The following is a 61,750-nucleotide window of genomic DNA, read 5'->3' on the forward strand; positions in this document are numbered from 1 at the left end:
GGGATGATGGGGGTCATTAAAAGAAGAGGATGACATAAAGTCTAAATGCTATTGCTATCTCCTGTGCCTGTATCAGAGGTTGTATTCAGCTTGTTCTGACTGGTTCTGGAAAACTGGTAGCAGAAATTTTGAGTAGTTTGTAGAACCGGCAAATGCCACCTATGGCTGGCTCTATTCACTGCCTCCCGGGTCCCAGCTGATCGGCTCAGTCTTCTCCTGTTGCCCTACACAGGGAATGGGGATTTTGCAGTATCCTTCCCCCAGAATGGGGAGGGAATGGAGATTTTGCAATATCCTTCCCCTGGAGTGGGGAGGGAATGGGGATTTTGCAGTATCCTTTCCCTGGAGTGGGGAGGGAATGGAGATTTCGCAGTATCCTTCCCCTGGAGTGGGGAGGGAATGGGGATTTTGCAGCATCCTTCCCCTGGAGTGGGGAGAGAATGGGGATTTTGCAGTATCGTTTCCCTGGAGTGGGGAGGGAATGGGGATTTCGCAGTATCCTTTCCTTGGAGTGTGGAGGAAATGGGGATTTCGCAGTATCCTTTCCCTGGAGTGGGGAGGGAATGGGGATTTTACAGTATCCTTCCCCTGGAGTAGGGAGGGAATGGGTATTTCGCAGTATCCTTACCCTGGAGTGGGGAGGGAATGGGGATTTCGCAGTATCCTTCCCCTGTCATGCCCACCAAGCCACGCCATGCCCACAGAACCAGTAGTAAAAAGTTTGAATCACACCGCTGGGCTATATTCCCCATAACCTTGACAAAGCTGGGTCTTTGGATGTTTCCCCAATGCCTCATCTTGGCAGCTCTGAATAACAGCAAGCCCGAACTTCCCTCCCCTGCGTCTCCTTGGCATTTCGCTCCCAAGAGAAACGTCCTTGGGGGAGGGAGGCCAAATCCCTCCCAAGAAAACTCCTTTCAGGCAAGAGGCCTTTTGTACCACTGGCAGGGTCGGCGTGTTTATTGTGAACACACAGTCTAGGCTCCGGGGCCAAAAATGGACTCGGCGCTGGGTGCCAGGCCCGAGGGAGGAGGAGAATGCCCCCCACGGGCCCCCCTCCCTGGGCACCCCAGCATTCCCACAATGTGTGATCTGCAGGCTTCTTCCGGGCAGTGGAACGGCTCAGCATTTTCAAAGGCCAGCTGAGCAGCCAACTTCGTGCCCCGCCGGCCCCCTCCCCCTCCATTTGTCCAGTACTCGCTGCACTCCGAGGCGCCTGCATTTTTCTTAAGAGTGAAATTGAAAATTTTCTCTTGTGGAGCAGCCTCTCCTGCCTTCCTTAAGAGCCATTCTTGATTTTGGCCAGGAATTGTTGAGCCCACCAATCTTCCAGGTCAATGGGAACAAAATCTAAAAAAAAAAAAGGGTGGGGGAGGGAAAGTTAGACATTTGCAAATTTCCCCACAAAGAAAAGCTGTTTAAGTGTGTCATTTCTTTCCACCCAACCATCAGAGCAGAGGTGGTATTCAGGCAGTTCTCTCCGGTTCGGGAGAATCAGTAGCGGCGGCTGCGGGAGGCTCCACCCACCCGCCCCGACGTAAATGTGCGAGCACTGCACATGCGCAGATGATGGTGCACATGCACAGATGTGACGGGCACACACGGGCAGACGTGGCGCATGCGAGCGCACTCACATTTGCAAACCGTTAGGGAGGATAAGTGAATCGCACCTCTGCTTCAGAGCCATGTTTCTTGACCTGAGCGATTTTAAAACAGGTGGACTTCAACTCCCAGAATAGAGTTTTTATTGCTGGCTGGGGAATTTTTACAGGGGTGAGAAACTCAGTGGCACGACAAAACCGCGCTCGACTAAAGCGCGCCCGATTAAACCGCGTCGCTGATGTCATCAACAGGGCGACAACAGTGAGCGCGGAGAAAGAAGGGCGCTTTAAATAGCGCTTTAAAAGCAAGCTGATTCAACTTAAGGTAAGGGTTAGGTTTAGGGTTAGGTTTAGGGTTAGGTTTAGGGTTAGGTTAAGGGTTAGGATTAGGGTTAGGGTTAGGTTTAGGGTTAGGTTTAGGGTTAGGTTTAGGGTTAGGTTTAGGGTTAGGTTTAGGGTTAGGTTTAGGGTTAGGTTTAGGGGGGTTAGGTTTAGGTGTTAATTTTAGGTTTAGCGTTGACAGCGTGCTTCTGTCTCCGCGCTGTTGTCGCCCTGTGATGACGTCAGCTACGCGGTTTCGTCGAGCGCCCTTTAGTCGAACGCGGTTTTGTGGTGGAACCGAGAAACTCTGCTTATGAAATGGCTGTGGAGATTCTCAGGCATCCAGGTCAGGGTTGTCCCAAAGGTGCTTTTTCAAGAGGCAGCTGGATTTTCTGCGGGTTTTTTTTTAAGACTTTTCGATTCTCTGGGTTCAAAAGTTTTATTTCTTTTAAAACAAACATTTCATCATTCCTCAATCAGTAAGACATCGAAGTACAATTCTTTGTGTGTCAAAATAATTCTAGTTTACCATCAAATTCTTGTCTAGCCTAATGCATACCCCTCCCTCCCTCCACCCTCCCCCCAACCCCCCTCCTCCTTCCCCCCCCCCCCCCCGACTTCCCAGAACGGAATGGAAGGATTTGCAGACAGCTGGTCGTTTGCATCCTTTGGGAGAGTCCTTGAGGCCACATGGAGGTTTGTCTGTTTCCTTAGGGTCACCCGAGTAGTGCAAATGAGTGTGAAGCCTTCTTGTGTTCAACAAGAAGGGACTCTGGGCAGAAAACATCCTGCAGAAAGCAGAGCTCCACAGCACACTCCTTTTCAGCAGCTCCAGGCAGTCTCTGCAAAGTTTGCACAACTCCCTGAGGATGCAGACAAACCTCCAAGTGGCTTCAAGGACTCTCTAAAAGGATTCAAATGACCAGCTCTGTCTGCAAGGAGTATAAATCCTTCCATTCCCCACCATCCAGTTAGAGCTGAAGAAGCTTCCTGGATGAAAAGCAAAACCTCTCCAACGAAAAACCAAAAAGTCCAGTTGCCTCTATTTCTGCTGACTGCCGGCTGCCTGCAATTTGGCAGCCCAAATCTCACCAGGCTCCAGATTGAACTCAGCCTTCCATCCTTCTGAGGTGGGTAAAACGAGGACACAGATGGTTGGGGGCAAGGGGCTGATTCTGTAAACTGCTTAGAGAGGGCTGGAAAGCACTGTAAAGTGGTGTATAAGTCTAAGTGCTATTGCTCTTCCTTCCTTATTTCCTTCCTTCCATGCATCCATCCATCCATCCATCCAGTGGTTAGAATGCAGTATTGCAGGCTAATTCTGCCAGCTGCCAGCAGTTCGAGTCCCACCGGCTCAAGGTTGACCCATCAACCTTCCATCCTTTCAAGGTCGTTAAGCTGAGGACCCAGATGGTTGGGGGCAAGGGGCTGATTCTGTAAACTGCTTAGAGAGGGCTGGAAAGCACTGTAAAGTGGTGTATAAGTCTAAGTGCCATTGCTATTGCCCTCCCTTCCTTCCTTCCTTCCTTCCTTCCTTCCTTCCTTCCTTCCTTCCTTCCTTCCTTCCACGCATCCATCCATCCATCCAGTGGTTAGAATGCAGTATTGCAGGCTAATTCTGCCAGCTGCCAGCAGTTCGAGTCCCACTGGCTCAAGGTTGATCCATCAACCTTCCATCCTTTCAAGGTCATTAAGCTGAGGACCCAGATGGTTGGGGGCAAGGGGCTGATTCTGTAAACTGCTTAGAGGGGGCTGGAAAGCACTGTAAAGTGGCGTATAAGTCTAAGTGCCATTGCTATTGCCCTTCCTTCCTTCCTTCCTTCCTTCCATGCATCCATCCATCCATCCAGTGGTTAGAATGCAGTATTGCAGGCTAATTCTGCCAGCTGCCAGCAGTTCGAGTCCCACCGGCTCAAGGTTGATCCATCAACCTTCCATCCTTTCAAGGTCGTTAAGCTGAGGACCCAGATTGTTGGGGGTAAATACTCTTGACTCTTCTAGCTGTAAAGCACTGCGAAGCGGTATATAAGTCTAAGGGCTCTTGCTATTTCTCCTATGTTGTAGAGCACTTTTGCTCAACCTTAGCAACTTTAATGCGGGTGGACTTCAACTCCCAGAATTCCCCAGCCAGATTGCTTCTTCTTGGATTTAGGGAGAAGTAAAGGCTTGGGAATGGATCGTTTCCCTACTCACCTTTCAATTCAGGAGTGGGTGTTTTCTCTGTGTATTGTACTGGGCCAGATCGACCGTCTCCCTGCTCTCGACTGTCCAGCTGTTGTTCCACTTGTTGCCAAGCTAGAAAAGAACGTACAGGATGTCCTCAACTTAGAACCGTCCATTTAGTGACCATTCAAAGTCACGTCGACACTGAAAAAAGCGTCACGCTTACGAATGTTGCAGCATCCCTCATGGTCCCCTGATCAAAATTCAAGCATTGGGCAACTGACTCGTAGTTACGACGGGTTGCAGTGTCCCGGGGTGGTGGTGGTTTGTCATGTGATTCCTCTTTAGTAACCTTCCAACAAAGGTTCACTTAACCCAGTGTTTCTCAACCTTGGCAACTTGAAGATGTCCGGACTTCAACTCCCAGAATTCCCCCAGACAGCATTCGCTGTCTGGGGAATTCTGGGAGTTGAAGTCCGGACATCTTCAAGTTGCCAAGGTTGAGAAACACTGATTAACCCCCCCCAAGTAACTAACATATCGACTGCAGGGATTCCCTTGGCGAGAAAGCGCGCCAAATGGGGCCAACTCAACTGTCTTGCTTAGCAACGGGAATTTTGGACTCCGTTGTGGTTGTAAGTCAAGGACCACCTGTTGAAAGGGTCCCCACGCTGATGGAGGGTCCCCCTTCCATAAAAAACGTTAAGTCAAAAAAGTTTGATTTTGTCGCGCTGTGGTTGTCTTGGTTTCATTTGTGTCTTTTGGCAAGAAAAAAATCAGGGGGAACAACGGCTGATGACCTCTTCTTTTTTTTTTGCAAATAGTTTTTTTTTAAATCTTTTCCCTTTCAAATTCATTCATAGGTATACATTCTTATAATTGCTATTTAACATTTGTCTATTCATCATTAATCTCTATACTCATTTTTACACACATATATAGAATACAGTTTGGATCACTTTCTTGCCACCCTATGCAGCAACAACCTTCTATCTTCTCAACCTCCCTTCTCTGCCTTCTTCTTTCCTCCTCTCCTTCCTTCATTCTTCTTCCCCTCTCTTTCCCCCCTCTTCCTCTCTTCTCCTTCTTACCCTCTCTCCTACTCTTCGTTCCCCCTTCTTATTTCGTCTGCTTTACCCTTTCTTCCTTTCCCTCCTCATCCTTCCTCCTTTCTTCTTCCCCTCTCTTTCCCCCTCTCCTCCTCCCTTCTCCTCCTTCTTACCCTCTCTCCTACACTTAATTCCCCTCCCTTATGTCATCTGCTTTATTCTTTCTTCGTTTCCCTCCTCATCCTTCCTTTCTTCTTCTCTTTCCCCTCTTCCCCCCACTCTTCCTTCCTTCTCTTCCTCTGTGTTACCCTTTCTTCCTTTCCCTCCTCATCCTTCCTTCATTCTTCTTCCCCTCTCTTTCCCCCACTCCTCCTCCCTTCTCCTCCTTCTTACCCTCTCTCCTACTCTTAATTCCCCTCCCTTATGTCATCTGCTTTATTCTTTCTTCGTTTCCCTCCTCACTTTCTTCTTCTCTTTCCCCTCTTCCCCACACTCTTCCTTCCTTCTCTTCCTCTGCGTTACCCTTTCTTCCTTTCCCTCCTCATCCTTCCTCCTTTCTTCTTCCCCTCTCCTCCTCCCTTCTCCTCCTTCTTACCCTCTCTCCTACTCTTAATTCCCCTCCCTTATGTCCTCTGCTTTATCCTTTTTTCGTTTCCCTCCTCATCCTTCCTTTCTTCTTCTCTTTCCCCTCTTCCCCCCACTCTTCCTTCCTTCTCTTCCTCTGCGTTACCCTTTCTTCCTTTCCCTCCTCATCCTTCCTTCATTCTTCTTCCCCTCTCTTTCCCCCACTCCTCCTCCCTTCTCCTCCTTCTTACCCTCTCTCCTACTCTTAATTCCCCACCCTTACTTCGTCTGTGTTATCCTTTCTTCCTTTCCCTCCTCATCCTTCCTCCTTTCTTCTTCCCCTCTCTTTCCCTCCGCCTCCTCTCTTCTCCTCCTCCTTACCCTAAATAAGTGGCCGGGTGCCCTTCCTGTCGCCAGTGCGGAGTTTTTGTTCAGCAGATACATTCTCATTGTGCCCAGAGAGAGAGAAATATCTGTCTCTACCTAAAGCGAACTCACAGCCTCCTGATATATACAACCAGTAGTGGAATTCAAACATTTTTACTACAGGTTCTGTGGGAATGGCTTTGTGGGCGTGGCAGGAGAAGGATACTGCAAAATCCCCAATCCCTCCTCACTCTCAAAATTCCCACTCATGGTTCTCCAGAACCTGGCTGAATGCAACCTCTGCATACAACTCAACAGCAAACAAGGCATCGGGGATCCATCAGTGTTTTTGCTTCCTCCTAGAACAGCATTTTTCAAACTTCAACTTCCAGAATCCTTCAGCCCACGTGCTGGGAGTTGGGGAATTCTGGGAGTTGAAGTCCACACTTCTTTCATTGGCCACCCTTGAAGACTCCTGTCCGAGTCCACTTACCTTCGTACACAAACCGGACATTTTCTTCGTGAGCTACGGTGTAGTTTTCCTCTATGGTTGTGGGGGGTGAGATCATCAACGGGGTTCTCTTTCCATTGACCCTGTTGAACACAAGCTTGGGAAGGGGGCTGCGAAGACAAAAGAGAGGAGAAGAGGATTTTATTTAATTCTGTTAGGAGTGCGGGTGCTCCTGGACTGACGAACCTGTTGTTTAAGGGCTGTTCAGAGAAGGGAAGGGAAGGGAAGGGAAGGGAAGGGAAGAGAAGAGAAGAGAAGAGAAGAATGGAAATGGAATCGAATGGAATAGAAGGATAGGATAGGATGGGATGGGATGGGATGGGATGGGATGGGATAGGATAGGGTAGGATGGAATAGAATAGAATAGAATAGAATAGAATAGAATAATGGAAATGGAAAGCAATGGAATGGAATATAGGATAGGATAGGATAAGAATAGAATAGAATAGAATAATGGAAATGGAAAGGAAAGGAATGGAATATAGGATAAGATAGGATAGGATAATGGAAATGGAATGGGATAGGATAGAATAAGAATGAGAATAGAATAGAATAGAATAATGGAAAGGAATGGAATGGAATAGAATAGGGTAGGGTTCCGGGTTCCGTCTACCAGCCAATGCCATCTGGCTACCACCCGGGGGAGGGCCTTCTCTGTGGCAGCTCCGGCCCTTTGGAATGAACTCCCTGCGGAGATCCGGACCCTCACCTCTCTCCAGGCCTTCCGGAAAGCCGTCAAAACCTGGCTGTGCCGGCAGGCCTGGGGTTGATGAGTTCCCCTCCCCTCTCGACTTGTATGGCTGTATGACTCTTGTGTATTTTAATTACGTGTATTGTGTTTGTATCCCTTTTTTCCCTTTTGAGTTGTTCGCTGCCCTGAGTCCCTCCCGGAGAAGGGCGGCATACAAATAAACTAAATCTTAATCTTAATCTTAAATCTTAATAAGAATAGAATAGAATAGAATAATGGAAAAGAAATGGAATGGAATATAGGATAGGATAGGAATAGAATAGAATAATTGAAATGGAATGGGATAGGATAGAATAGAATAGAATAGAATTCTTTATTAGCCAAGTGTGATTGGACACACAAGGAATTTGTCTTTGGTGCAGATGCTCTCAATGTACACAAGGAGAATAAAAATGCATTCATCAAGAATAAAAAGATACAACCCTTAGTGATATCAAATTAGTTCCAAATATTTTCCCTGTGCCCCTAGAAGCATTCTAGAATAGAATAGAATAATGGAATAAAGAATCAGGAATAGAACATAACAGAAAAGAACAGAATAGAATAAAGTAATGGAAATGGAATGGAATGGAATGGAACAGAATAGAACAGAGCAGGACAGGACAGAATAAAGAATCAGGAATAGAATAGAATAGAATATATATATATATATATATATATATATGTGTGTGTGTGTGTGTGTGTGTGTGTGTGTTTTTATTTGTGCTGATAAATAAACAAATAAAAAAAAACACAAATATAACAAAGGCAACAGTAAAAATATTGGGTTTCTGTCGTGATGGACTCTTGTGACGAGCCGAAGGACAGATGATGGAAGCAGTTAGCTTCCTCCCATAATTGGGGCTTATCAGGGGTTGTAAAAATATATATATGAGGAAAGGTTGACCATTCATCATCCAAGCTAATTCTTGCACTGGCTGGTCCCAAGGATTTAACAGTTCGTTTGTAATCTTTCCTAATCCTGAGTCAGATTAGTGAAAGAGCCACAATCTTTGGCACAGGATGGGTGGAACGTTGCATCAGCCTTCAAAGGAGACGGAGTGGAGCCGTAATCAAAGGAGAATCCCTGGGTTTAAAAATCAAAACAATCACACATCACATCGGAGGCTCCTTGCCTCCCACTCACTCCTCTTCTACCAGAACCATTTTTGAAGGGGCACGGAATTTGCAGAAAATCACTTTGGAATTGCACTTCCAGACCCAATCTGAATTGGAATTCCCAATGAAGCTCTGGATGTGAATCTGGACTGGAAGCGTTCGTGAGAAAAAAATGCAGAGAAGAGCAACCAGGATGATGAGGGGACTGGAGGCTAGAACATACGATGAACGGTTGCAGGAACTGGGCCTGGCTAGTCTAGTGGAGAGAAGCACCAGGGGTGACAGGATAGAGGTCTTCCAATATTTGAGAGGCTGCCACAGAGAGGAAGCGGTCAAGCTATTTTTCAAAACACCTGAAGGCCAGACAAGGAATAATGGATGGAAACTAGTCAAGGAGAGATTCAACCTGGAAATAAGGAAGAACTTTCCTGACAGTGAGTAGCAATCAACCAATGGAACAGAAGTTGCCTTCAGAAGTTGTGGGAGCTTAATCACTGGAAGCTTTCAAGAAGAGACTGCACTGCCATCTGTCAGAAATGGTGTAGGGTCTCCTGCCTAGGAGGGGGGGTTGGACTAGATGACCTATAAGGTCCCTTCCAACTCTGTTAATCTAATCTAATTCTCGCTTCCTTTTGAGAATCTGCAAACTCCAACCTCTCAGGTTTGCAGTTCAGGTCAATACAATAGGTATTTTCTACTCTACGTACAGGTCCTCGAACACAATCGAGCCCAAAATTTCTGTCGCTAAGCGAGACATTTGTTAAACAAGTTTGCCCCATTTTTCGACCTTTCTTGCCGCAGTCGTTAAGTGAATCACTACAGCTCTTAGGTTAGTCGCTTCGTTGGGAATCCGGCTTCCCCATCGACTTTGCTTGTCAGAAGGTCGCAAAAGGGGAACATGCCACCCCGGGATGCTGCGACCGTCATAAATACAAGTCAGTTGCCAAAAATCCTGTGGACTGTGGGGATGCTGCAATGACCATTAAGTGTGAATATCACAGGAACAAGTCACTTGTTCCTGTGATGTCATAACTTCTAAGTGTCTCTGAACAAAGTCAACAAAAAAGCCAACACAGTTCTAAGCTACATCAACAGAGGGATAGAATCAAGATCACGTGAAGTGTTAATACCACTTTATAAGGCCTTGGTAAGGCCACACTTGGAATCCTACATCCAGTTTTGGTCGCCACGATGTAGAAAAGATGTGGAGATTCTAGAAAGAGTGCAGAGAAGAGCAACAAAGAGGATTAGGGGACTGGAGGCTAAAACATATGAAGAACGGTTGCAGGAACTGGGTATGTCTAGTTGAATGAAAAGAAGGACCAGGGGAGACATGATAGCAGAGTTCCAATATCTCAGGGATTGCTACAAAGAAGAGGGAGCAAAGCTGTTCTCCAAAACACCTGAGGGCAGGACAAGAAGCAATGGATGGAAATTAATCAAGGAGAGAATCAACTTAGAACTAAGGAGAAATTTCCTGACAGTGAGAACAATTAACCAGTGGGACAACTTGCCTCCAGGAGTTGTGAATGCTCCAACACTGGAAGTTTTTAGGAAGATGTTGGATAACCATGTGTCTAAAATGGTGTAGGGTTTCCTGTCTAGGCAGGGGGTTGGACTAGAAGACCTCCAAGGTCCCTTCGAACTCTGTTATTCTATTCTATTCTAAAGTGTTGTACGTTGAGGGCTTACAACTTGCATTGGTGCAAACGAGAATTTTCACAAGCATAAGAATTCAACCTACATTGGCATTCCTCAAACGTGAGCTCTTTCAGTTTGAGCCCATCCTTAAGCGAAACAGCCTTAAGTCGAGGACTATCCGCATTCCTTGAATTCAGAGGCAAGACTAATTCTACTCCTCTTCCTACTAATAATGTTTGTCCTTTTGCATATGTAAGTCACCATCTAGAATGAGATCCTGGACTTTGTCCCAGTTTCTAAGTTCTCTGGGGCAGGAGTCCAATGCCATATGAGCCACATTCTTCCACCTGATCACACTTCCACAACATCAAGCAAGTCACATGTTGTTTACTCTGCCTTCCCAACCCCCCTCCTCCTCCTCCTTCTGTGAACCCATCCAGGCCCTCTCCCAAATTCTCCTTGCAACTGGACACGCATTTTTCCCAAGGTCAGTAGAACAAACGGTCATTGTAAAAAAAAACAGCCAGCACCAAAGCTGAAAGAGACACAACAAGTTGGGAAATGCAGGAAATGAATTGAAGGGGATCGATAACGCACCTATGTTGATGTGCGTCTCTGACCTCACTCTGATGCCTTCCCGGCCCAAATTATATATTTTACCAACTGATAACCCGGCGTTGCCCTGATATTTATTTATCCTAATCCTTTATTTATCCAAAGCCTTGATTTCGACAGCAATTAAATTAGAGTAGAGTACGGTAGAAGAGAACGGAATATGGAATAGAATAGAGTAGAATAGAATAGAATAGAATAGAGAATCAGGAATAGAGTAGAGTAGAGTAGGAACAGGAATGGAATGGAATGGAATAGAGAATAAGGAATAGAGTAGAGTAGGAATAGGAAATAGGAAATGGAATAAAAGAGAAGAGAAGAGAGAATGTAGAGTAGAGTAGAGTAGGAATAGGAATGGAATGGAATGGAATAGAATAAGAATAGAGAATCAGGAATAGAGTAGAGTAGGAATAGGAAATAGGAAATGGAATAGAATAGAATAGAATAGAGAATAAGGAGTAGAGTAGAGTAGGAATAGGAATGGAATGGAATAGAATAAGAATAGAGAATCAGGAATAGAGTAGAGTAGGAATAGGAAATAGGAAATAGGAAATAGGAATAGAATAGAATAGAATAGAATAGAATAGAATCCTTTATTGGCCAAATATGATTGAACACAAGGAATTTGTCTTTGGTGCATATGCTCTCAGTGTACATAAGGCGAATAAACAAATACATTCATCAAGAATAAAAAAGATGCAACACTTAGTGATAGTCAAATTAGTTCCAAATCTTTTCCCTGTGACCCCAGAAGTGTCAAGAAAGGTGATACCACCCTAATTTCTAATGATGGATTTCCCCCCTTACCAGAGGGAGCCCCCTTGTGGAGTACTGTGAAACCGTTACCATGGTGACTCTACTGTGCTGCACTGTAGAAGCCATTTTACGGCAGTACGGTAGAAGCCATTGTAAGGCACAACAGGTTGTATCTTAGCACAACACCCTCCCCCAAGGGGTATTAGGGATATCTTACCCCCACAGTATTTGTTTCCAGAGGGCAAGTAATCTGTGTACAAAGTCTGAAATTGCTCGAGGCATTCCAGAGTTATGCTGGAACACACAAACATGCATACACACAGATAGATAGATAGATAGATAGATAGATAGATAGATAGATAGATAGATAGATAGATAGATGATAGAGATAGAGATAGATAGATAGATAGATAGATAGATAAGATAGATAGATAGATAGATAGATAGATAGATAGATAGATAGATAGATAGATAGATAGATAGATAGATAGATAGATAGATAGATAGATTAAATAAACTTTGAGATAAAAGTTTTTCTTTGGGGGGAGGGGGAATGAATTGCACTGTTTTCTGTTCCCTTTCCATGCCTAAACATTGCAATGGCCAGATATCTTTTTTTTCACCCGTCCACGAGGTCTAGAATCTTGTGCATAAATAGAAAGAGTAAACTTTGCAAACTGCCACTTGAACGATGTCTATCATACAATGGTACCATAGTCTTAACTTAGCATTAAACGTGATTACTTAAACATGCCACACTTGCAGATTGTACACAAAAGCACTAAGACACATCATGGATTAGTGGCTCACAGTTGGCTAGGCTTATACAACATAAATTAGCCAATCATATCTTAGGTTTTTTTATACCAATTCAGCCCACAGGATTTCTATATACTCCAGCATATCCTCACCAATGTAGACCCCTAAAGAAAACTATAATTCCCTTAACCATGTTCAAGCCAATCCTTCAAATGCAGCTAAGTGAATTTATATATAATCAACCACCTTAAAGTTGCTGTTTATGGCAAAAGCTAATTTCTATCTAGTTTTAGCATCTAATTCAGACTTTCCAACTATTTTCTGGCTTAGGATCTTGGTTTTAGAGGGGGGGGGCGTGCTTTGGTGTCCCCTGGGTTAGTTCATGCTCCCTCAAGCTCTTCCTAGCCAGAAAATGGGTTAATTTTGTTACATCATTTAACATGTGTTGTGCAAACGCTGCTATTAAGCAAAGAAAGATTTACGAAGCACTTTTTGGACTCTTGCTACATAAGTAAATACACAGGGCCATAAATTATATAGACCAAAAGGAAGATAACTTTGTCAATGGGAGGTTGAGTATCTTCCAAGTAGGTGGATTACCTTCGCGGTCTTGCGTAAAAGTCTTTTATTTTAGCAAAGATGGTCACAGCGCTTCAACAACACATTGAATTTTCAAAGCAGTTCAGCTATGGTAACGATAGATACAAACCGGGAGGGTGAAATTCAAAATTTTTGCCTACCGGTTCTGTGGGCATGGCTTGGTGGGCATGGCAGGGGAAGGATACTGCAAAATCCCCATTCCCTCCCCACACTGGGGCCAACCAGAGGTGATATTTGCCGGTCCTCTGAACTACTCAAAATTTACGCTACTGGTTCTCCAGAACCTGCTGAATTTCACCCCGATACAAGCTCAAGGTAAAGCACTCCAATTACACAAAATGGGACTTTAGCAACAGATTGGTCAATGCCTGGAATGCTCTACCTGACTCCGTTTTTGCATCCCCAAACCTCCATAATTTTAACCTGTCTACTGTGGACCTCACCCCATTCCTAAGAGGTCTGTAAGGGGCGTGCATAAGCACACCAGCGTGCCCACCATCCCTGTCCTACTGCCTCCATTTATTCGTACCCATTTACTGTGTTTATCTTTATCTTTATGCTTATACCGGTTATCTTTTACATGTTTGACAAACTAAATAAAATAAAAATATGGTGAGTTCTAGTCCGGTCTTTGGCATGAAACCAGCTAGGTGACTTTGTGCCAGCCACTTTCTCTCGGCCTCAGGAAGCAAATGGCTTCTGAAAAATGTGGCCCAAAAAATTGCAGGGACTTTGCCAGAGAATCGAACACAATGGAATGGAAGGGTGAGGGGGAAGAGTTAACAATGGCTGGGCTTGCAAGTATCCAAACCAGCCAGAAACTAAACCAACACTGCCTGGACTTCAAGCCATGTATAACACAAAGTGATAATTTGCTTTGCAACACAAAATGGTTTTTCTAAACCCAGGGAAATAGTATTGTCTACTTTTTCAGGGCCCTTTGAGGCGTGGAGAAAGGATTTTGAACCCAAACTCAACTTACGACCACAATCGAGCCCAAAATTTAGCTAGCAAATGAGGCATTTGATCGGTGAGTTTTGCCCCGTTTTACGATTTCCCTTGCCACGTGAATCGCTGCCGTTGTTAAGTCAGTCCCACGGTTGTGAGGAGGATCTGTTTTCCCTGTTGACCTGGCGGGTCAGAAGGTCACAAAAGGAGATCCCCCCCACCTCCGGGACACTGGGATCGTCACAAATATAAGTCAGATGTTGAACAGCCTAATATAAATCACGTGACCATGGGGATGTTGCAACAGTCATAAGTGTGGAAAAAATGGTCAGGAAGTCTCTACTGTCAGTGCTGTTGTAACTCTGAACGGTCACTAAATGAATTGTGGCAAGTCAAAGACTATCTGTGCAGTATTGTAGTTGCGTAATCAAAATTAATGCGGTTGTGTAATGCAAACGGCAGTATCAGGTAAACTCAAGGGTGGATCCATTTCTCACCACAAACAAATTCTATACCTGTGGGATTTTTTTTCAACCACAAAATAGTTTAACACACGCTATAATTTACCCCCAATTACCCAAAGCACAACTGTTGTGTTCATTGAACCAACAATCTATACATATATAAATGGCTCTGTGTGTGTGTGTCTGTGTGTGTGTGTGTGTGTCTGTGTGTGTCTGTGTGTTCCAGCATAACTCTGGAACGCCTCAAGCAATTTCAACCAAACTTGGTACACAGATGACTTACTCTCTGGAAACAAATACTGTGGGGGTAAGTCACCCCTAATACCCCTCAATGTGTGTGTTCTGTAAAGATACAGCCTGTTGTGCCTTCAAACAACTTCTACTGTACTGCTTCCGTAAGATGGCTTCTACTGAACAGCGGTGGAGCTGCCATGGTAATGGCTTCACAGTACTCCACATGGGGGCTCCCTTTGATAAGGGGGAAAATCCAACATTAGAAATTACGTTTGGACCGGACATTGTCCCCCTCTGAATAAATACCTGGGCAACACCAGAGTTATTAATTTGTGCCCAAATAAATGAACAATTCATATTACGGCATGGTGGTGACCAACTTTAGGGGTTTTCAAACATTTTTCAGGCTGCAGCACATGTTCAAAATGGAAATAAACAAGTGGGAGTTTCCTAGATTAAGAGGTGAAGCTCAAAGCTTGCACAGATAATCCTCAATTCACAATCCTTCGTTTAGCGACGGTTCAAAGTTACAACAGTACAGGGGGGGAAGGGACTTGCAACCAGTCTTTGCACCCTATGACTGTTGTAGCATCCTCACAGTTACGTGATTCAAAATTCGGGGGTATGGCATTTGGCATATTATTCACAAATGGTTGCAGGATCCCGGGGTCATGCGTGGCCTTCTCAGCTGGCTTCCCACAAGCAAATGTGTGTGAGTGTGTGGAGTTGTCACTGGTTTTGCTTTGCAACTGCATGATTCACTTAGCAACTGGAGAGGTTTTGCTTAACAACAGTGGCAAAAAAGAGTTGCAAAATCCGGCATTACTCACTAAACAACTTGCCTTGCTTGGAAATGAAAATTCTGTTCCCAAATTGTCATAATTCGAGAAATATTTGTACAAAATGGGCTACGTTGGAGTGAATTTTTTTTCCATCCTCAATCCTTCCAAACTCACCACTTCCAACACTATTTCCAAAACTCTGTCCTGCTTAGCCCAACAGGCTGAATGGTTGCATTTCCACTTCAGGCTGGATTATATACCACAGGCAGTCTGCGACTCACTAAATGATTCTTTTAGTGACCGCACAAAGTTATGATGGCATTGAAAAAAAGTGACTTATGGCCATATTTCACAGTTACGACCTTTGCAGCATCCACATAATCAAAATTCAGAGGCTGGGCAACTGGTTCATTTTTAAGGCGGTTGCTGTGTCCCAAGGTCACTTGATACCCTTTTGTGATTGTCTGACCAGCAAAGTCAAAAGGGAAGCTCGATTCACTTAACAACCTGGTTACTAACTTAACCCCTGCCATGATTCACTTAACAACTGGGTTACTAACTTGTCAACTTCAGGGGCTCAGTTAACAAGTGTGGCAAGAAAGGTCATAAAACGGGGCAGAACTCACTTAACAAATGTCTCACTTAACCACAGAAATTTGGGGCTCCATTGTGGTCATAAATCAAGGACTACCTGTGAATCCAAGCAGACAGCATATAAACCCAAAATTGGATATGTTTGAACAAAAGATCTCTGCAATTAGCCATCCAATTACTACTGTCTAGTTTAAAAAATAAACATAAAGGTTCCCCTTGCATGTATGTGCTAGTCGTTCCCGACTCTAGGGGGCAGTGCTCATCTCTGTTTCAAAGCCGAAGAGCCAGCACTATCAGAAGACATCTCTGTGGTCATGTGGCCGGCATGACTCAATGCCGAAGGTGCACGAAACGCTGTTCCCTTCCCACCAAAGGTGATCCCTGTTTTTCTACTTGCATTTTTTACGTGCTTTCGGACTGCTAGGTTGGCAGAAGCTGGGACAAGTAACGGGAGCTCACTCTGTTATGTGGGGCTTGGGATTCGAACCACCGACCTTTCTGATCGACAAGCTCAGTGTCTTAGCCACTGAGCCACCACATCCCTCACTGTCTAGTCTAGTGGACTTCAACTCCCAGAATTCCCCAGCCAGTGCCTACAGATCTTAAAAGCTGTTATGGTTGAAAAACGGGAGTCTAGACGCTGGCTGAGGAATTCTGGGAGTTGAAGTCCACCTCTCTTAACCTTAACTTTGAGAACATCCCTTTTCTTCCATCTGGGGGGGTGGGCGGAGTTATCCAAGCCAAGTCCCCAGAAGAGCAAAGACAGCCTTGCTGGGTGGCTCAGTGGCTCAGACACTGAGCTTGTTGATCAGAAAGGTCAGCGGTTTGAATCCCTAGTATGGGTCTCCTGCACGAGCAGGGGGTTGGACTAGATGACCTCCAAGGTCCCTTCCAACTCTGTTACTGTTAAGAGTGTGCCGGGGCACCCAAAGGAATGCAAAAGAGCCCCAGTGCTCAGCATCTCCTCCCCGCCCAATTGCAGAAAATATGACGTCAGCAACAGAGGGGTCAATGCCTGGAATGCTCTACCTGACTCTGTGGTTTCTTCCCCAAACCCCAAAAACTTTAACCTTAGACTGTCTACTGTGGACCTCACCCCATTCCTAAGAGGTCTGTAAGGGGGCGTGCATAAGCGCACCAGCGTGCCTACCCTCCCTGTCCTTTTCATTTGTATCCTTTCATGTATTCAAAATCATGTTTATGCTTTTATCTGTTATTGTGTTTTTTATTTAATTTTCCAGTAACAAACGCACATAATTTGTGGATATTCCATTGACTTGGTCAAATCTTTTTGGAACCCCATTAACAATAATAATACAAACAGTATGTGAAATTCTTATCTTCCAACTTCAACTATATTGATCTCCTTTCATATTTCTTTTACATTCCTCGCTCCCCTTAATTCATTTAAACATAAACAACATTTCTTTGCCCCCCTATATTTGTTATCCCTTCCTAGGAATTTGGCCTTCCACGTTATGAAAATCACTCATTATGCCATCATAGCTTCAATGTTCCAAAAGCGTGGGATCTTTGATCTGTTATCTCATATATGCATGACAAATCCATTGCAACTCCCTAAAATTGTAGCCTAAGGAAGGCGGGCATTGAACAGGTTTAGCCCGCCTCCTTCATGCTCCTGCACCCCCCTCCCCTACACACACACCTCTTCTCCTCTGCCTTGCCCTTCTCTAGTCTAGGGCAAAGGCTGCCTGCTGGGCACCTGCCCCCACCTCTCTTCTCATGACATCATTTGACGTCACCTGCCTACTCCCCCTTCCCTCCCCCAAAGGAGATTCCCCTCCCTCCAGGCGGCACGTGGGAGCGGGTTGTCCTTGCCAGCCACGTGGCTCGGAGGGGGTGATAGCCGCCGGGTGGAGGGGGGGGCGGGCAACCCCCCCTCTCCTTCCACCACACCCCCTACCCCCCTCCTCCCTCTCCCCCCCCCGCCCCTTGGGAGCCATGTGGCCACAAGGACAGCAGGCAGCCTCCCCACAAGGTCACCTCCACTTCCCTTCCGGGGAGGCTGCCAGCCGCTCTGCCCGAGACCCCAACCCGGACCAGCCTGGCCGTCCTGGGGCGACCCTCTGGCTTCCACCCATCGCCCCCCGCCCCGGGCAAAGGGGACCGCGGGCGGCGGAGCCAGCCTGCTGGCAAGCAGCGCGCAAGGTCACCGGGCAGAGGGGCGACGTCCTCTCGCCGCCGCGGGGTTGCCTTGCCGGCTTGGACGACCCCTACCATCACGGGACCCCCTCCTCACCTTGCAAGGGGCCACGAGCCCAGCTCCGGCTGCTGTTGCTGCTGCTGTTGCTGCTGCGGCCGCCGGCATTTCAGATCGACCAATTTGCTCTCCACCTGCTGCGTGGGACCTGCGGGGGCGAGAGAGAGAGAGAGAGGCGCGATCCGGACACCTGGCTGGGCCTGCGGAACGGCCCGACACTTGACAGCCCGTCCGGGATGGGAGGGGGGATGCAATTAAAGGAGGGGTGGGCGCCCTTTGCAGAACGAGCAAGGGCTGAGCTCGCAGATTTTCCTAGATGGGGGGGATCGCGGCTCCCGATCTTCCCCCTGGTGGCTGGGGATGATGGGCATTGTGGTCCGGGGTACTGCCTTACCTGTCCTCCTCTGCGTGGCTAGCTTGCTCGGGCCCTTGGTAATGGTGTACATCATCGGCGTCCCCTCCGCCGGAGCAAGGCTGGCCAGGCGCTCAAGCGTTCCCGATCCTAACGCAGGGGATCCAGCTCCCTGCTGGGCATTTCCCGGGAGCCGGGTTCGAAAGAGGCTCCTCCCGTTGGGGAGGGCCGGCCCGCCTTTCGGCCACAGTCCCCGCACCGCTTGCAGGACCCCAAGGGAGACGGCCAGAGAGATAGAGAGACTTCCCTTCGCCGGCCTGGGATTTTCACTTGGCCGGCCACAAGGCGCCAGTCCCCTTTAAGGCCGCCCAGCGCAGGGCCGGCCAGCCGGAGCTTCCCTCCAGCACGCCCCCCCTCCCCACCCTCGTGGCTGGGCTTTTTTAAAGGCGCCGAGCGCTTTTGGCCGGGACTCCAGGCTTGGGTTGCGCAAGGGAGGCGCCCCGTGGGAGCTTGCCTGCCTGGATCGGCTCCCGTGACGTTCCCACGTGGGTTCCGAGCCCGGGCAATCGCGAGATAAAGAGGGGCAGGGCAGCCCGTTGCAAGCTTACTTATTTATGTATTTGCTTATGTATTTATTATTTATTTGTTGTGTTATGTTATTTTTTTTTTCATTTGTTGCAAAGGTAAAGGTTCCCCTCGCACACACAGTATGTGCTAGTGGTTCCCGACTCTAGGGGGCTGTGTTCATCTTCATTTCAAAGCCGAAGAGCCAGCGCTGTCCGGAGCTGCTAGGTTGGCAGAAGCTGGGACAAGTAACGGGAGTTCCCTCGTTAGGGATTCGAACCGCCGAACTGCTGAACTTTCTGATTGACAAGTTGTGTCTTAGCCACTGAGCCATCACGTTCCTTTATCTATCTATCTATCTATCTATCTATCTATCTATCTATCTATCTATCTATCTATCTATCTATCTATCTATCTATCTATCTATCTATCTATCTATCTATCTATCTATCTATCTATCTATCACCATCTATCATCTATCTATCATCTATCTTTTTTCTATTTCTTTTTTCTAATTTCAGGTTTTCCATTTTACATCATGTTGTCTTAAACATATTCCTCTTTGTTTCATAATTTCTCATTTTTACAATATATACATGATTAGCCATTATGGATGAGATGGGCATCTAACAAGCTATTGCTGGATGCCCATCTCATCTATAGAATAGAATGGAATTGGGAAAGATTAGAGAATAGAATAGAATAGAATAGAATTCTTTATTGGCCCAGTGTGATTGGACACACAAGAAATTTGTCTTTGGTGCATAAGCTTTCAGTGTGCATAAAAGAAAAGATACATTCGTCACCAATCATAAGGTACAACACTTAATGATAGTCATAGGGTACAAATAAGCAATCAAATCATACTAGGAAACAATATCAATATAAATCATAAGGATACAAGCAACAAAGTTACAGTCATACAGTCACAAGTGGGAGGAGATGGGTGACAGGAACGATGAGAAGATTAATAGTAATAGTAATGCAGCCTTAGTGAATAGTTTGACAGTATTGAGGGAATTATTTGTTTAGCAGAGTGATGGCGTTTGGGGAAAAACTGTCCTTGTGCATAGTTGTTCTGGTGTGCAGTGCCCTATAGCGTCATTTTGAGGATAGGAGTTGAAACAATTTATGTCCAGGATGTGAGGGGTCTGTAGATATTTTCACAGCCCTCTTTTTGACTCCTGCAGTGTCCAGGTCCTCAATGGAAGACAGGTTGGTAGCCATTGTTTTTTCTGCAGTTCTAATTATCCTCTGAAGTCTGTGCCTGTATGACTTGGCTACCCTTTTCTGCAGCTGTTTGCCAACTTCAGCAATTTTTAGAAGGGTGGACTTCAACTCCCAGAATTCCCCAGCCGACTTTAAGACGTGTGCACTTTTGCACCTCTTCAAATGGTCAAGGTTGAGAAACAATCCTCTTATTGGTTGCAAAGTACATGGAACAAAACAAAAAAGTTTAACATGGCAACAACAGTATATATAAATGTGTGTATATAAGGGGTGTGTGTGTGTGTGTGTGTGTGTGTGTGTGTGTGTGTGTCTGGGCAACTGAATGGAGCAAGCAGAGTATTTAATGGCCAGATGCTCTTCCTGTTGCCAATGTGGAATTTTGTTCAGCAGATATATTCTCACTGTGCCCAGAGAAGAAATACCTAGGATCGAACTATATATATATATATATATATATATATATATATATATATATATATATATATATATATATATATATATATATATATATATATATATATATATATATATATATACTTTTAATAAATAGCACGTATACATTTTAATACAGTATGTTTTACTCTTTGCAGTTATTTTTTAATATTTATTTTAATATCTGCTATTTTTTACCCTCTGGAATGCGGTAGTTTATAAATCTTATACATTAAATACATACATGGTTTCATTCATGAACCATAGCCTATGAAACTCAAAGCACAAAACACTTACCGTTGTTTTGCTCACTAAAGCAGAGACTGGTGATTACATCAAAATATTTATAAACGTGTCAGGGTTCCAAAGAGCATCCAACATTAAATCAGAGTCCAAGGCAAAGGATTCTTCAAAGTTCCAATTTATTAAGAGAGCCACGTTGGCACATCTGGGAAAACCCAAATCTGAAAGCTTCCCGGTTTTCCCCACCCAGTTGAAAGTTCCAAGATCTTACCCCCACACCCACAAGTCCCATCACATGGTCCAATCTCCCACTGCCATGCTGGCAGCTTCCACCCATCCAATTCCGGTCAGGTGCAGAGGTTGAAAGACAAAGGATGACCTTGGCTTTCTAGAAAGAATGTTGTTATGGCTACATAGCATCTAACTCCGTACAATCCATTTTCCCACGATTGAAAATGCATAGTAGAATAATAGAAAGTGTAGCAGACCAAAGTTCCAAAAGAAAAGATGGCTGCAGACCTGACGACGTGTCAATTGCTGTTGCGATTTAAAAAGTCATAAATTCACATGGTTTAAGTTACGCGCTTTAAGAACTTGCTCTTTGTGTCCAAAGACTGCCTCATGTCTATCTCTTGGACAGCTTCATTATTTTGGCACCGACGCTTCTGCCTTGCTGATCCAGTGATGTGTTTTGAAGGCAGGTAGTCCTCGACGTATGACCACTGCTGGAATTAGAATTCCCTTTGCTAAGCTGGGAGGTTATTAAAGTGAGCTTTAATTTCATAAGCTTTAACCCTGGTGGTTAACATTTTCTTTTAATGTAGGCCAATTAGTGTACATTCAAAGTGGCAATAAACTGATTGTCAGTTGATTTGAATAAAGAGACTTAGAATAAATAGACTTAGAATAAGTCTATTTATTCTAAGTCCATTTATTCAAAGTGAAGCCCCACGGGAGTCTGACAACCAATCAGAATATATTTCTTACACAGGAACAGGAAACAGAGAGGTAGGGCCGAACAGAGAGTATAAAGCCAGAAACTTTCAGCATCTCGCTCTCTCTCTTCTTCTTAACCCAGCATCTGGAAGCATGTGACACTTTTCTGTTCAGGAGCTCAAGCCATGCGATCCTGTCCACCATTAAACCATCTTTCCAAGCAGCCTCCATTATTTCTAACGTCATTTTCTCCACTTGGAACTGAACTCAGAAGGACACTTCTTCCAATAGCACTTAAGACCGTTGCAGCATCCCCATGGTCACGTGATCAGAATTCAGACTTTTGACAACTGGTTCATTTTTATGACGGCTGCAGTTTCCCCACCCACCCACCCCCATAGACACCCCGGGGTCATGGGATCGTCTTTTGCAACCTTCCGACAAGCAAAGTCGACCGGAAATCTAAATTCACTTCTCGCTGGTTCTACTTCTTCAGTTATAGAGAAATTATAGAGAAGAACTTAGGGAAGCGATGATGAACTTTTTCAGCACCAAGTGCCAAAAAGGTCGCCCGGAAAAAGCGCACATGCATTCACACATTCGTCAGGGCCACACTCTTATAAAACTGAACTTCTGGGTTCTTGAGCATATGCGTGCCTGATGATCAGCTGGCTGCTGGGCATGCACAAGCCAGTTTTGGGCACTGCCACATGGACAAAGGGATCGTGCTGCGGAAAAGCCGAACTTCCAGGTTCTGGCATGCATGCACGCCCCATAACGAACTGGCCAGCATGCATATGCATGCTGGTTTTCGGCACTGCCACATGCATTAAGGACAGCTGATCGTATGCACGCCAGAAACCCGGAAGACAAACTTTTGGCACCCATGCCACAGCTTCGCCATCATGGACCTCGAGAGTTTCAAGGTGCTACTCACCATTCATAAAGCCCTCCATGGTAGTGGATCTGACTATTTGAGAGACCGCCTTCTGCCAATTACCTCCCTTCGTCCCATCAGATCGCATAGAGTAGGCCTCCTCCGAATTCCATCCGCCAGTCAGTGCCGACTGGCGACTACGCGGAGGAGAGCCTTCTCAGTTGCAGCTCCGACGCTTTGGAACGATCTCCCCGTGGAGATTCGCACCCTCACCACCGTCCAGACCTTCCGCACAGCCCTCAAGATCTGGCTATCCCGTCAGGCCTGGGGATAAGACCCTAACCTCGCCCCACCCGAATGCTGAATGAATGTTGTGTTTTACTGGTTTATTTTTTTATTCACACGTTTTTTTTCTTGTGTTTTGTCTTACACCCCCTTCCTATTTATTGTAAGCCGCCCTGAGTCCCCTCAGGGAAAAGGGCGGCCTATAAATGTCATTAAAATGAAAAAAAAAATGAAAAAAGTTCTTAGAAAGGCAGGATGGTGTAATGGTGAAGGTGTTAGCCTAGAAAGCAGATGGTGAATTCTGGTCCCCGCCTTTGACGTGAAAACCGGCTGGGTAACTTTGGGATTTTTGGGATTGTTTCTATGGAGAAAATAGGAACAAGGGGCATTAGGTATGTTTTTTATAATAAATAAGTAAATATAAATATAAAAATAATTTTATAAAAATAATAAAGGTGGGATAAAAATCTAAATAATAATAATAATAGTAAAAAAAAACTACTTTGGGGGAAAGTTTAAATTTCTTCTTGCAGCTAGCTAGCTAGCTCTCAGTGCCCCCTCCTTCTAGGAAAGCAGCTGCTTTCTTCATTTTGCAGAAGCTAATATTGGATGCAAAGGGACTTTCAATTTTTCGATCACCGATCTTTCATCTCACTGTAGAGTCAAGACATTTTAAACCTGGAGAGTGAAAGCAAGGCCCTTTCTTCTCCCATGTTTTTTTTTTGAAAAACAAAGTAGTTATTATTATTTTTAAAAAATAGGCTTTGTTAAAGGTTTTTACAAAGAAGATAAAAACACACAGAAACTACAAAAAGCAGGAAAGGGAAAAGGGAAGGAAGGAAGGAAGGGAGGGAGGAAGGAAGGAAGGAAGGAACGAGAGGGAGGGATGGAGGAGGGAAGAAAAAGAGAAAGGGATGGAGGAAGAAAGAAAGGAAAGAAGGAAGAAAGAGAAAGAAGGGAGAAAGGGAAGGAAGGAATGAAAGGGAGGGAGGGAGTGAGGAAGAAGGGAAGGAAAAGAGAAAGCGAGGGAGGAAGAAAGAGATAAAGAAAGGAAAGAAAGAAAAAGAAGGAAGGGAAGGAATGGAAGGGAGGGAGGAGGGAAGGAAAAGAAAAGGAGGGAAGGGAAAAAAGGAAAGAAGGAAGGAAGGGGGGGGGAAGCTATCCTTAGTGATTAATACCTTTGCACTTCCAGTTTCTAAGCAACAATACTGCAGGGATTTGATTTCACTCTTGCATTGACTGTGGGGAATAATATGAATCAAGTTAGCTTAAAAAGAAGGAAAGAAACGAATTCTTAGGTTGATAAACACATGAAAGCCATTTCAGTACCAAGGAAACATTGTCACTCCATTCCAAAACTGTAACACAGCCACCACTCCAGAGTGTATGTTCCCTTAACAATAAATAAATAAATATACCAGATACGTGCTTGAAAATGTTTTCCTGGGAGAGAGATCCGTAGCATTTTCGTCCTTAAAATACACCCTCCGGGTGTGCAACGTCCATGCCCTGCTGCAAACCCAACTTGCTTAAGTTAAGGATTGACCTACAAATGGATTTAATGTCTGGGTCATAGGTGAGAAGAATGTGCTGGAAGATTATCCCGGGCGAATGGACAGGCTCTGCTCGAATCTGTCCCTCTTCTTTCTGCTTCACCCCACAAGAGAAGGTGAACTCCCACAGAGATAACACAAACCGCCTTTTAAAATTATTATTACAGATAGTCCTTGACTTCACAACTGCAGTTGGGAGCAGAATTGCAATGGTTCCCCAGCCCCAGGCAGCATGCTTAGCCACTGCAAAGAAAGATGGATAGGATAGGGTAGGGTAGGGTAGGGTAGGGTAGAGTAACAGTAGAATAGAATAGAATAGAATAGAATAGAATATTGGAATGAAGAATAGAATAGAATAGAATAAATTAGAATAACAGTAGAATGGAATAACAGTAGAATGGAGTAGGATAGAATAAATAGAATAAAATAGAGGATAGAATAGAATATAGAATAGAATATAGAATAAATTAGAATAACAGTAGCATAGAATAACAGTAGAATGGAATAGGATAGAATAGATGGAATAGAATAGGGAATAGAATAGAATAGAATATAGAATAAAATAGAGAATAGAATAGAATAATAGAATAGAATAGAATATTGGAATGAAGAATACAATAGAATATAGAATAAAATACAGAATAGAATAGAATAATAAAATAGAATAGAATAAAATATTGGAATGAAGAATAGAATAGAATAGAATAGAATAGAATATAGAATAAATTAGAATAACAGTAGAATGGAGTAGGATAGAATAAATAGAATAGAATAGAGAATAGAATAGAATATAGAATAAAATAGAGAATAGAATAGAATATAGAATAGAATATAGAATAAATTAGAATAACAGTAGAATAGAATAACAGTAGAATGGAATAGGATAGAATAGATGGAATAGAATAGGGAATAGAATAGAATAGAATATAGAATAGAATAGAATATAGAATAAAATAGAGAATAGAATAGAATATAGAATATAGAATAGAATATAGAATAGAATATAGAATATAGAATAGAATATAGAATATAGAATATAGAATATAGAATATAGAATATAGAATATAGAATATAGAATATAGAATATAGAATATAGAATATAATATAGAATAGAATAGAATATAGAATAGAATATAGAATAGAATATAGAATAAATTAGAATAACACTAGAATGGAATAGAATAGAATACAGCCGTGATGGAGAACCTTTTCGGGACTGAGTGCTGAAAGGGGACCATGCACTCATCTGGCGTGCAACCTGGAAGAGGAGCTGCCCAGGGGGAATGCATGCGCTGGAAATTGAACGTTCAGTTTCTGGCACGCGCATGCACGCCAGCCAGCTAGTCTTCTGCTTACTGGTGCGCATGCGCACCCAACAATCAGCTGGCAAGTGTGTATGCTCATGCAGGGAAATGGAAGACCAGCTCTTCCAGTTTCCAGCACTGCCGCATGTACAAAGGCCGGCTAATCATCGTGCGTAGGTGTGCAAGAAACTCAAAAGAGGAACAGGCAATGCCACATGTGCCAGGCAACATAGCTCCGCATGCCACTTCAGGCAGGTGTGGCCAGAGGTTCCCCATCACAGGAATATAGAATAAAATAGAATATAAAATAGAACATAGAATAGAATATAGAACAGAATATAGAATAGAATAGAATATAGAATAAAATAGAATTGAATTGAATATAAAATAGAATAGAATATAAAACATAGAATAGAATATAGAATAGAATATAGAATAGAATATAATAGAATAGAATGTAAAATAGAATAGAATATAGAGCAGAATAGAACATAGAATAGAATATAAAATAGAATATAAAACATAGAATAGAATATAGAATAGAATAGAATGTAAAATAGAATAGAATAAAATAGAATATAGAATAGAATAGAATGTAAAATAGAATAGAATATAGAACAGAATAGAATATAGAATAGAATATAAAATAGAATATAAAACAGAGTAGAATATAGAATAGAATAGAATAAAATAGAATATAGAATAGAATAAAATATAGAATAGAATAGAATGTAAAATAGAATAGAATAGAGAACATAGAACACAATAGAATATAGAATAGAATATAAAATAGAATAGAACATAGAATAGAATATAGAATAGAATGTAAAATAGAATAGAATATAAAACATAGACTACCATATAGATTAGAATAGAATATAAAATAGAATAGAATATAGAACAAAGAATAGAATAGAGAATAGAATAGAATATAGGATAGAATATAAAATAGAATAGAAGTTGGAAGGGACCTTAGAGGTCTTCTAGTCCAGCCCCCTGCTCAAGCAGGAGAAACTATACTATTTCAGACAAGTGTCTACACAAGTGGTAGACAATTCTGCTCCCAACTGTCTGCTGGGGATTTCTGGCATCCCCCTCCTCTTCAAGAGCTCAGGGACGAAATAATGCAGCCTTAATCTCACGTCATTTGACGCTTTGCAAGAATTCATTCCTGCCTTTTTTTCAAGATGCGGGGCATCGCGGCTGATTTCTGTTGAAGAATTGCACGAGGGAAGGAAAGGCCGCTCGCGAATTTCAAAAGGATCTTGAACAAGATGGCTTTCCCAGCTGCGCCGCTGGTGTAGTGGTATCATGCAAGATTCCCATTCTTGCGACCCGGGTTCGATTCCCGGGCGGCGCACAAGCTCTTTTTTTTCTTGGTTGTTGTTTGTTTGTTTTGTTTGCAAATAGTTGCAAAATCTTTTGCAAAATCTTCAATGCATCACTAGTTTCCCGCTTTCCCACGCGTTCCCTTGCCTCGGGGTGGGGGGCGCTTCCCTTGCAAAAGCGTGCAAATGTCATGCTGCTTTCCTTGGTGCTCCGGCACCCCTCTATTTTTATGTATTTATTTTTTATTATTATTTATTTTAAGAAAATTTTTTTTGCAAGGAAAAGGCTTTTCTGCAGAGAGCGCTTCCGTTGGAACAAGCCTCCCGGCTGCGGGCAAAGCATGCCAACGCCTCCTGAGGACTAGCGCCTTGGCTTCTGAGTCCCATGCTCCCATTGTTGCAACCTGGCTCAGCACTGGGCTTTTTTTTTTGTGGAAAAACTGGAAATATTGATAAAGTGAGCCCCCATGGCACAGATCAGGGCGCAATGGATGGGTGGGTGGCATTTCTTCCACTCCCCCCCCGCCCCGCCCTGGAGAAACTTGAAGGGCAGGCCACGCCCCTTCAGATCCAGCCAATCACAACCAGTCACCGCCCCACTGCCTTCTGGGAAACGTAGTCTTTCCTGCCCTGGCATTGGTCGGTTGCCAGAGGAAGGGAAGGTGGGCAGAGGGGCTGCTGGCGCCTGGCTGGCATCCTTCGCCCACCCAGGCAGGCTGGTGGCCCCGGCTTCTCCAGCCTTCCTCCTGCGCGCCTCCTGCGCCCGATCCCGGCTGGGTTGGGCTGCCTGCTGGCTCCCCCAAGCCAGGGCGAAGCCAAGAGGGTCCGTGGGAAGAGGGCTTCTCCCGCCAGCCATGAGGAGGCACGGCTCGGGCTCGGCGGCGGATCGCAACAAGGAGCCCATCCTGGCCGTCCTGCGGGCTTACGTGGGCACCGGGCACCGCCTGCAGGTGCTGGAGGTGGCCTCGGGCTGCGGGCTGCACGCGGCGCATTTCGCCCAAGCGCTGCCCAACCTGGAGTGGCAGCCTTCCGAGGTGGATCCCCAGGCCCTGGCCAGGTAGAGAGGGGAGGGCTTGGAGAGGGGTGGGGGGGGATAGGCAGGGTGGGAGAAGCCCCTCTCGGCTTCCCCTGCCTTGCTTCCCACGCTGGTGGGCTCTCTTCCCCTTGGAGGCAACACAAGGCCTTCCCTTCCTTTCTCTTCTCTTCCTTTCTCTTCTCTTCTCCTCTCTTCCCTTCTCTTCTGTTCCGTTCCTTTCTCTTTCTTCCTTCTCTTCCCTTCCTTTCTCTTCCCTTCCTTTCTCTTCCCTTTCTTTCTCTTCCCTCCTCTCCTCTCTTCCCTTCTTTTCTCTTCATTCCGTTTCCTTCTCTTCTCTTCCTTTCTCTTCTCTTCCTTTCCTTCTCCTCTCCTCCCTTCCCTTCTCTTCCTTTCCGTTCCCTTCCTTTCTCTTCCTTTCCTTCCCTCCTCTCCTCTCTTCCCTTCCCTTCTCTTCCTTTCCGTTCCCTTCCTTTCTCTTCCTTTCCTTCCCTCCTCTCCTCTCTTCCCTTCCCTTCTCTTCCTTTCCGTTCCCTTCCTTTCTCTTCCTTTCCTTCCCTCCTCTCCTCTCTTCCCTTCCCTTCTTTTCTCTTCATTCCGTTCCCTTCTCTTCTCCTTTCTTTTCTCTTCCTTTCCTTCTCTCCTCCCTTCCCTTCCCTTTTCTCTTCCTTTCCCTTCCGTTCCTTTCTCTTCCCTTCCTTCTCTTCCCTTCCTTCTCTTCTCTACCTTTCCTTCTCTCCTCATCTCCCTTCCCTTCTCTTCTCTTCCGTTCTCTTCCATTCATTTCTCTTCCCTTCTCTTCCCTTCCTTTCTCTTCCTTTCCTCCTCCTCCCTTCCCTTCTTTTCTCTTCATTCCATTCCCTTCTCTCCCTTTCCTTCTCTCCTCCCTTCCCTTCTTTTCTCTTCCTTTCCCTTCCGTTCCTTTCTCTTCTCTTCCTTCTCTTCTCTTCCTTTCTCTTCCATTCACTTCTCTTCTCTTCCTTTCCCTTCTCTTCCCCAAATTTGCAAGTTTCGGTGAGGAGGGGGAGAATAGCAATAGCACTTAGAGTTATATACTGCTTCACAGTGCTTTATAGCCCCCTCTAAGCGGTTTACAGAGTCAGCCTCTTGCCCCCAACAATCTGGGTCCTCATTTTACCCACCTCGGAAGGATGGAAGGCTGAGTCAACCTTGAGCCTGTGAGGATCGAACTCATAGCAGTAGGCAGAGTGAGCTTGCAATACTGCATTCTAACCACGGGGAGGGAGGGAGTAATAGCACTTAGGCTTAATCCCGCTTCACAGTGCTTCACAGCCCTCTCTAAGCGTACAGAATCAGGCTGTCCACCCACCTCCACCCCACCCTCCGCCAACAATCTGGGTCCTCATTTTACTGGTTTTACTGGTTACTCATTCTACGGAAGGATGGAAGGCTGAGTCAACCTTGAGCCTGGTGAGATTCGAACTGCCAAATTGCAGTCAGTCAGCAGAAGTAGCCTACAATACTGCAGTCTAACCACTGCGCCAACATGGCTCATCCCCCCCCCCCCCCCAAATCTTTTGGCTGCAGAAGTTGTGAATGCTCCAACGCCGGAAGATTTTAAGAAGCGGTTGGATAACCATTTGTCTAAAGTGGTGTGTAAGCACTGCCACAAAGAAGAGGGAGTCAAGCTATTCTCCAAGGCACCTGAGGGCAGAACAAGAAGCAATGGGTGGAAACTAATCAAGGAGAGAAGCAACTTAGAGCTGAGGAGAAATTTCCTGACAGTCAGAACAATTAATCAGTGGAACAACTTGCCTCCAGAACTTGTGAATGCCCCAATACTGGAAATCTTTTAAGAAGATGTTGGATAGCCATTTGTCTGAAATGGTATAGGGTTTCTTGCCTAAGCAGGGGGTTGGACTAGACTAGAAGACCTCCAAGGTCCCTTCCAACTCTGCTATTCTATTCTATGGTGGTCAACAGATTCTCCTTTCTCTTTTGTCTTCATAGCATCTCAGCCTTTATCCAAACTCTCCGCCTCTCAAATGTCAAGCCGCCCATCTACTTGGACTCCTCTCAGAGCTGGGAGACCTGGGGAGGTCTCCGTCCAGATTCTTTGGATCTCATCGTCAACATCAACATGATTCACATCTCAGAGATGAAGTGCACCCAGGTGGGGAATTGAGACTTTACAAAGATTGCTCAGCAGCCGTTAAATCCCTTTCGTCTGGCTGGGATTTATGCTGGGCTTCAGGTGGTTTCACTTGGGGGATCTCCAGCTCTGTCGACTGCAACACAGAATTTATTATTTATTTACTTACATACTTATTTAGTTATTCATTTATTTAGTTATTTATTCAGTAATTTATTTAGTTATTTAGTTTGTCAAACATGTACGCAATAACAGGTATAAGTATAAACATGGACATGAACACAGGGAATGGGTACGAATAAAAGGGGACAGTAGGACAGGGACGGAAGGCACGCTGGGGCGCTTATGCACGCCCCCTTTACGGACCCCTTAGGAATGGTGTGAGGTCCACACTAGACAGTTTAAGGTTGAAGGTGTGGCAATTTGAGGATGTAACAACAGAGTCAGGTAGAGCATTCCAGGCGTTGACCATTGTGTTGCTGAAGTCGTATTTTCTGCAATTGAGTTTGGAGCTGTTTACCTTGAAGTTGTATCTATTGTTTTCCCGTGTATTTTTGCGGTTGAAGCTGAAGCAGTTGTTGACAGGTAGGATGTTGTAGCAGACAATTTTGCGTACTACGCTTAGGTCAGACTTTAATTGGCATAGTTATAGGTTGTCCAGGCCCAAAATTTCAAGCTTGGTGGCCTAAGGGATTCTGTTGTGAGTAGAGGAGCGGAGGAATCTTTTCACGAAATGCCTCTGGGCTCGCTCGATTATATTAATATCCAATATACGGTGTGGAATGTATATGAATGGCAAAAACAAAACAAAAAACCCACCCAGAAATCTGGTAGCACTTTTTCCGACGAGCAAATTCTCTTTAAAGGGAGTTGCTTTCACAAGCTGTGGTTTGCCTCATTAGGTGCTAAGAGAAAGGTGGTACCGGATCTGTGAGTTTTTGCCACATGGATGAATGGGTCTCTCTTCTTACCGTTGAATGTACAACTGAAGCTTTGTTTTAACCCACTTAATTGCGGGGAAGTTTGGTGTCCCAGTTAAGGCGCCAGGCTAGAAACTGGGAGATGGTGAGTTCTAGTCCCAACTTAGGCACGAAAATCAGCTGGGCGATTTGGGACCGATCACTAGGAGATTGAATTCCAGGATGCAGCGGCTCAGTGGCTAAAGACACTGAGCTTGTCGATCAGAAAGGTCGGAAGTTCAGCAGTTTGAAACCCTAGTGCCGCATAATGGAGTGAGCTCCCGCGACTTGTCCCAGATTCTGCCAACCTAGCAGTTCGAAAGCACGTAAAAATGCAAGTAGAAAAATAGGAACCACCTTTGGTGGGAAGGGAACAATGTTCTGTGCTCCTTTGGCGTTGAGTCATGCTGGCCACATGACCACGGAGACGTCTTCTGACAGCACTGACTCTTCGGCTTTGAAATGGAGGTGAGCACCGCCCCCTAGAATCGGGAACGATTAGCACATATGCACGAGGGGAACCTTTACCTTAAACATGAAAGGCAGATGGGTGACTTTGGGCCAATCACCAGGAGACGGTGAGTTCTAGTCCTATCTTAGACATGAAAGTTGGCTGGCCGACTTTCCAATCACCGGGAGATGGTGCATTCTAGTCCAATCATTGGGAGATGGTGAATTCTAGTCCTGCCACAGACATGAAGGGAGGCTGGGTGACTTTGGGCCAATCACTAGGAGACTGTGAATTCTAGTCCCGCTTTGGACATAAAAATCAGATGGGTCACCTTGCCTCACCCCCTCAACTCTAGGAAGGCGGCAACGGCAAACTTAACGAGAACAGCAAAAAAAAAAACATTGTAAAATTGAACACAATCACCATCAAGTTCCGGTCCCAGTTATAGTCGTAAATCAAGGACTAGCTGGATTAAGTATTTTGCTTTGAACAATGTTGTATTTATGTTGTGACCCTAATAGACATTTTTTCCAGGACTGACAGCTTCTTCTCCTCTCTTCTCCTCTTGGCTTCTGTTTCTCCAGGGCTTGTTCCAGGGAGCCGGAAAACTACTCAAACCCAAAGCAGTGATGATCACCTATGGAGTAAGTGTTTGCTCCAGGATGCTATAAATTGAGTCATCACAAAGCAGAGGGAGATTGTTGCTGTTGTTAGTTGAGAAGTTGTGTCCAACCCATCATGACTCCATGGACAATGTTCCTCCAGGCCTTCCTGTCCTTTACCATCCTCTGGAGTCCATTGAAGCTCACGCCGACTGCTTCGGTGACCCCATCCAGCCACCTCCTCTTCTGTCATCCCCTCCTTTTGTCCTCCATCGTTCCCAGCATGAGGCTCTTCTCCAGGGAGTCTTTCCTTCTCATTAGCTGGCCAGTCTTTGAGTTTCCTCTTCAGGATCTGGCCTTCTAAAGAGCAGTCAGGGTTGATCTCCTCTAGGACTGACCGGTTGGATGGCCTTGCAGTCCAAGGGACTCGCAGGAATCTTCTCCAGCACCAGAGTTCAAAGGCCTCCATTCTTCGACGCTCAGCCTTCCTTATGGTCCAACTTTCACAGCCATCCATTGCAACTGGGAAAACCATCGTCCTGACTATACGCATCTTTGTTGGCAGGGTGATGTCTCTGCTTTTTAGGATGCTGTCTAGATTTGCCATAGCTTTCCTTCCCAGGAGCAAGCCTCTTTTGATTTCTTGGCTGGAGTCCCCATCTGCGGTGATCTTGGAGCCCAGGAAAATAAAATCTGAGGGAGATTAGCTACTCCTCTTCCACACGAGGTCAACGCAAGGAGTTTGGAGTTTGGCCTTTTGTCTTGCCCTTCATTAATTAATTTAAATTAAATCCCTTGCTTCTATGTTTTCTTTAGACTCTGGAGGGCAGAGGTGCTCTCTGTAGGGGCAGAGACCCCCCCCCCCCTTTGCTGGGGTAGAAAGATGACTTTATCTAACAAATGGTCTTCTCGTTGTTTTTTGCTTCTGTGCTTGACAGCCCTACGCGGTGAATGGTTTAATCACTCCACAAAGCAACGTGGATTTTGACTACAGGTTAAGGCGGAGGTGAGCAATGCAAAGTTTGGCCAGGGGAGTGGGTGGGAGGAGTAGAAGTGAGGGGAGGTATGGGGGGGGAGGGGGAATGCAAAAAAGTAAAAATGACATTACAACTATGAAGAAATTGCTTTAGGTTGCAGAATTATTATTTTTAATAGGCTAATGATCTTCCTTCCTTTCTTCCTTCCTTCCCTTCTTCTCCTCTTTCTGTTTTCTTTCCTTCCTTCTTTTCTTCTCTCCCTCCTTCCTTCTCCTCTTTCTGTTTTCCTTCTTTCCTTCCTTCCCTCCCTCCTTCCTCCTCTCCTCTCCTTTCTCCTCCTCCTTCTCTTTCCATTTTCCTTCCTTCCTCTGCTTCCTTCTCCTTCTCTTTCTGTTTTCCTTCCTTTCCTTCTTCTCCTTCTTCTCTTTATGTTTTCCTTCTTTCCCTCCCTCCCTCTCCTCTTTCTCCTCTTTCCATTTTTCTTCCTCTGCTTCTCCTCCTCTTTCTGTTTTCCTTCCTTCCTTCTTCTCCTCTTTTTGTTTTCATTCTTTCTCCTCCTCCTTCTCTTTCTGTTTTCCTTCCTTCCTCCCTTCCTCTACCAGCAATCCAGCTTGGGGTCTCAGGGACACCGCTGTTCTTCAACAGCTTGCTGAGGCCAACGGGATGCAGTTAGAAGACATGGTAGGCTGAATTGGGAAAGGTCTCCCGTTCTGTTTCCAAGTGGGAAAAAGAACGCTTTTAACTTTGGCTGCAGTTTTACTTTCAGCTTCAGCTTTCCTGTTTTAAGTCTTAGTTTTGCTTTGGTTTTTAATTTTGCTTCAGGTTTTACACTTTTTGCTTCAGATTTACAATGTTAGCTTTACGGTTTTAGTTTCCGCCTTCGCTCAGGTTTTACTGTTTTAGTATTAGTTCTACAACGTTAGTTTTTCATATGGACAGGCAGGGAATGTCCCAAAGTCAAGATGGCAGCCGTGATTGTGTGATTGACATCTCCATACCGCCGCCCCCTTGATTATTTTGACCAACCCCTGCACACATCCCTGCCTGAATGACCCTCCCCCCTGCGCAGCCCAATTTCTACTGGCAATTTCACCTGGCAACAGATGCGCTTCCTCCAATTTGCTATTTTGAGTTCACTTTTTGCCTAAAAATAAGCTGAGCTTTTTTCCCATCCTCTGACCAATCCTTTCCCCAGCTAAATTCTTTGGACTCCAGCTCCTTCAGCTGATCTCCAGTGCAACTGGGGGTCAGCAAGAAAAAATTGGTGGTCTGCAGAAAAATTATTTGCATTTTTTTATGTTGCACTAAATCAGGGGTCCTCAAACTACGGTCCCTGGATTGGATACGTGCAATGAACGCTTGTGTTGCTGCAGAGAGTTTCCCCCTTTGGGGTCTTTTTGTGTGGGTTGGAGGGGGACAGAAATTCTGACGGGGTCTGCTTCAGCCTCCTGGTGAGGGGCTTTGGGCAAAGGCTGGAGGGAAGAGCTGCTGGTGGCGAAGAGCCAGAGGGCCTCGTTCCAGTGGGACAACATCGTGGCCTGGAACTGGCTGACCATCTCAGCCCGCTGAGCCTCCAGGCACCTGTACCTGACCATGCACTCCCGCAGGCCTTCCCTCTGCTTGGAAAGCCTATGCTCCTAGTCCTCGGTGAGGTGCTTCTGCCGAGCCTCCTTCTCGGTCAGATCCAATTTGAACTGAGCTGTTTTGCCAACTCTTTCTCCTGGTGGCTGCTCAGCTCTAGCAACTGCTTCCTATTGGGACCCTAAGGAGCCCGGCCGGGCAGGTGAGGAGTGGCTGGGAGGGGAGGGGCAAGTAGAGGCTGGTGGGGGCACCCCTTGACATGAGTGACATCTAGTTCAGTGTTTCTCAACCTTGACAACTTGAAGATGTCTGGACTTCAACTCCCAGAATTCCCCAGCCAGCATTCGCTGGCTGGGGAATTCTGGGAGTTGAAGTCCGGACATCTTCAAGTTGCCAAGGTTGAGAAACACTGATCTAGTTGACCACACCCACCCAGTCACATGGCCACCTAGCCACACCCACCCAAACAATCATTAGGCAGATAATATTAGTAGTCCACGGGGATTTAAAATTATACATTTAGTGGTCGCAGAGGTCCAAAAGGTTGGTGACCCCTCCTGGTACGTCAATAGCCTGGCATCTGTTACCATTTTATTGCCCAGAATAGCCACAACTGTTTCTGCTTCCAGGTCGACATGCCGGCAAACAACAAATGCCTCATTTTCCGCAAACACTAAAGTCGCCGGATGGTTGTCTGTCCGAGGGAACTTCATGGAACACTTCAAGGTGCGGCGGAGGTCTTCTTCTCCCCTTCTGCAGGATTTCTTCTGCTTCTCTCCTGCTGAGCTCTTACTTCTCGACCCATCCACAAGGAAGTCCTTACCGGGGTGGTTGGGACCAAGTGCCATAATCATTTCATAGCTGGGGAAGGAAACATTGCGGAAGAACCGTGGCCCAGCAGAAATGGTGGGTCATGTTGATCTTGACTTTTTCTGGTGGAGAGATAGGCTCTTCGTGCCTCTTTGGAGTTGGGGGCTAGATGCTTGCATTGTTGGACAAGGGAGAATTTGTGGACCACTGTTGTACATGCAATGGCTTGACTAGTGTGGCTATCATGCATTTTATCTGCCTTGGACATGATGCTTCAGAATCAGTTTTAGCTTGTGGCCCTCACATCACAAATTTAGAGGCCCCCCTTCAGCCTCAGAAACAGGGTATGTTTCCAGGGTACATTAAACAAACTCGGTTAATGAAACTGAACCTCTACCAGGTGGCTTGCTGGTCCTCCACAACAGCCCCATAATATGGTGGATTCAGAACGCTGCACCATTGTAACCAAGGTTTGAAATCCTGGGATTTCAAATATCAGGACGCCTTAAACGCCTCCGTGGGTTTTGATTGGGATAACATGGCAAGCCACAAATCCTGGTTAATACACGAGGGCTGGGCTTGGGAGGTGAAATGAGCCATTTTGCTGGCTGTGGTGAGGTTGTGGCTTTGGAAGAGGGCTATGAGGAAAGGCCGCAGGAATGAGAATTTAGGAATAATGCTTCAAGACAGGGCAAACTTTAAGACTTGCGGATTTCAACTCCAGCCAGCAGAATTCTGAGAGTTGAAGTCCACAAATCTTAAAAGTTGCTTGAGTTGGACATTCTGGCTTTAAGAAGTCTGGGACATAATTTATTTTTTCCTGATAAATTACTAAAACTTTTGATGTTTAAATGGAAGGGGAGACAAAACGCCTGTAAGCTCCCCCTCTCCAGTTGAAAATATACCATATTTTTGGGGTCCCTCTCTGCCTCCGATACAGAGCCCTCATCCAAGCCTTCCCCAGACCTCCAGGACTGGCCCATGCCCCCCCCCCCCAAAACCTCCTCACTGTCTGAATCTGCTGCCAGCTCCACTGGCCCAGTTTTCTGCAGGAATGAGGAATGGGTTGGTTTGCTTTTGAACCTGGTGAATTGCACACCGCTCACACCGTGTGAGGGGTGATAACTTACAAACTTTTTTTGCTGACATAACTAAGTGCTTGGGTTAATTGTTTACAATCCAGTGCTTTTCGCATGTCTCTAGGCCAGTGTTTCTCAACCTTGGCAACTTGAAGATGTCCGGACTTCAACTCCCATGCTGGCTGGGGAATTCTGGGAGTTGAAGTCCAGACATCTTCAAGTTGCTAAGGTTGAGAAACACTGCTCTAGGCAGAGTTCCCTTTAAAGCTGATAAGTGATTTTTAATTATTATTTTTTCTTGCAACCTCTCTTCCAATGTTTTCATTTTTTTTTTCTTTTTTTAAAAAAGAGAGAGATTAGGGTCTTTTCTATGTCCAGGAGAAGAAAATTAAATCCTTGTCTCTCTAATTTGTATGTAGAATACGATCTAAGAGCCGAGGTGGCGCAGTGGTTAGGGTGCAGTACTGCAGGCCACTTCAGCTGACTGTTACCTGCAGTTCAGCGGTTCTAATCTCACCGGCTCAAGGTTGACTCAGCCTTCCATCCTTCCGAGGTGGGTGAAATGAGGACCCAGACTGTGGGGGCGATATGCTGACTCTGTAAACCGCTTAGAGAGGGCTGAAAGCCCTATGAAGCGGTATATAAGTCTTAACTGCTATTGCTATTCCTCTAGTGGTGACACATGGTGACATGTGTTATATCCATGTTTCCTTCATTCTTATTTGGAAGGTGTGAGAACACTCAGAAAAGATCCTTGGCTAAGAATCAGGATAACAGCAGCTTACATAATCTGTGTTGCATTTGGGTGCAAATAAATATTATGTTTCGGCACAACTACACAAATATCACTTGGTTTTTATCTAGTTCACAATCTGATAGTGTGTCACCAGGGGGCAGTATTGGATCACGCTTGTCTGGTTTCAGAAGCTAAGCAGGGCCAGTCCTGGTTGCAACTTGGATGGGTCTCCTCCAAAGGACTGCAGGGAAACAGCCTGAAAAATGTGAAGAAAAACACTTTCCCTCCCTCCTCAATTTACATAGGTAAAGGTAAAGTTTCCCCTTGCACATACATGCTAGTCGTTCCTGACTCAAGAGGGCGGTGCTCATCTCTGTTTCTAAGCCGAAGAGCCAGCACTGTCCGAAGACGTCTCTGTGGTCATGTGGCTGGCGTGACTCAATGGCAAAGGCGCATGGAACGCTGTTACTTTCCCACCAAAGGTGGTTCCTATTTTTCTACTTGCATTTTTTACATGCTTAACGGGAGCTCACTCCATTACGCGGCGCTAGGGATTCGAACCACTGAACCGCCGCCCTTTCTGATCGACAAGCTCAGGGCCTTAGCTACTGAGCCACCGCGTCATAGTTTACATAGTCCTTGATTTATAATCTGTCAGTTAGCAACCTTTCAGAATTATGACAGATTCCCCCCCCCCCCCCCCCAAAAAAAAAAAGAGTTACTTATGACCTGATTCTGAAGTTCCAGTGGATGGGAAGTTGCGCAGGGACGGATGGGCGGACACACACCCTACCTTGCGGTACATGACAACATTTTAGATGCTCAGCAACTGGCCCCCTTTACGACCATTTGCAGCATCACATGACCATTATTTTTTTATTTATTTCTGCTGGAAACTGCCCGCCCAGGCTAGGAAGCTAGTCCTCAAGAACAGTGAGAAATTTGTCTAAAGGGAGAATTCGCCATCCCGAAAGGATTTTTAAAAAGCTACTATTGACCTGCGCTGTAGGATTGAGAAGAAACTTGGCTTGTTGGTTTAATATAATGAGTCTCAATTTCACAAAAGATCGGAGCAGCTGAGAAGGAGGTACAGCAGTGGGGCCTAGTGGTCGCGGATAAATTACGGTGCACACAAAATTGAGACGGAAGACGGATCCGAACTCTTAGCCGGCCCTCATCAGGGTAGAGTTCGGATTGTGGCAGGACAATATTTTAAAAATAAATAAGAGCTGGCCTGGACTGAAGATGGGAAATGTAGAATTTCCCTTTATTGACTGTTTTCACCCAGCACATTAAACCAGGTCACTTCACAAGCCTCGTGCAGCTAGTCCTCAACTTAAAACGGTTCATTTAGTAACCGAAGTTACCATGGCACTGAAAAAAAAGACACTTTGGACCGCTGTACGTCTCCCCGTGGTCAAAATGTAGACACTTTGGCAAATGGCGCGCATTTAGGATGGCTGCAGTGTCACGTGATCACCGGGGGTGGGGTCACATGACACCCCCCCTTTCGGACAAGCGAAGTCCACAGGGGGAAGCTGGGTTCACTGAACAACTGTGTCGCTGACTCAACAACTGCAGTGATTCGCTTAACAAATGGGGCAAGAAAGGTCGTAAAACAGAGGGCAAAGCTCACAACTGTTTTGCTTAGCAACGTGCACCCAGTGCTTGGTTTCTATAACAATATAAGCAAGGGTGAAATCCAGCAGGTTCTGACAGGTTGTGGAGAACCAGTAGCGGAAATTGTGAGTAGTTCGGAGAACCGGCAAATACCCCCTCTAACTAGCCCCAGGAGTGGGGAGGGAATGGGGATTTTGCAGCATCCTTCCCCAGGAGTGGGGAGGGAGTGGGGATTTTGCAGCATCCTTCCCCAGGAGTGGGGAGGGAGTGGGGATTTTGCAGCATCCTTCCCCAGGAGTGTGGAGGGAGTGGGGATTTTGCAGCATCCTTCCCCAGGAGTGTGGAGGGAATGGGGATTTTGCAGTATCCTTCCCCTGGAGTGGGGAGGGAGTGGAGATTTTACAGTATCCTCTCCCTGGAGTGGCGAGGGAATGGAGATTTTGCAGTATCCTCTCCCTGGAGTGGGGTGAGAATGGGGATTTTGCACTATCCTCCTGGAATCGGGAGGGAATGTGGATTTTGCAATATCCTTCCCATGGAGTGGGAAGGGAGATTTTGCAGTATCCTTCCCCAGGAGTGAGGAGGGAATGGGGATTTTACAGTATCCTTCCCCTGCCATGCCCACCAAGCCACGCCCAGAGAACCGGTAGTAAAAAAAAAATTGAATTTCACCACTGAATATAAGGCTGGCTCTGCCTTTGAGGAGGGGGGTCTCTCTTGCCCTTCCCTCGAGCCCACCTTAGTCCTGAAATCGGTTGAACAACTCGCAGGTCTTCTTCTCCAGAAGCTCATAAATCTTCTTCACCCGCTTGTCGTTGGCAGTCCGGACATAGCTGTTGGGGTCCAGGACAGCCATGCCGTCGTGAACTTCCCCCATGATGATGAGAGGCCCGTCCTCCGTGGTCATGTTGGGACAGGGGCAGTTCCAGTCCATGTCTGTCAAGGTGACTTCCAGATACTTGATGTCGAAGAACTTGAGGCCCATCTTCTCATCCTTGAGAACGTCGTCCAGCGCAAAGCGGGCAATCCCGGAGTCTTGGTCCTCGAGGATCTCCATCAGCCGCCCCACTATGGCAAAATCGCTCCGGCAGAGGCTCGGCACCATCTTGCTTTTCAGGCGGCACGCTTTGCACAGCAGAGCCTTGGGGAAGGGGCAGGCGTCCTCGCAGCCCTCCTTGCTGTCGAAGTTGTTCTCATTGCCCTCGCAACCGCCGTAGATGAAGGAGTGGCACTGCTTCATCAGGTGGTTGTAGGCCCAGCGAGGCTCCCAGTTCTTACAGGGTCCTTGCACCATGGGGAGGGTACACAGGTTGACCGTGCTACTGACACAGGCCAGTTGACACTCCTCGTAAGTGTCGAAGCGGTTCTCGTTCGCCCCGCAACCGCCGTAACGGAAAGTAACACAAGAGCCTTTTTTGGAGTCAAAATACCAACGGGTTTGGTAGGCCTCACAATCCTGCGTATCGGGTTCCTTCAAGCACTCGTTGGACGGGATCTTCGATGTACTGGAAACTCTCGGTTCTCCCCGGGAGTGTTCCTTCTTGACGACCGAGAGTGGGAAGTCCGCTCGCAGGAGACCGGCTGAATTCCTGGCTGTACATGTGTAGATCCCAGCATCTTCCGGCTGAGCATTGTAGATGACCAACTGGCCAATGTTGGTCACCACCATGTTGCCGTACATCTGGTCGGGCCGCATGATGAAGTTCTCCTGATGGTCGCTCTGCTTCTCCCAGGTGATGTCAGGACGAGGACGCCCGCTCACGTCGCAGTGGAAGCTGACGGTGCCTCCCACGTAGACAAGCTGGTGGAAAGGGTTGTTGTAGAGAGCCGGCGGGATAGGCAGCTCCGGAGATGCCCCCGGGGTGGGGTGAGTCGTGGTCTCCACTGGCACCGGGCTTGTATTGGGCCAGGTGAAGATGTACTTGCAGGGTACCACGGCCAGGCTGATGCCCCGGATGCAGGCCTCGGCATCCATGTAGCACTTGTTGTAGTAGGTGAGTCCGTCAGAGGCGCAGGTGAAGTTGGGGTCCTTCTCACACCTGTCCTTGCACTTGCAGACGGGTTGCCCATCCCAAATATCGCAGTCCGAGCCCTGCTGGGTGCAGACGAAGCTCTCGCAGGTGGCTTCCTGCACCAGCTCCAAGGAAGAGATGCTTCCGTCGGCGTAACGGGCAGCCACGCAACTCCGCAAGCCGCAAACGTTGGTACAGCATTTCTCAAAGCCTTCGCAGTCCTGCCGAGGAAAAAAAGAGAAGGGGGTGTTCAAATGCAAGGATGCTGTTTCTTGGGAAGCTCATCACACAGGTAGAACCCACCTTGTCCCAAGTCTAACAAGAGTCTCTACCTGTTGTAAGGGTTGGTGCCATTGGGCTCATCAGTAACTGGCCAGATTTACAGGATTGCATTATGCTATTTGCATGGCATCCTGGATGTTTCACACAACAGCAGCGAGTTTTCACGTAGCATATTGTACCGATAGAAGGTATGAATGTGTGTGTGTATGTGTGTGTGTGTGTGTGTATATATATGTGTGTGTGTGTGTGTAGTATTTGTGCTGATAAATAAATAAAGGGAGACTTTATATATATATGAATGTATATACAAATAAGACCTAACCCCACTCCCTTCTAGCACTGAAGATGTAACCTAGTTTGGTTATGAAATGTCTGCAAGAAAACCTCAACCACCTCTTCTTCCTCCTCCTCCTCCTCCTGTTCTCCACAAAACCCACATTCCTTTTAGCACGGATGATGTTACCTAGTTTGGTAATGAAATGTCTGCAAGAAAACCAGCAAGCTCAGAGAGCACCAAGGAACCCATAGTCCTCCTCCTCCTCTTCCCCTTCCTCTTTCTCCTCCTTCCTCCTCTCCACAGATCTGGCTCCCTTCTAGCACTGATGATGTTAACCTAGTTTGGTAATGAAAGAAAACCACCAAGCTCAGAGAGCACCAAGGACCCCATAGTCCTCTTCCTCCTCCTCTTCTCTTCCTCCTCCCCCTCCTCCTCCCACCTCTCCACAAATCTGGCTCCCTTCTAGCACGGATGATGTTGCCAAGTTTGGTTATGAAATGTCTGCAAGCAAACCACCAAGCTCAGAGAGCACCAAGGACCCCATAGTCCTCCTTCTCTTCTTCTTCTTCTTCTTCTTCTTCTTCTTCTTCTTCTTCTTCTTCTTCTTCTTCTTCTTCTTCTTCTTCTTCTTCTTCTTCTTCTTCTTCCTCCTCCTCCTCCTCCCCCTCCTCCTCCTCCTCCTCCTCCTCCTTTTCCTCCTCCCTCTCCACAGATCTGGCTCCCTTCTAGCACGGATGATGTTGCCAAGTTTGGTTATGAAATGTCTGCAAGAAAACCACCAAGCTCAGAGAGCACCAAGGACCCCATAGTCCTCCTTCTCTTCCTCCTCCTCCTCCTCCTCCTCCTCCTCCTCCTCCTCCTCCTCCTCCTTTTCCTCCTCCCTTTCCACAGATCTGGCTCCCTTTTAGCACTGATGATGTTACCAAGTTTGGTTATGAAATGTCTGCAAGAAAACCACCAAGCTCAGAGAGCACCACTTTAGCAATGTTGTCTAAATCCAGCCACTTGTTGCTCTAAATTTGAGTCTTGCTGAATGCCTCACCTTTCACTGGGTTCACATTACGCAGCCTTAAAGAATTATTTTCAAACCACACCGGGCTGGATTTGACCACGCTGGGTGACTGGGTGGCTGGGGAATTCCGGGAGTTGAAGTTCCATGTTTTTCTAAGTCTCCAAGGTTGAACACTCTTTGCTCTAGTCTGGGCCATTCTACCTCTTACCCAAGCAAATGCCCGGATTGATAAGAACTCCCCCCACTCTCTCTCCCAGCCCAGTTTGCACCCAGACGTTTAGTCTCCTTAACACATCGCTGAGAAAACAAAAAATTCATTTTCTTCTCCTGCAGCTGCTGCTCATTACAGGGAGCTTCCTCACCTCCTGCCCTCCAGCATGGACCGGGCTCCCTTCGGCCCTTCCTTTAATTCCTCCTCCACCACCACCACCGCCAATCTCCACCACCTCAAGATCCTCGCCAGTAGCTCTGCTGGCGAGAATTCTTCATCCTGTAATGTCCCTCGGGGAGGGGTGTAGGATTTCACCCCACTCCACAACTATGCTGCTGTGGCTTTGTACAATTTCTCCCCGAAGCTTGCTTGTAATCGGGTCGTTTGGGGAGGGTGGAGAAAGAAAATGTGGGAAGAAGATGGGGCTGTAGAAGGAGAGAGGACATCTCTTGGTGACCCCCACAGCCGTCTCCGTCGGTAAACCTATCGAAGGGTTTTTTGCCACTGCTTTTTTCCATTTTTTCCCTCCTCCACTTTCCATGGGTGCCAGTCCTTAAGTGGGCAGTTTCAAAAACTTAGCGGTATTTTAAAAAAGGGAGAATCTTCCCTCTTTTGTTTAAGTATAAGCGCATATCTTTCGGCGCCCAGGAAAAACCACCATAACCTTCTAAGAATTCTGATAAGGACATCGGTCTCGGATACAAGGTTAGAAGAGAGCTTGTGAAGGCTACTGACCAGAGACAATCAGGGCTAATGGACTCTAGGGTTCCCGATTCGGTCCTGGGAGCAGAAGATTTGCCTGAATGCCTAACAGGAGGACCCAAAGCAACCTTACTAAAGGTTTACACGTGCCTTGTTCTTCAAATGTGGCCCCGAATGCTTTGTAGGACTTGAAACATCTCCCTCCTCTGAACATATTCAAAGCTGTGGTCTTTTGTCACTGAAAAAGAAAATCGGAGCTACGGCGTCCTGGTCCCAGTGAACTGCCCAGCAGGCAGTGGGCTGTGGGTGAGGAATCGACCCAGGGTCTCCTGGAAATTCATTTCTGGGATCCGTTTTAAGGAGTCTCTTGAACCAAAGGAGGGAGGATGAGGAGGGAAAGGAAGAAAAGGGTAAAGCCGAAGAAGTAAGGGAGGGGAAGCAAGAGTAGGAGAGAGGGGGAGGAGGAGGAGGAGAAGAGAGGAGGGGTAGGGGAAAGAGAGGGGAAGAAAAAGAGGGGAAGGAGAGGAGGCAAGAAGGAGGAGAAGAAGAGGGGGGGAGAAGAAAGGATGAGGAGGGAAAGGAAGAAAGAGTAAAGCCAAGGGAATAAAGGAGGGGAATTAAGAGGAGGAGAGAGGGGAAGAAGGAGGAGAAGAAGAGAGGAGGGGTGGGGGAAAGAGGGAAAGAAGAAAGGAGGGAGGATGAGGAGAGAAAGGAAGAAAAGGGTAAAGCCGAAGAAGTGAGGGGAAGCAAGAGTAGGAGAGAGGGTAAGGAGGAGGAGGAGAAGAAGAGAGGAGGAGTGGGGGAAAGATAGGGGAAGAAGAAGAGGGGAAGGAGAGGAGGCAAGAAGAAGGAGGAGAAGAAGAGGGGGGGAGAAGAAAGGATGAGGAGGGAAAGGAAGAAAGAGTAAAGCCGAGGGAGTAAAGGAAGGGAATTAGGAGGAGGAAAGAAGGGAAGAAGAAGGAGGAGGAGGAGAAGAGAGGAGGGGTGGGGGAAAGATAGGAGAAGAAGAAGAGGGGAAGGAGAGGAGGCAAGAAGAAGGCAGAGAAGAGAGGAGGGGTGGGGGAGAGAGAGCGAAAGAAGAAGGGAGGAAGGATGAGGAGGGAAAGGAAGAAAGGGTAAGGCAGAGGGAGTAAAGGAGGGGAATTAAGAGGAGGAAAGAGGGTAAGAAGGAGGAGGAGAAGAGAGGAGGGGTGGGGGAAAGAGAGGGGAAGAAGAAAGGAGGAAGGAGAGGAGGAAAGAAGAAGGTAGAGAAGGGAGGTTGAAAAGATAGGAGGAACAAGGTTGTGGCAGAATAAAATGGAGACATAGGGTGGAAATAAAAGTGACCCAAAATGTACTTTATAATTTTGTAAGAAGATAACGATAAACATGAATAGTTAACAGATAAATGTTAATGTATATTTGTGAATGAATTTGAAGGGGGGAAAAAAAAGACTTGAACCAGAGACGTTCAAGGCTCAGCTCTTCCACCTGCTGCACAGCGAGAAACTTAAAATCCCCCCCCCAAAAAAACACGTCCAACTTGGAGAGAACCTTTTCACCCCTTCTGGGCGAGAAGCTGTGCCCTACTCAGCCACCCCATCCTCTAGCTTTAACCCCCCCCCACACTCCATCCCTGTTTTATTCCCCCCCCTCCGCTCCTCCCCAAAAGAACGACCCAGGTGTTTCTGCTCCATCCAGGGCTGAAGATCTACCTGGGGAGCAGCGTCCGCCGCCACACGCGGAAGTCTCACCTGATCGGTTTGGCACTCCCGCTCGCAGGTGCTCTGTGCATCCACCCACAGGTTTGGGTTCAGCTGGTTGGGACACATCCCCAGGTGGTTGGTTCTGATTGGCTGGAGGCTGGCCCCTTCTGCCAGGACAGAGACCAGAGAGAGGAGAAGTGAAGGCAGCATGGAGCCTAGAGGCAGCCCTGATGTTCCCAGTGTTTGCAGGCAGCCTCCTGCCTTCGGTCGCTTCCCTGCAGAAGCCCAGAAAAGCATGCGGCTGTGGCAGGCTCCTATAACCTATCTCTCTCTCTCTCTCTCTCTCTCTCTCACCCTACCAGGAACAGTCTTCCACTCTGCCCTGTGTGATAGACAAAACAATCACATTTGCAAAGAGAGGAAGGGGGGGGAGAGAGAGAGAGGGGGAGAGAGAAAGAGAGAGAGAGAGAGAGAGGAGGTAGCTGTCTGGCAAAGGAGACACCCAAATCAAAATAAAAGTGCTTCTTTCTCTCCCCCCTCCCCTGGAGAATCTTCTCATCTTCTCAGCATCCTCTCCGGTCTACGGGTCATGCCAGGCAGCGCCCCAAAGCTCACCAGGCTTTTCCCAAACGGGCATCTTTTGACCCAGGCCCACCCTTCACAAGACCTGCCTCCCAGCCGGACGCTGCGTGTTTTCCAACTTCACTCCGTCTCGCGCCTCCTTTGTGTCTTTTTCTCTGCCTCTCAAGAGGGTCTTCTCATGTGCATTGGGGAAGCCTCGTGGTTTGAAAAACAACAACAACTAGGGTTTGTCTGTCGGGGTGGGGTGGGGTGGGGGAGGTGGCTCTTGGATCCAAGTCACCAGCAAATCAAGAGTTGGGTTTGGAAAAAAAAAAAAAAAAGGAAACAAACAGGAATCCTCTCCTAGATTTTGGGAGCAGATTTTGGGGAGCGTCGAACAGACACATCCGACGCCTGGCCAGTTGCTAACAGGGTTATAAAGCTCTTCTGTTTGTGTGTGTGTAGGGGGAGAGCAGAGCAGGAGGAAGAGGAGGAGGAGGAGGAAGGGGGGGGTCATGTAACCTGAATCTTTCCTCCTCATCCGTGTTTAGGATTTGGGAATAGAAGAGAAGTTGACCTCAGACGCTAACCCTGTCTGGGTTGACCAACTGAGCAAACACGAGCAGAAGATCAAAGTCGGGGGAGGAAGGAGCCGTAGGGAGACCTCTGGCTTCCCAAAAAAGACAGCGAGACCCCCCCCCTCTCTCACACATACACACACCAGGGGATTGAATTTTTTCAAGATGAGAGAACACCAGAAGTTCTCCCGTCCTTGGGAAACGAGGCTGGCCATAGGAAGGTTTGGACAAGACTAGGCCTCTTGTCCACTGTTGTTGTTGGTTGTGAAGTCATGTCTGACCCATCGTGACCCCATGGACAACAACGTTCCTCCAGGCCTTCTTGTCCTTTACCATCCTCTGGAGTCCATTGAAGCTCACGCCGACTGCTTCAGTGACTCCATCCAGCAACCTCATTCTTTGCCGTCCCCTTCTTCTTTTGTCTTCCACCTTTCCCAGCATGAGGCTCTTCTCCAGGGAGTCCTTCTTCCTTCTCATTAGGTGGCCAAAGTCTTTGAGTTTCCTCTTCAGGATCTGGCCTTCTAAAGAGCAGTCAGGGTTGATCTCCTCTAGGACTGACCGGTTGGATGGCCTTGCAGTCCAAGGGACTCGCAGGAGTCTTCTCCAGCACCAGAGTTCAAAGGCCTCTTGTACACTATCTGGAGGTATTTTTAGATGGAGAAGCGGGAGGAAGGGGTGTTTCTCTTCTCAACCTTGTGCTTGAAAGCAAGCTCTCCCAAGCCAAGTTGGTGAACATCAGTTTCCGCTCCAATGAAAGACATTGAGTTGAGAAGGTGGCAGATGATGGAAGCAAGGAATGTCTACTTCCTAATTATCACACTACAGGAAACCTTGGTATGGACTCTGGTGGTGGTGGTGACAGAGGAGGAGGATGAGAAGGAGGAGGAGAAGAAGAAGAGGAGGAGGAGAAAGATGATGATGATGATGATGAAGAAGAAGCAGTAGAAGCAGAAGCAGAAGCAGAAGCAGAAAGCAGAAGCAGAAGCAGAAGCAGAAGAAGAAGAAGAAGAAGAAGAAGAAGAAGAAGAAGAAGAAGGGAACTGAAGAGGGTTATGCACAGGATATGCCCTCTCAATATGACAGATTTGAAATAACAGAGTTGGAAAGGACCTTGGAGAACTTCTAGTCCAACTACCTGCTCGAGCAGGAGACCTATGCCATTCCAGGCAAACGGTTGTCCAGTCAAGCCTCCAGTGATGGCGCACCCACAACTTCTGAAGGTAGGATCGAACTGCTGGCGGTCGGCAGAATTAGACTGCAATACTGCCGCCTGGCCCCTGTGCCACCACAGCTTCAATCGGAGTTGAAAAGCTTCTTCACAACGGCGGTCCTCTGGCAATGATGAATTGGTTCTCGCCTCTGAGACAACCGTGTGAGCTTTCTGGAAGAGCAGAGACGGCTGGAACCTGTTCTGCCCTATTGTGGTGCACACCAGTCAGGCTTCCCTCCGCAAGATTCCCTCACACAAGGGCTTCCCACCGGGACAATTGTGATGGTGTCCGTCTTTACAATAATTCATGCACCCAGACTTGAAATCCTGTCGCAGGCAAATCCGCAATGATGCCAGTTCAGCCTGGACTTGTTGGGCATTGGCTGAGAGTTGCATGCCAAGGGACAGAAAGGGTCTTCTTAGTTTGTGTATGTATGTGGTTGTGCTTGTGTGGTGGAGCCTCCTTTGCCATTTCTACTCACCACAGTTATGACTTACGGCCTGTAGCACTGACTTATAACAAGCCCCTCCCCTTTTATTTCTGGCCCCACCCCATTAATTGGGGTCCCTTCCTCATCCTTGTTGTCTTCTAAAACCAATCCCAGGACGTCTATGGAAATTCTCAGTCTTGGTTGTCCCAAAGGTACTTTTTTAAAAAAATAAATAATATTTTTTACATTTTCCAACATTTAAAAAACAAAACACAACAGACTAATTTACACTTTAACAGCTTTTCCATGTCAATATCCATATTTTCCGTAACAATCCTGTTTACAAACAATTCTCTCTCTATATCACTAGCCTAAGTTACATCCTTATTTCAATTCTATATATTATACTTTTGCCCTTTATACCTGACGTTTTACGTTTACTCTCAAGCCAGGAAAGCCACCTATTCCAAATTTGATAGTGCTTGGTTTCTTCCCTCTCCTTCATTCCCATAGACAATCTATCCGTTTCTGCACATTCATAGATTTCCCTTCTAATAATCGGGTCTGGGGGGGGCGATATCTGTTTGTTTCCAGTTCTGTGCTAGTACAATTCTACTTGCAGTTAATATGTGTATACTATGCATTGTGATTTTTCTCCCTTTTCCCATCAAAGATTCCCAGGAGAAACAATTCCGACTTCAGCTCTATCCTTTCCTCAGTTATCTTTTCCAGCCACTTCCTTATCTTGCGCCAATATTTTATTCAAGAGGCAACTGGGACATTCTGGTTTTTCTTTGAAGATGTTTGCTTCCCATCCAAGAAACATTTTCATTTCTAACTGGACGGTGGGGCAAACGGAAGGATTTATACTCCTTGCAGACAGCTGGTCATTCGCTAAAAGGATGCAAATGACCACTATCTGCAAGGAATATAAACCCTTCCATTCCCCCACCATCCAGTCAGAGCTGAAGAAGCTTCTTGGATGAGAAGTGAAATGTCTTCCAAGAAAATCAAGAAAGTCCAGTTGCCTCTTGAAAAAAGTGCCTTTGGGACAATCCTAGGACCTCCAAAAGAAAGAGAGAAAGGGAAGTCCTTTATTAAATCTGTATATGCTGCCAGAGAGGTACAGAATTTCCTGGGTGCAGAATTTAGGATGACAAGAGCCGATGCCTGTATTTTGGAATATCAGATTTGAAAAACTTCTTAAATCAAGTCTACTGACATGGCATTCAGATATCTCAGGGGCTGCCCCAAAGAAGAGGGAGTCAAGCTATTCTCCAAGCACCTGAGGGCAGGACAAGAAGCAATGGGTGGAAACTAATCAAGGAGAGAAGCAACTTAGAAATAAGGAATGCTTTCTGACTGGGAGAACATTTAATCAGTGGAACACCTTGCCTCCAGATTGAAGGTGGGTTGCTATCGGTTTGCACCGGTTCGGGCGAACCGATAGTGGAAATTGGGACTGGGTTGCTGAACCGGTAAGGACGGCAGGCTGGCCACTCTCCCGAATCAGTTTCCCGGTCTCCACTGCCATTGCTGGTTTGTTTTTTTTAGTCATTTTTTTCATGTTCTGCACATGCGCAGAACAATTTCCACTCAACTGTGCCCACACACCCTTGCAAAACGAACCGGTAGCAACATCGGCAGCAACCCACCCCTGCTCCAGATGTTGTGGGTGCTCCCTCACGGGAGGTTTCAAAAGAGACTGGACAGCCATTTGTCTGAAATGGCATAGGGTCTCCTGCTTGAGCAGGGGTTGGACTAGATGACCTTCAAGGTCCCTTTCAACCAGTGGTGAAATCCAATTTTTTTTACTATTGGCTCTGTGGGCGTGGATGGGTGGGCGTGGCGTGGCTTGGTGGGTGTGGAAGGGGAAAGATACTGCAAAATCCCCATTCCTCCCGATCAGCTGGGACTTGAGAGGCAGAGACTAGATGGGGGCAGGGCCAGCCAGAGTTGGCATTTGCCGGTTCTCCGAACTACTCAAAATTTCACTACCGGTTATCCAGAACCTGCTGGATTTCACCCCTGCTTTCAACTCGGTTAGTTTAAGTCAGATTTTAGCTCATTTGGTTCATGGACACCATAAGCCCCCAGATTTAACTAAATTGCTTCTTCAGCAAATGAATCCAAGTTTAGCATGGAAGGCAGACAGGCAGGCAGGGAAGCAACTCTGATTGTAGAAGGCAGTATGTAAGGAAGCATCTTAGGGGTTAAATATAAGGTTGGGGAAAGCTAATGGATTTCTTTTGGACCTTTGAAGTCTTCTGAGCCACCAAGGTGGCAACTTATTGCGGGAAGAACAAGAGTCAACATCAGAATAACAGAATAGCAGAACTGGAAGGGACTTGGAGCAGTGGTGGGATTCAGCCAGTTTCCACCTATTTAGGAGATCTAGTTGTTAACTTTCTAAGCAGGTTGGAGAGAACTGGTTGTTGGAAGAAATCTCCTTTTGTTTTTCCCCACTTTACAGGGCTAATCCTGTAAGGAAGGCAGGAAGGAAGGAAACATTCTGGTGTTGTTTCTAGCCTCATCTTTATTGCCCTGCTTACAGAATCTGACTCTCTGGTTAACCCTTATGACACTGTCACAGCAAAGTGGCCCATCGACGTGAGTGATGTCGTGTTGGCCACGCCCACACCAGTCACACGCCCACCGAGCCACGCCCACCCAGCTGGTCATTAGGGCAGAGAACCGGTTGTTACATTATTTGAATCCTACCATTGCCTTGGAAGTCTTCTAGTCCAATACCCTACTCTTGCTGGAAACCCAATACCATTGCAGACAAATGGTTATCCAACATCTTCTTAAAAACCTCCAGTGTTGGGGCATTCATAACTTCTGGAGGCAAGTTGTTCCACTGATTCATTGTTCTGACTGTCAGGGAATTTGCTCCTTAGTTCTAAGTTGCTTCTCTCCTTGCTGAGTTTCCACCCATTGCTTCTTGTCCTGCATTCTGGTACTTTGGGGGATAGCTTGGTTCCCTCTCCTTTGTGGCAACCCCTGAGATATTGGAACACTTCTATCATGTCTCCCCTGGTCCTTCTTTTCATTAACCAGATGGACTGGCATGTGTGTGTGTGTGTGACATGATAGCGATGTTCAATATCTAAGGGGCTGCCACAGAGAAGAGAGGGATTGGGAGGTGCTCACAAAAGGATTGGGAAATCCTCTTGTGAGTTTTGTTAAGCTTCTCAAAAGCTGTCATGGAAAAAAAAAAGTCTAGCACCAGGCAGTACACTGAACAGTTGGTGGAGCTAAAATAAATCCTCACCGAGAATTGTGTTGCTAGGAAGAAGAATCAGCCAGCAAATTTTGGACCACGTTGGACAGATTGGTGCTCTCTGTAACCACATCTTTGCCAAGAAAGGCCAGGAAACAGGATGTTTCAGAAGTCCCTTTCAATTTCAATTTGATTTAAATTCCTTAACTGGGAAAAAGAAAGAGTTATGGACTCAAAACACACACACACACACACACACACACACACACACACACACAAACACACTGGTCTTTGCCATCTTAATAGAAGCCACCACAGAATCGCAGCAAATCACAGAACTATTTGGGAAACCTATTCATGCATTTATTAGTGATGGGTTGAATTAAAATATTTATATAGCTGCCAGTCTATGGGCTGTTCCCAAATATTTTTTTAAAATCAAAGCGTTTTAAAAACTAGAAAACACAAATGAAAACACAACACACTAAAAACGACAAAAAAGTGTCACAGACACTTCTAACAGACCATCATCTTATCTCCCAATGCTGAATTGAAATCTCTCTCCGTCTGTGTGTCTCTGTTTCTCTGTGTATGTGTCTCTGTCTCTCTCTTTCTCTCTCTCATCTCTCTCTCTCTCTGTGTCTGTCTGTTTGTCTGTCCTGTTTGTGTGTGTGTGTCTGTTTGCACATGCGTGTATATGTGCATTCAGAATACTGTAGACCTTTATTCCCACAGAGGAAGGGAAGCAAAGTTATTATATATAAAGGGCTGACTATACTCTATAACAGAAGGGGAAAAAAGCAACACAAAACTAGGAAAATAGTCCGCCATCTTCTTCATTATAACAAGTTTTGATGCTAGAGGGGCGTCCCTTCCATTCTCCTTCCTTGCTATTGTAATACAATAATACAATTGTGCGTGTTCTAATCTGGCGTTTCTCAAACTCGGCATTTTAAAGATATGCAGACTTCAATTCCCAGAAGTCCCCAGCCAGGAGTTGAAATCCACGTGTCTTATGGCTGCCACTTTGAGAAACTCCGTCCTACGCCTTTGTAAAGTCAAATGGTCCACCCCCCACTCACCTTACTCCTCGAGCTAAATTCCAGGGATTGCTCAGGGGGCTAAATTGGACCCATAAACCAGATGTGTGTCAGCTTTAAACTAAATGACACCCAGGAGAAGAGTTCTTTTCACACATCTTCTGTTTGTTCAGCTGTTGACTTCTTCGTCTTCTTGAGAACGCAGAATCCCTAGGATGGGAAGAGACCTTGGAGGTCTTCTAGTCAAGGGGTCACCAACCTTTCGGACCTCGGAGACCACTCAATTCATAATTTTAAATCCCGCGGACCACTAATACGTTCTGACTGGCTGGATGGGTGTGGCTAGGTGGTCATGTGACAGGGTGGGCATGGCTAACTGGATGTCACTCACATCGAGGGGTGCCTCGCCAGATTCTACTCGCGTCCTCCCCTCCCAGCCCTCCTCGCCTGCCCGCCCTGGCTCCTTAAGGCCCCAACAGGAAGCAGTTGCTGGAGCTAAGCAGCCACCAAGAGAAAGAGTTGACAAAACAGCTCAGTTCAAATTGGATCGGACCGAGGAGGAGGCTCGGCAGAAGCACCTCACCAAGGACTACAAGCATAAGCTTTCCAAGCAGGGGGAAGACCTGCGGGAGTGCAAAGCCAGGGACCGGTGCCTGGAGGCTCAGCAGGCTGAGATGGTCAGCCAGTTCCAGGCTGTGATGCAGTCCCACTGGAGCGAAGCCCTCCGGCTCTTCACCACCAGCGGCTCTTCCCTCCAGCCTTCGCCCAAAGCCCCACACCAGGAGCCGAAGCAGACCCCAGTTGGAATTTCTGCCCCCTTCCGAGCTGCACAAAGACCCCGAAAGGGGAGACTCTCTGCAGCAACACAAATATTCATTGCACGTATACCCTCCCAGGGCCGTAGTTTGAGCACCTTGATTTAGTGCAATATAAAAAATGCAAATAAGTAGGGCAGGCCTGTTTGAAGCCGGGCGAGATTAGGAATGGCTTGTTCAACTTGAGTAGTAGCTTCAGTTTCAGCACTTCCAACTTTTACTACTGTTAGAAGACCGCAAACTGTTCCTTGGGAGTGTGCTGAACTCTCAAAATATCAAAGGCTGCCAAGCTGCTTTCTTTGGAAGCTTGATGGCTAATAAATCAGTGCAAGGACTAGCAGGAGTATCCACTGACTCGGTGTCTCTGCCCTAAAAGATTGGCCAAAGCAATAATTGGGTTTCTTGCAGCTGGCCTTGGCCAACGGGAGGGAGGGGGGGCATGGCTGGACCAGGCAAGCTTTGGAGGAGAAGGGGGAGAGCAGCAAGAACTCAGCACCAAATTCATCTTTAGGTCGCCGCTCAATTTCCACCATCACCACCCAAGATCGTGACGCCCCCCCTCCCCCCCAACCCAACACACCACTGAAAAGACATCTGGCTGGAAACAGAATGTACAACACCCGTCATCATTTGTCCCTGCTGTTTGTTTCTTATTTGCACCTGAAATTACAGCAATGCCTGGCGTGGCGTGTTTGGGGCACCGAGAGAATTCTCCAGGCAATTGTTTGTTGATCCTTCCCAATTTTGTGTGTGTTTGTTTTGAGACAAGAAAGCAAACATGGAAGGTTTCCTCCCCCCCCCGCCGTATTATTCAATCCTTGGTTTTTGCTTTGACCTGACTGATTGGTGGTTGCTTAACTGGAGAAAAGACCATTGGAGGGATGAAATTCTTCCAATCGGCCAACTTTTTGCTCTCCTTGGTTCCCGGTGGATCAGCAGATCAGAAAAGATCAGGTGGGAATCAATGGCTTCTCTGTTCCTGGGGAGGAGACAAAGGTTCTCCCCAAAATTGAGCTTGAATGGCTCTGTTATCCTTGGATTTGGGCAAAATTTTATCTTGTCGTGGGAGCGACGGTGGACAATCTGCAGTCTTCAGAGCACCAAAGCTGTTCCAGATGTCTTTAGATAGAAAATGGGATGGCTCAAAAATGGATTCTAGAGTTATGGTTCCCCTGGTGTTGGAAGAAATATCCTTCTGGGTTCAGTTTCAAGAGGAGAAAAAGACCCTGGATTCATGGAAGTTGCTTTGAAAGGTTTATTGATGATGGACAGGATCACATGGCTTGAGATTCTGGGCAAAAAAAGGGAAGAGAGGCTCAAGAGTGCCTGGTTTTATGCCGGCTTTCGAATTTGAACTTATGTTCTGATTGGTTGTCAGACTTCCATGGGGTCATGCAGGGGCAACTCTGTAGGCTGTCCTGAGTCCCAAGCTTGGTTGACCCTTGCTGGGTGATGATGCAATTGGTTGACCCTTGCTGGGTGATGATGCAATGGGAGGGCTTTTGGGATTCCATTACGGCTCTGCCTGAAGGAGGTAGATCTTTGTTAGGTAGAATAGGCTGGCCCAGGCCTTAATGACCCATTGACAAAGGGTGGGAGGGGTACGTTTCTGCCCCTCTTTTAGGGGAAAATATTTTGCCCTTTTAATAATCCTAAAATATCTCCTTTCTCTAGGAGCTCTTGACTCAGATTTAGTGGCCATTTGATTGGAAATGGCACCCCAAAAAGTGACTTGTGACCGTTTTCCACACTTACAGCCATTGTAGCATTCCCAGGGTCACGTGATCAAACTTTGAGGCTTGGCAATTGACTTGTATTTATGACGTTGCAGTGTCCCAGGTCCCGCGATCCCCTTTTGTGACCTTCTGACCAGCGAGGTCACAGGGAAGTCCGATTCACAACCGTGTTACTAACTTACCAACTGCAGTGATTCACTTAACAACCGTGGCAAGAAGTTATAAAATGGGGGCAAAGTTCGCTTAAGAACTCTCTCTCGTCGCTTCACAACAGAAATGTTGGGCCCAATTGTGGTGGTAGGTTGAGGACACGAAATGGCCTGTAGTCATTTCCTTGCAGTTGGAGAGCTCTTTGTTTAGTTGTGGTTTAGCCATAACACTAGCACTTAAGACTTATATACCGCTTCACAGTGCTTTACAGCCCACTCTACAGTTTACAGAATCAGCCTCTTGTCCGCAACCATCTGGGTCCTCATTTTAACCACCCCGGAAGGACGGAAGGCTGAGTCAACCTTGAGCCTGGTGAGATTCGAACTGCCGAACTGCAGCTAGCGGTTAGCTGAAGGAGCCTGCAGTGCTGCACTCTAACCACTGCGCCACCATCGGCTCTGGTGGCGGTTTAGGTGAAAAGCTGAACTCCTCCCACCCTTTGTAGCATTGTGTGTGAACTGGATTGTTGTGGTTTGCGCAACCAGCCATGGTTAAAAAAAAAAAACGTTCCAGTCCCATTAGGAAAATCTCTTGAAATATCATCCCCCCCGAAGACTAATTTGGGCCATCTCTGTTGACCCATCCAACACTGTCAAACTATTTACTAAGTCTGCATTACTATTATTATTAAGCTTCTCATTGTTCCTATCACCCATCTCCTCCCCCTATGACTGTATATCTTTGTTTGCTTGTATCCTTATGATTTATATTGTTTCCTAGTATGATTTGATCGTGACCCAACAAATGCGCGCACGACAGAACCGACATCATAAACTGCCCACAACAACGCACCGACAAAACCGCGCCCACAAAAGCACGATTTAAAGTTAAGGGAAGCGCGATTTAAGTTAAGGGAAGGGAAGCGAGATTTAAGTGAAGGGAACGCAACTTAAGTTAAGGTAAGGGTTAGGTTCAGGGTTAGGTTTAGGTTTAGGTTCAGGGTTAAGTTTAGGGTTAGGTTAGGGTTTATTAGTTCTTTGTTGAAGGTGCACTTTTGTCAGTACGCTGTTGTCGGCGCGCTTCTGCGCTCATTCATCGGCACAATTTCGAATTTGCGGTTTTTCCTCAGCCACGGTTTCGTCGGCGCGCTTTTGTCAAGTGCGCATTTGTCAGTGAACCTGATTTGATTGCTTATTTGTACCCTCTGACTATCACTAAGTGCTGTGCCTTACGATTCTTGACGAATGTATCTTGTCTCTTATGTACACCGAGAGCATCTGCACCAAAGACAAATTCCTTGCGTGTCCAATCACACTTGGCCAATAATTCTGTTCTGTTCTATTCTACTCGATTCTTTGTTCTGTTCTGTTCTATTCTATTCTACCTTGAAGATTGCCTGTGTTCACATCTGGGGCTGTAAATGTATGAATGATTTGTTTATCATTTCCCCCAGTTGCTTTATGGTCTGTATGTAATGTGTGTGTCTTGTTAGCCAGCTAGAGTTCTGTGTTTGAGATGGGCTGGCATATAAATATCCTGAATAAACGAGTAAATGAACAGTAAACAGAACTTGTGTCTACCGGATTAACCCAGTTTAGTGTTACGTATTATTATGTTTTCTAACAGGAACACTAAAAATAGAGAAAGGCTTTATAACTTTCAAGATTTGTACGATGGGCAAATTACTGATCGGTTACTGAAATCTCAGGCAAGACCGTGAAATAAACAAATTGCATTAAAGAAAAAGCTTTTCCAGGATTTCATATTAAAGATTCTGATTAAATAAGTCAGCCTGTAGTTCAAATGGAAGAGTCCTGTGGTTACAAATACTCTCTGCTCCACTTCAACAACAAAGCTGTGTTATCAGTACTGACTGGATAAGCTGGGTCATTGCAGGGAATTCAAATATAATTCCGAAAACTATTCAAATACACATATTATCTGCTCCTCTGCTGTGTAACAAACACACAGTGTGACAATCTTGTCCTGACTACAGAAAAGCTCCACAATTGGGACCCATGATAAAAATGTTTTCAAAAGACACAACTTATCTTGCAAGGTTTCTTAAGTGTCTGCATCAATAAATGTTTCATTGAAGAGATTATTAAAGACTTGGTAAATAATCAGGCACAATTTGACCATGGTATGATACAGCCCTGAGATGGGGCTAAGTAAGAGGGCCCGGATTAATGGCCAAAAAGCTTCGATATTTGCTACTATGTCCCATAAGAACGAGGATACAAATTGAATTGCAAAAAAGGCAATTTTTCTTAATTTCTTGAATCTAACGGTGACTTTGTCTGGTGGTTAAAGCATTAGGCACAAAATTGGAAGACAGTGCATTCTAGTGCTGCTTAGGCACAAACGCCAACTGGGTGACTTTGAGCCAAGCACCAGCAGATGGTGAGATCTAGTCTCACTAGCTAGACATTTGGGTACTAGATCAATCACCAGGAGATGGTAGCAATAGCAATAGCAGTTAGACTTATATACCGCTTCATAGGGCTTTCAGCCCTCTCTAAGCGGTTTTACAGAGTCAGCATATCGCCCCCACAGTCCGGGTCCTCATTCCGCCCACCTCGGAAGGATGGAAGGCTGAGTCGACCTTGAGCCGGGGAGATTAGAACCGCTGAACTGCAGATAACAGTCAGCTGAAGTGGCTGCAGTACTGCACTCTAACCACTGCGCATACCATCGGCTCTAGAACCTCTGGTGAGTTCTAGTCTCACTAGACTCAGGCATGAAAGCCATTTGGGTGACTAGATCATCACCAGGAGATGGTGAGTTCTAGTCTCACTATAGCTGGGGCACAAAAGCCAGCTGGGTCTCTTGGGCCAATCACCTAGGTAACAAGTGAGTTCTAGTTCACATGAGAGCTGACTGGGTGACTTTAGGCCTGTCTTTCTCTGTAGGCCCCAACTCACCTCAGATGGTTGTTGTTGAAAACAAGAAGAAGGGGTATTAGATATGCTTGTCTTTTTTCCTAAAATCAAGGCAGGGTATTTCTTTCTTTATTTTTGTAAATTAAAAAAATGCCTTTTCCTCTTTATCAACGCCGCAGTTCTAGTACTAGAACACGCTACTTTCTAAAGACGCCGAAAAGAAAACGAAGTGTCCGCCAAGGGAGATGAATGTGTTGTTGTCTTAACTTTCTCAGGAGGTTCTTCTCCAAAAAGTTCCAAATAAAATCTATCGGCAGGACCCAGGAGGGAGCTGCAGGCCGGTGGGTGTGAGCCACTTGGCACGGAAGGCAGATTCTTTACCTAGCGAAGTGCGGAGAAAACATCCCTCTCCTTTTGATGCGCTCTTAAGTCCCTCCTGGCCGCTTCAGATGAGATCGTTATCAAGTGCCTTCCACTGTCCGCTCCTGGGAATATCGCATCCGCCCAAGCTCCCTTAATCCCTTTAAATCCACCCTGCCATCCTTTGCCCTCGCCCTGTCCTTCACACGTCACTCTTTGAAAAGCAGCGCCATCTAAGCTCATCCCCGGACAAAATTCCGCAGCCAGAAGGATGGTTTTTCCAAAGAAAAGAAAGACGACAATATATGATGGGTGTGTTTTAATTTATATAAAAACCGTCACTTTTAACATCGACTGTACAAAGCCATTAAAAACAGGAGGAAGAGTGTCCCACAGCAGCGAGTTTTTTTTTTCCTTTAGTGTTTGATTCTTAGGGTCACATTCTTGGAACGTTAATAAAATAAGGTTACAAACAAAACCCAGTTCGGATCAGGTCGGAGCAAGCATACTGGAGCAAGGCATCTCTGCAAAAAAATCTGCCGGATTTAAATAATAAAATAAAATGCATAGGGGAGGATAGAGGGAAATCCGCAGAAGTGAGGTTGAAACGATTCTTGCGGGATCCGAGGGGAAAAGGAATAAGAGGCAATCGGATCGATTCTCCCATATGTAGCATCTTTTGACTTTCTGGACGGGAAAACAGCCGTAGCTGCCATACCTCTTGGGATCAAAGGAAGACCGCAGGAGGAGCGGGGAGGGAGTGCAAAGTGCAACCCGCAGGGCTGAGGATTCCCTGTCATTCTCGGAAGAAACACACAATGCACATTCCGGGCTGTTTTAGGAAGGGGTTATTTTAAAACCCAGGGTGGAAAGATGGCTGCCTCCTGGATCACCTGTTCCTTGCCTCGCTCCAGAATGCCAGGCCTTTGAGTCAGCGATTTGTGTCCTGCTCCCTTTTGAGCAGACGGCAACAGGTGGCTGGGGCTAGGCGGACATACCCGTAAATCTCCCATGCCCTTGGCTTGGCACTCGCTTTCTTCGTGGGCCAGGAAGAGGCCGCCGGGCTTTCATCCCACTGCCCTTGACCCGTCCCCGCCACTGGCTTGAGGCGTGTGAGCGCTGGGGCGTTCGGTGCCTCGGTGCCAAGCGATCTCCGAACAGCCGAGGGAGGCATGGAGGTGCCAACCAGGCGCTTGTCAAATAAATAAATAAATTTCTGGAACAAAATGGGCAATCAGCTGCACCCTTGGGTGCTGAACAGCGTCATGCGGCCCACTCCGTCCGTGCACGGTGAGAGGCCAATTCCTAGGTGGCAGCTGCAGAGAGGGAGGCAGCTTGGCGAAGATGCTAATGGCAGCCATGAGGTGGAGTAGGCGGAAAAAGGGGGTATTGGGTTGGGTGACTAGCTAAAAAACTCCCCAGAGGACTCCTTGCACTGGTGTCATCCAAATTTAAGTGCTGGCTGGCTTTTTATCATTCCCTTCGTTTCTTATCAGGTTCTTTCAGCGTCAACCCAGGTTAGAAGGACTTGAGAACATCCTTGGCGACGTTAAGACTGTGGACTTCAGCTCCAGAATTCCTCAGCCGTCATGGCTGATGGGAGGCGGGGGGAATGCTTGGAGTTGAAGTCCATAAGTCTAACATTTGCCAAGGTTGGAGACCTGCTTTAGAAGACGTCTAACTTGGGTTAGAAGACCACATCTGCAGAGGCAACAGCTTGGCTGGCATAAAGACGTAAAACTAGCCCAAGTCAACCCTCTGGCCAGAGGACACCAGAACAGCCTAGAAGCCACACACACACACACACACAGCACACACATGAGCAAAGCTCCAACTCAGTCTGAAGAAAGATTCTGACATTGGAACGAGAGGACATATTGAAGGAAGCGGATTAACGGACAGACATTGATCTGGTTGATTAGGGTTTTTTTAGGCACCTCGCTTGAAGGATCGGGTGGGACTACTGGCCCCTCCTTCCAATGGCTCTTCCAGTTTTCAAGAAATCTACACCTGGGCCTATTCTTAGGAGAGGTTCCCACTACTCCAGAGGGCTTCTTGGCCCAACCTGGAGTGGCCATGTGGTGGAGGTTTTTAACAGATTCACAGAATTGGAAGGGACCTTGTAGTAAGTCTTCCAGAGTCCCTCAATTGCTATGGTCATCTTGATGTCTCCTCCAAACAGGTCTGAATTAGCCAACCCCAGCCGTTGCAGCACCACCAATGCAATCTGCCAACGCCCAAACATGCAAATATTTCTGTACGGGGTCGAAAAAATTGCACTAAAGAGATTAAGCCAGGAAGCCTGTTGGTACAGTTTTGCCCTCAACCTCTCAACTATGCTAAGACACAGAAAAGCAACTGGGGGAGAATTATTCTGTCCCTCTCAACTTCTGTGACCTCGCGAATTCTGATACGCCCAACCTTGTGCCTTCCTTCTCTTGAAGGGCAGGGAGGGGCTCCAGCGTGATCTGCCGCTAACCAACTCAGATGTGGACGATGTTAAATCCCCCCCCACCTCTGGCCCCAAGCAGGTGATCCCCCATTCAGGCCTAACTTTTTGCTGTCTGTCTGGCTGTGCACTTGCTACCAGGAATGTCCTGAAAACTCCAATTTTAAAAACAAACAAAACAAAAAAAGGGAAAGGAAAAGGAAAACCTTCCCTCTTCCTTTAAATTTTAATCTTCATCTGCTCTTTCGTAGAAGAAAGAAATAAGGAAAGAAAGGAAAGAAAGAGAAAGAAAAAAGTAAAAGGAACAAAGAAAGGAAAGAGAAGGAAGAAGGAAGGAGGAAGGAAGGAAGGAAGGAGAGAAAAGAAAGAAAGAAAGAAAGAAAGAAAGAAAGAAAGAAAGAAAGAAAGAAAGAAAGCTGTGCCTTGTTACCAGGAATGTCTGGAAAAACTCCAATTAAAAAAAACCATAACGAAAAAGGAAAAGGAAAATCTTCCCTCCTCCTTTATCTATTCATCTTCATCCGTTCTTTTGTAGAAAAGACAAAAGAAAGGGAGAGAAGAAAAAAGTAAAAGGAACAAAGAAAGAGAAAGAAAGAAAGAAAGAAAGAAGAAAGAAGAAGGAAAGAAGGAAAGAGGGGAAGGAAGGAAGGAAGGAAGGAAGGAAGGAAGGAAGCTGTGCACTTGTTACCAGGAATGTCTGGAAAACTCCAATTAAAAAAAAAAACGAAAAGGAAGGAAAATCTTCCTTCCTCCTTATCTGTTCATCTTCATCCGTTCTTTGTAGAAGAAAAAAAGAAAGAATGAAAGAATCTCAGGACTCCTAACAACTCTCCAGAGTGTTAGATCATTTCACCTCCTGGACCCCTGCCAGCCCCCCACCCCTCTGACTTCAATTAGCCCAGAAGTCAAGGCTCAGCACTTCTATTACAGGCATTTCCCTCCCCTCCGGTGGCCTGGGGCTTAAAAAAAAACAGCCCGGAGGTGCAGAGCTGGAAGGAATGGCGGGGAAATTTCACATCGTGAGCTAATCCCTT

General features: G+C 46.3%; 3 protein-coding genes and 1 non-coding gene across 4 annotated transcripts; 2 read left to right on the forward strand and 2 right to left on the reverse strand.

The window, feature by feature from the left end:
• Positions 1-928: 928 nt before the first annotated feature.
• Positions 929-18,776, reverse strand: MCRIP2 (MAPK regulated corepressor interacting protein 2). Its single transcript, XM_032231263.1, has 5 exons — positions 18,430-18,776; positions 18,075-18,183; positions 6,558-6,685; positions 4,116-4,217; positions 929-1,350 (listed from the first exon to the last, which is right to left on the reverse strand). The coding sequence occupies exons 1-5, from the start codon at positions 18,482-18,484 to the stop codon at positions 1,280-1,282; spliced, it is 465 nt and encodes a 154-aa protein (XP_032087154.1). The 5' UTR covers positions 18,485-18,776; the 3' UTR covers positions 929-1,279.
• Positions 18,777-27,100: 8,324 nt separating this feature from the next.
• TRNAG-CCC lies at positions 27,101-27,171 on the forward strand. Its single transcript has one exon. It is a non-coding gene; the product is annotated as a tRNA-Gly (tRNA).
• Positions 27,172-27,754: 583 nt separating this feature from the next.
• Positions 27,755-37,159, forward strand: METTL26 (methyltransferase like 26). Its single transcript, XM_032230932.1, has 6 exons — positions 27,755-28,196; positions 30,144-30,306; positions 32,280-32,339; positions 33,236-33,303; positions 33,877-33,955; positions 35,485-37,159. The coding sequence occupies exons 1-6, from the start codon at positions 27,994-27,996 to the stop codon at positions 35,530-35,532; spliced, it is 621 nt and encodes a 206-aa protein (XP_032086823.1). The 5' UTR covers positions 27,755-27,993; the 3' UTR covers positions 35,533-37,159.
• Positions 37,160-39,839: 2,680 nt separating this feature from the next.
• WFIKKN1 (WAP, follistatin/kazal, immunoglobulin, kunitz and netrin domain containing 1) lies at positions 39,840-45,491 on the reverse strand. The gene is made up of 2 exons (XM_032230931.1): positions 45,330-45,491; positions 39,840-41,333 (listed from the first exon to the last, which is right to left on the reverse strand). Exons 1-2 carry the CDS (start codon positions 45,489-45,491, stop codon positions 39,840-39,842), a joined length of 1,656 nt encoding a protein of 551 aa, XP_032086822.1.
• Between the last annotated feature and the right edge of the window lie 16,259 nt (positions 45,492-61,750).

The sequence above is a fragment of the Thamnophis elegans genome, chromosome 14 (assembly GCF_009769535.1).
Source record: "Thamnophis elegans isolate rThaEle1 chromosome 14, rThaEle1.pri, whole genome shotgun sequence".
NCBI lineage: Eukaryota > Metazoa > Chordata > Lepidosauria > Squamata > Colubridae > Thamnophis > Thamnophis elegans.

Coding starts and splice junctions, on each gene's coding strand:
- MCRIP2 (XM_032231263.1), bottom strand. CDS start 18,484: ATGATGTACACCATTACCAAGGGCCCGAGCAAGCTAGCCACGCAGAGG. Junction 18,184..18,429: donor AGCCACGCAGAGGAGGACAG/GTAAGGCAGTAC, acceptor TCGCCCCCGCAG/GTCCCACGCAGCAGGTGGAG. Junction 1,351..4,115: donor ACCCACTCCTGAATTGAAAG/GTGAGTAGGGAA, acceptor TTTTTTTTTTAG/ATTTTGTTCCCATTGACCTG.
- METTL26 (XM_032230932.1), top strand. CDS start 27,994: ATGAGGAGGCACGGCTCGGGCTCGGCGGCGGATCGCAACAAGGAGCCC. Junction 33,304..33,876: donor GACTACAGGTTAAGGCGGAG/GTGAGCAATGCA, acceptor TTCCTCTACCAG/CAATCCAGCTTGGGGTCTCA. Junction 33,956..35,484: donor GGATGCAGTTAGAAGACATG/GTAGGCTGAATT, acceptor TTCTGCTTCCAG/GTCGACATGCCGGCAAACAA.
- WFIKKN1 (XM_032230931.1), bottom strand. CDS start 45,491: ATGCTGCCTTCACTTCTCCTCTCTCTGGTCTCTGTCCTGGCAGAAGGG. Junction 41,334..45,329: donor GGGAGTGCCAAACCGATCAG/GTGAGACTTCCG, acceptor TTTCCTCGGCAG/GACTGCGAAGGCTTTGAGAA.